This window comes from Musa acuminata, chromosome BXJ2-7, assembly GCF_036884655.1.
Source record: "Musa acuminata AAA Group cultivar baxijiao chromosome BXJ2-7, Cavendish_Baxijiao_AAA, whole genome shotgun sequence".
In the NCBI taxonomy this organism is placed as follows: Eukaryota; Viridiplantae; Streptophyta; class Magnoliopsida; order Zingiberales; family Musaceae; genus Musa; species Musa acuminata.
The window spans coordinates 13,613,640-13,685,728 of NC_088344.1; the positions used below are offsets into that span (position 1 = coordinate 13,613,640).

General features: G+C 42.9%; 3 protein-coding genes and 1 pseudogene across 3 annotated transcripts; 3 read left to right on the top strand and 1 right to left on the bottom strand.

Annotated features, from left to right (window-relative positions):
* Positions 1-3,289: 3,289 nt before the first annotated feature.
* On the bottom strand, positions 3,290-7,043 carry LOC135616350 (cinnamoyl-CoA reductase 1-like; annotated as a pseudogene).
* A 17,202-nt stretch (positions 7,044-24,245) lies between these two features.
* Positions 24,246-26,356, top strand: LOC135617294 (CBL-interacting serine/threonine-protein kinase 5-like). The gene has a single exon (XM_065117361.1). It carries the CDS (start codon positions 24,791-24,793, stop codon positions 26,141-26,143), a length of 1,353 nt encoding a protein of 450 aa, XP_064973433.1. The 5' UTR covers positions 24,246-24,790; the 3' UTR covers positions 26,144-26,356.
* Positions 26,357-29,824: 3,468 nt separating this feature from the next.
* On the top strand, positions 29,825-30,181 carry LOC135616351 (uncharacterized). The gene has a single exon (XM_065115537.1). It carries the CDS (start codon positions 29,825-29,827, stop codon positions 30,179-30,181), a length of 357 nt encoding a protein of 118 aa, XP_064971609.1.
* Positions 30,182-30,219: 38 nt separating this feature from the next.
* On the top strand, positions 30,220-42,123 carry LOC135616352 (uncharacterized). Its single transcript, XM_065115538.1, has 2 exons — positions 30,220-31,484; positions 40,284-42,123. The coding sequence occupies exons 1-2, from the start codon at positions 30,220-30,222 to the stop codon at positions 42,121-42,123; spliced, it is 3,105 nt and encodes a 1,034-aa protein (XP_064971610.1).
* The last annotated feature ends 29,966 nt before the right edge of the window (positions 42,124-72,089 follow it).

A 72,089-nucleotide genomic window follows, 5' to 3' on the forward strand; every position in this document is an offset into this window, starting at 1 on the left:
GACAGTAACAATTTTGCTCCTTGGACCTCATTATTTGGGAAGACGAGGAAGGCTTGATTTAGATGCCTCCTCACTAATAAGACAATAGAAGAAGAGAACATGGCTTTCGTTGATAGTGGGGTGGATGTGTCGTGCAACGCTGATTGGTTGGTAATGACATCTAAATTATCACGTATCTACCGATCGATTCAGCTAATATGCTAATATGATGACAACCACTTGCGAGTGGGTCTTTAATTCTCTTTATCCAAGATGTCTTCCCACATGTGTGTGTCTGTGTAGCTCATACACACATGAAACGAGTCCTAAATGACCATGGAGTAAGACTGTAGAGATTCTCGACAACATGGAAAGGATCCCTAGCTAGCCTAAGTGCTTAGGCATAGTATATTATACATCAAATAATTGAGCCCAGCTTTTATCTCGTGCATGTTACATGTCAGTGATGCTCTCACACCCACCTGAGAGAGGGAATCCTTATGGTCCCTCCCTCGTTGATTGGATCACTTGGCCGTATATTTGGATCTCTCTCTCTCTCTCTCTCTCTCTCTCTCTCTCTCTCTCTCTACTTTTTCAGGTTGAAGAGATGATGAGGAGAATTAAAAATTCCCTCGGCATCCGAACCAATCAGGCATCCATGAAATAGTCTTTTTTATATATCTATATTTTTCCATAGCAGGCATGCTAGACTAGTTCAGAGAGAGAGAGAGAGAGAGAGAGAGGCCATCATGTTGCGATGTTCCACAGTGGTCCTCGTTAAGTTTGGTGGGCGTCATAAGTGTGTTCTTGGAAGTAGGGATTAGATTAATCCTCGTGCCTCTCTAAAGTTTCCGGGATCAGCTTGTTCTCTCCATCAACTTGCTCCATCCAAATGACATCATCCTCTAGAGAGAGAGAGAGAGAGAGAGAGAGAGACAGAAAGAAAGAAAGCTGTGGCGTCTCTTCTCTTTTGAGTCATGCGTGGAAAAGCCACTGCTATGTGGTCTAAATTAAACTAAATTATTATGGGCACTTTTTTTTTGGATAAACATAAGGTATTGGTGTCAAGTGCATGAGACTTATCACCAATTTCTTTTCTCTCTCTTTTGGTCGCTTTTGAAAAGAAAGCACAAAATATAAAGGCACAAGCAATGTCGAAGTTGCATTGGAATCTAAAATACATATATGGTTGTCAAAAGAACAAATCGGAGAGACGTAACATAAGATATGGTAAAGGATACTACACAAATCGAAACTTTGGTTGGTGATCTTACAAGTGTTACAACGACGTGCCAGCATTAGGTTTTCACACTAGAAGAGATCAGAAGCAAAAGGAAAAAGAAAGAGAAATCAAACATGAAAATAGTCTGTCTTATTTACGTAGTAGATTGTACTCCAAATAGACAGATTCTTTATGGATAGAAATCCATAGTTAAAATAACAATGAGATTGCAATCATATATATATACGTGTGGGGGGGGGAGAAGATCTTAATATCAAGAGAACAAACCAAAAAAAATCAGCGTCTAAAAATTCATACAAGTGAACATAATATTTATGTGTTCGATACTTTACCTATATCCATCCACATAAGGAAATACAAATTTTTGATGAAGAGTAAAATGATAATTCCAATTCAAGCATAAATTCTCTTCTTGCATAAATATCAAATAATGTTTCGAATCTTTTCAAACACTCTCTCAAATATTATTAGAGAAAATCCCGAGAGTGCTCAATCTATTTTCTCATTTTATCCATGTATGAATACTTGTAGAATAATTCCCATACTTGAATTTATTATCGTTCAAGAATGTTGGCTTCAAAAATAAAAATAAAATATATTTACCGACTCCAACACCAAAAAAGAATAATTCTCGAGTTATCGAAAGTTGGATAAACCTTTGAACAACTCCAGAGAGGTTTTCAACCAAGGACATGAGGATCACCCACTCATATGACACGGTATGAGTCTGATGGGCTGAGTGACCATGAGAATACTATAAAAAATCCAGCTAGAGAAAGAGAGAGAGAGAGAGAGAGAGAGAGAGAGAGAGATCCATCTTAGATTTGGATGAAGATATATATAAATGTGCTTTTGATTTGTCTCTCCTGTCGTTGCATTGACCAATATAATTTAAAAGATTAAATAGTTAAATTATGGATTTTTTTCTTTAATCAATTTTCAATGTTCATATGATGCATGAATATTTCTTAAACATCTTCTTGAACTCATGTGTGTTGATTAACCTTAGCTTTGTCGCCAGATTAATTATAGATGAAAGTAGATGCTTCATGGGGGAAAGAAAAGACTTTTATTGCATAAGAAATTATTCTTCAAAAAAGCTTCTAAAATATTCTCCATGTCTAAAACATATTTTTGGCTGCAAACTTTCAAACAATATGCATACTTTGTGAGCAATATTTTTCAAAAATAATTACTTCTAACTATTAGGATTCAGTCTGTCAGCATGAGACTTGTCAAATTTTGAAGATACAAACTCCCAATCTACATATTTGAAATCATAATTTGCTTTATAATATATATATATAAGTGATTTTGTTTCAAAAGAATTAAAATTGATAAATTTCTTGATAGAAAAAATTCAAACACAAAAGTAATAAATACCCTATATTTTCCCATTTAGGAGAAAAGCAACATTCATCCTATCTCAACCTTTGTTCATCTTTCCAAAATGAATATAAACAAAAAGAGATTCGAAGAAACAATTAGGAAAAGAAATACGAGAAAGTTGGATTTAACCATATGGTCACCATGAAGTTCCAGCGTGCGCCCAAAAAAAAAAGAAAACTTACAAACTCTACGAAGAATTACAAACAAAAATTTTAAAAATTTTAATATCAACAACCTAACTCTTAATAATACTATAGTTTGTAATACTATAATGTACCGCTAGATACAAGCGATATATCAATACATCTTGATGTCGATATATCGTATGTTGATATGCTCAGTACAGCTCAGTACATATCGTACTGATAACTAATTGGTATATCAATAAGGTATGATATTCATAACCTTGAATAATATAGTACTTAATTACTACCTCATTACAGGTATATTGCATTGTTCTAACTTTTGTACAATTCCTTAAAAGTATATAAATCAGCCATGTCTTTTAATTCTTTGAAGATGAGAGATATCAAGGGAGCTTAGTTATTCGTGGCATAGATGACTAAGAAACAGTAGTTCACTAAATTCTATCTTTCCCTTCTAATTCTTATGTTAAGCCCACAAAATATTGGTTCCCAATATGTGGACCCAATACATCAATTACGCCTCGGCCTAATGCTATGAACCGAAGCAGTCAAAACTGGACCCAATACATTTGATCATTGGGCTTCCTTCAGGTCCAGGCCTAACCTCAGTAATCCAGCTGTAGAAGCTACTGGGGAGATCACCCTTCTCTTGGAGACTCTGCTCTTCACGGTGTCGAAGAGACTGCGACTCACCGGCATGAACCCCACGCCGAGCTCCTTCAGCCTTTGGTTCGAGAACTTGTATGGCTGTTTGCGGGGATGGATTCGAGCTCGTTTGAGCACCTGCACCGTCGCAAGCCACCATCAACACTAAGCATCAAACATATATGCGACAGACACACCATCAACCGCGCAGAGAGAGAAAGATTGGCCTACTCGTCGGGCACCGGATACTGGGGGAAGAGCCCGGCGAGGATGCGGACCAGGTCCTCTCGGTGGAGCACTCGATCGGAGCAGAGAAAGCGCTTCCCGGCGGCGCCTTCCGCCTCCTCGTACACTAGCGCGTGGGCTTCCGCGACGTCCAGCACGTCGGCGTACCCCTGCACTGCGTTCGCGTGCTTCCTGGCCGAGTAGTCCAGATACTTCATTACGTGCATGGCGCTGGCGTTCAGCGTCGGCTGCAGCAGCGGCCCCAGAACCAGCACCGGGATCACCACCGCCAGCTCGATCCCTCTCTCCACCGCCGTCTGTCGAGGCTTCCCGCTCTGCCGCCGGTTTCGCATAGCAGTACCGGTTGTGCGTGCGCCAACATCAGGTACATACTAATAAAATATAATCTAAAACAAATTTAGTTGTCATCAGTATTGGAGCAATTTGATACAGATAAGAAGTTGAAGATTTAGATAGACGATGAATATATCCAAATTGACTAGGATGAGTTTTGTGTTAAGCCTGAGTTGGGTTGTTAGGCTAAATAACTTAATACTTTTATCTTTTTGGTTACTATAAATACGTGCTTTGGATGAGTTAATCTTCTTTCTTTCTTTTTATTATCTTCTCCTTGAACTTGTACAAAAAAAAAAGTTAACAAATATAATATCAAAACCAAATATTAAGAAGATCAATAAAAATATGTTGATTAAAAAAAAGGAGAGACCAATAAATGCAAAGGTAAGTCCTTATTAAAAAAAAAAAAGGTAAAGATAAAAATTATCAATTTTAGATTGTTAAATGAGAAGTCTGTGTATCTCACAAGAATTGTGTTAAATATGATCTGAATGATCCCAATATCATTCAAGATCAAAAAAATCAAATGAATAAAAATATATAAAAAGATGTAAAAGTCCTTTACATGCTATAACAAATAATATATAAGTCCTTATTTCCTCGAATCATGTTTACATTAACATCAACAATAGAAATTTAAAAATATTAAAAAATATGTTTGGAGGTATAAACAAGGTAAAAACTTTAAACCTTCATATTCTTTAATGGAAATTTATAGCTCTTGTAATAAAAGATTTTGAATCTATCATTGATTTTTACTCAAAAGTCCTTTTATTTTATTGTGAACCATATTAAGTCTTATGGTGAAAACCTAAATGATCAAACAATAGTAGAAAAAGTTTTACGAATTATATCTTTCTACCGGTATAGAAGACACTAAAGATATAAGTATATTATATGTTGATGGATTATTTTTAGTTATGAATAAAAAAATAAATATTTAGGTAAAATTTCAAAACATATTTTTCAAATTGAAAATAGATCATAAGAAGGACCAAAAGAAAAATACAAAAATGGAAAAGGTTAAAATAGAAGTCGTGGATGATCTAACACTCAAAAGAAGAAAAAAAAAATTGATCAAATGAAAATTAGAAAAACTATAATGAAGGTAATAAAAAAATCTATCAATGTTTTTATTATAAAAAAATAGACATATTAAAAAAATATTGGTATAAAAATAAAAATTCAAATATTCCTATCTACTTTTACTATAAAAAATATTAATCTTGAAAAAGATTATTAGAACAAAAATCAAGCAAATTATCATGAAAAGATAATGGTAAAAAAGATAAAAAAAAATATTTAATTTATAGCATATGTTAAAGGTCTATTTAGTGATATGATGTTTATTCTTGATTACTGCATCAACTATCTAAAAATCAAATAGATTTAAAATATTCTTCATCCTTTTCTCACTATTATTTTTTAAATAATTTACTTGATTTTTGTTTCAATAATTTTTTTATGATGGCTATAATTTTTACAATGAGAGTAGAGAGGAAAATTTCAATTTTTATTTTTGTACTAGTAATCTTTTTCAACATGTCTATTTTTTTATAATAAAAATATTGACGGATTTTTTTGTCACCTTTATCGGAGTTCCTACTCTTATTTGATCAACCTCAAGCTCTCCCTTAAGATCTATTTTTTTATTTTTTATTCTTTTTTCGATCTATTGTTATTTGAAGAGTATATTTTGAAGTTTTATATGAAGATTTATTTATTTTCTATTTACAAACTAAAAATAAGCTCATTAATTCTTCAACAAGTAATGTATTTATATCTTTAACTTTTTCTATAACAAAAGAAAGCATATTAAATTTTAGAGATGATTTGGTAAAAAAATTTCTACTACTATTTGATTTTTTAAGTTTTAACCATAAAATCTCGTTTGGCTCACAGAAAAGACTTTTGAAACAAAATCAGTAATAGATTTAAAATCTTTCCCTAAGAGTTTTGAATTTATATTAAAGAACATAAGGTTTTAAAAGTTTTACCTTGTTTATACCTTTAAACATATATTTTAATATTTTTCAAGTATCTATTAATATCTATAGCATATTAAGAGCTCTTATTATAGCATAATTTGAAGAAATAGGTATTCATCTATTATTTATTATAGTATATTGAGAGCTCTTGCATTCTATTATTTATTATAGTATATTGAGAACGCTTGCATATTTCTATATATTCTCATTCATTTTATTTTTTTTATCTTCACGAATATTAAAATCTTATAGATCATATTTAAAAATATATTCTTTTATCAAATTTCATAATCGTTATAAAATAAATAAAATTTTCATTTCAATGATTGAAAACTAATAATTCTCACCTTCGAAAAAGTTGATTAGAAACAATTACTCCACATATTATCTTTTTTTCTTTTTCTTTTTTTTTTGGATTTACTAGTCTCCCCTTCTTTTTCAATTAAAGTACTCCTACTAGTCTTTTTTAACTAAGCTCAAAGACAACACTTATTTGACCACAACTTTAAAGAGAAAAAGAAGAAGAAAACAGAAGAAACAAAAAATACTTTCAATCTGTAATACCTTCCAAAGAACTATGTATTTATAGTAGCAAAAGGATAAATTATAAGTCATCCATAGCCCAATAAACCTCCTCATCCTCATCCACGCGCCACCCGTACATTTATCTTAGTTTAAATCTTTTTATTACATCTAATTCTAACTATTTAAATTAATTTTAAATTAATTTAAATAGTTATAATTAGATGTAAATTAATTTTACATCTACTTTTAATTATTTAAATTAATTTTATGGAGCCATTCGGGTGAGTCCATTGCGACTGCACCGATGGAGGAGGTAAACACCACACGCGGACGATGCCGGCATCGGCCGCTGCCTCGATGACGTACCTGGTTCCCGAAACAGCTGGCTCCACCATTTGCTTCTGATCATTCATTCAAGTTGCAGTAACAGGCAAGCATGAAGCGAAGAGATGGATGAAGAGTTCGACATCCGGATCATACGGGATCATCTTTGATGGCAGAAGCAGTGTGGAAGACGCCCTGGCAACCATCAATGCTTCTGATCATGCCCCCGTAAGATGGTACTTCTGTGACGTCGATCTTGGACTGATGTGATGAAAGCGATTTGCAGGTGAAAGGCTTCGTGAGGGATCCCGTTAGTTGATCAGCTGTATGTACGTGAGAAACACGTAGTTGATGTCTGACAACTTGTTCTCGCAAAAAGTGAAAGTCGATGGCGATGTGTCGCATGAGTGGAATACCGGATTGACGCATAGATAAGTGGCTCCGACATTATCACAATATATTGTAGGAGTAGAGTTGATGTTAATGCCAAGTTCCTTGAGGAGATTCATGACCCAATTGAGTTCTATAGCAGCGGTGGCAATGACACGGTATTCAGCTTCAATTGTAGAACGTGCAATTGTCTTTTACTTCTTGGAACTCCAACTTATTAGATTAGGTCCAAGGAAGAGAATATACCCCGATATGGATGTTCTGCCATCAAAATTTCCTATCCAATCAACATCAACAAAGACATAGAGATGTAGGGGGAGTGTTTGCGAAAAAAGAGGTCATGATTGATACTCCCGTGAAGATATCGTAATATTCGTTTGATTGCAGACCAATGCATAGTAGATGTTCGATGCATGAATTGGGATAATTTATTGATCGCAAATGAAATATCTAGATGAGTGAGAGATAAGTACTATAAGGAGTCAAAGAATTGATGGTATTGAGTTGGGTTTATAGTAGGGCTTCCATCACATAGTTTGAGCAACTCGCCAATAAACAAAGGTGTTATAACTGCCTTTGCATCTTAATGTTCGTTTTAGATAATAGATCTTGAATATACTTTCATTATGATAGGAAGAGCCCGGAAGATGTGTATGTTACTTCTACTCCCAAAAAATAGTTCAACGTTCCTAGATATTTAAGGGAGAATCGATCTACTAAATGCTTGAGGAATGCCTTGATTTCTATAGGATTATTGCCTGTGACAATAATATCATTCACATATACTAGAAGATATAATATATTCTCACTTTGGTGATGAAGAAATAAGGAGGTATCAGACTTAGAGTTGAAGCCAATTGATGCCAAAAACGAGCCAAGTTCGGTGTACCAAGCTCTTGGAGCCTGACGAAGTCCATAAATAACTTTTTGTAGTTTACAAACATGCTTTGGATATTGAGAGTGGATGAAGTTAGGAGGCTGCTGCATTAAGACATCGTCAGTTAGGGTCCTATATAGAAAGACATTGTTAACGTCGAGTTGATATAAATGCCAACCTTTTGAGATGGCCAAACTCAGAATAAGTCGGATTATTGTGGGTTTAACAATAGGACTGAATGTCTTTGTGAAGTCAACACCAGGTCGTTGATGAAACCCTTTGGCCACTAGACGTACTTTATATCTGGCCACAAATCTATCTGGGTTCCGCTTAATTCGAAAGACCCACTTACACCTGATGATGTTTTGTGTGGGATGAGAGGGTACAAGGGTCCATGTAGAATTATGGAGGAGTACATCATATTCTTCACACATGGTTTTACGCTAGTATGGATATTTTTGGGCTTAAATAATTATGGTAGAATCAATGGTCTCTAACGAGGATATTGTGATGGTATGTAGGTCAAGGATTTGTCATGGTTTAAAGACACCACTTTTGGAGTGTGTTGTCATTAGATGTCCAGGAGCAATAGAGTATGTTATAGGTATGGGCAGTGGAGGGGCACAGATTAGGATAGGCTGAGAGACTTTAGTGTCATTGGTCCCAAAAGAGGATAAAGATAGTGATTGTGATTCCAAGGGAATACCTTCAGTCGTAGGGGAACCTCGTGAAGAAGGGAGAGGCACAATGGAGGGGGTGAGGAGCTGTTGCACCGAGAGGAGAGAATGTGGATCGAGAAGGACTGGATGATATTATGGAAGACTCAGTTGATGTGATTGATGGCATACTCTAGTGATGTATACGTGATGGAGTAGGTCGCACAACAGGAGACTCAGGGTTGTGAAACGGAAAGGTAGTCTCTATAAAAATAACATGATGGGACATAAAGACTTTTCGAGATTGGGGTTCATAGCATCGAAAGGTATTATGGTCAAGGGAGTATCCAATGAAAATACAAGGTTTAGATTTTGATGTTAATTTATGTGAGGCGGATGGAGCCATGGATAACATAAACATCCAAACACTAAGTTTTTGAAGGTTTGGGGATTTATAAAATAAATTTTCAAATGATGACTTATACTTAAAGACGGGAGTGAGCATATGATTAATGAGATAGACAACAGCCTGAAATGTTGCAGTCCAAAAAATTAGTGGCATAGAGGCTTGGTGTAGGAGTGTGAGATCAGTTTCAGCTATATGTCGATGTTTGCGTTCAGTAGAACCGACGAGTTGAGAAGTGTGTGGAGGTGACTTGATGTGTTGTATACCACAAGCAGATAGGCAAGATGTGAGGGCTTGATATTCATCACCACCATCAGAGTAAACAGTTTTAATTTTAGGCTAAAAAAAGTTCTCAACCAATCTTCGAAAGTTAGTAAAGACTATTGAAACTTCAGATTTATGGTGAAGAGGGTATAACTATGTGTATTTGGTGAAATAGTCTACGAAAATAACATAAAATCTGAATTTGTCAAAGGAAGTGATTGAAGGATTTTCTAAAGGGGTTTAGAGCAAGATATGAAGGATTTTCTAAAGGGAAGTCTATGACTTTTATTACTTAAACAAGTATCACAATGAGTTATGATATTATTGGTTATAAGCATAGGAAGAGAATAACGGGAAAGCAATTTTTGCTGAATAAAAGTTAAGGGATGACCAAGACGATGATATCACACATCAGTTAAAGCTGTGACCGAAAAGTAGGCAGTAGGCTGGGTGATTTGTGGATTTGATGATCACTTGTAAATGTTGTCTTTACTCTGGTATCGGACCAAGGATGCCCCTGTGCTCAAATCCTTGACAAGAAAGGAGTTAGAAAAGAATTCAATTGATGTATGATTCTGTTTGTAGAATTGAGAAACAGAGATGAGGTTTCGATTGATGTGGGGTGTACACAAAACATCATCTAGCGTAAATGAAGTGCTATCTGAATTAAGCATTGTGGAACCAGTATGGGAGTCTGTTACCGTCACCGATGATGATGTTTTCGTTTCTACCATAGTCATTATGGATGGACAAGTTTTGTAAATAAGAGGTGATGTGATGAGATGCGCTAGAGTCCACAATCCAATTTTGATGACCAGTAGTCGGAGTAGCTGTGAGATTTGCTTAAGGCCAATACGACGGAAGAGGAAGTCTGGGTCGAGTTCTACAGACTTTTGTAGAGTTGCCAACTTTGTCACATAGCTGGCAGACTACTCTTTGTTGATTTGTGTGATCATGACACCAGGATTGATGATAATTGAAGTAGTCGCCTTGATGGTTGTAATTGAAATGTTTCGGAGGTTGAGGATGGGAGGTTTGTTTGGAGCCCACAAGTTCAAGAGGCATGCTAGCCAAACCTTTATTGATAGTTTTGCTATACCGGTTGCTCTTCTTCTTAGATTTTTGACTGACTTGAGCTGTGATGGATGGTCTTGGCAACTTATCCTCATGCTTGAGATATATCTCATAGTTAGTCAACTTGTCATAGAGTTCTTCAAAGGGCACTAGTGAATCACGTGCCCATATTGCTGCTGTCAATTCATTGTACTCATCACCTAGGCCGTTGAGAATATAGACAGTAACTTCTTCATCACTAAGAGAATGACATATCAAGGCCAAGTTATCGATGATAATCCTTATGTTGTGTAGATAATCAGTAATAATACTTCCCTCTTGTTTTATCTTCATGAGATTGGATAGGAGACTAAGCATGCGAGTGCGAGAACGATTGGTCAGGGTGATTTGCTAACTTATATCAAACTTCGATAGCAGTGTCACATGAAGAAATGAGTAGGGCGAGGGATCCAACAACCGAGGCTTGAATAGCTTGAAGGATGAGACGATCCTGGCATAACCATAATTTATGGTTCGGATTTGGAACTGGACTGGGTGAGCCTGGGATATTGAGCATCGCTAGTGGATAACGAAGAGAGCTCTGATACCATGATAGAAATGAAATATAAAGAAAAAGATTACATTGATTAAAACAATATATGATATATCATATTTATACAGAAAGGAGAATTTTGGCTGCTGTTAACACTGTTATCATAAAGATGGAACAAATTAATGCTTCAACAACTTGGACCCTGGTTTAGATTGTAGTTTAGCTATGTCTATGTTTAACTTGATGTGTTAATGTAAGGAACCATGAACCAAAGTCTTTCCTTATTTATATCATGGTGCAAACAAAGGCATGAGGAACAGCATTGCATTTGATCTGCTCATCTTTGGCAGCCTCCCAGACAAAATAAATGAATCTGAAGTCTCATAAAGAATTAGTGTTTCTTAAATAGCGTTTCCACTATTTATTTTTTTTTACAGGATGGCGCTCCATTATTATTTTTTATCATATGATATCTTTTTTATCATAAATATTAATATTAATTTTATTTTTAAAAATATTTTAAATTGATTTAAATCAATAAACTAATTTGGATCAAACCTCCTCCCTGTTCTCTTCCTACTCCATCATCTCCTTCTCCTTCTCCTCCTTCTCCTTCGCCTTCTCTCTCTATACATTCTCCTCCTCCTTCTCCCACTCTACTTCCTCGTGATTTCCTCCTCCACCTCTATCTCCTCTCACTTTATCTCCTCCTCCACCGCTTTCTTCCCCTACCTCTCCTCCTCCTTTTCTTGCTCCTTCTCATCTTCATCTTTTGTTTTATACTCCTCCACTGCTCCCTCCTACTCCATATCTTCCTCTTCAGAGTTTACCTTACAAGTCCTATTATATTTGAATTACACTTATTCACATATGCTATTAAGAAATATATTAATTTTTATATAAAATTATTCTAAATTTATTGTAAAATAAAAAATAGTATAATTTTTGTTATAATCATATTCTTAGTAGAAATCTAAAAGTTTTGATAATTGATTATTTTAAAATTATTTATTAAAAAAATATTAATTTTAAAATAGATTAGGTGATTGAGTTTAACTTAGTTCAATTTCAAGTACAAGTAGACTAATATAGAAAATAAAAAATAAGAAATGTAAGATTTTATGATTAATTTTATTATAAATTCAGGATAATTTTATATGAAAATTAATTTTTTTAGATATATTTTGTGAATGATTGTAACCTGATTGTAACTCAAGTGTAATGACTTTTCAAAGAAATCTAAGATAAATTTATACTAAAATTAATATATTTTTAAGATAATTTTTTAGTTTTATGATGAATATAGGATATTTTTATGTAAAAATTAATATATTTTTTACTATATTTTTTAAATGATTGTAACTCAACTATAATAATTTTTCTAGATATATTATATGAAGGAAGAGGAGGCGGGGAGGGGAGGGGAGGGAAGGAGCAATGGTGAAGTAGAAGAAGTCAAAGGAGGGATGCAAAGAGGAGGTGACAAAAAAAAGGAGGAGAAAGGATAGGGAGAGAGAAGGTGGCAGAGGAAGAGGCGAAAAAAAAAAAAAAAGGAGGAAACTAAGGAGGAGGAATGATAGGTGGATAAGGCGATAAAAGGGAAGGTGGAGGAGAAGACCAAAGGAGAGAGGAAGGAGGTGGAAGAGTGGGAGAAGGAGATAATGGAGGTGGAGGGGGAGACAAAAGGGAAGGTGGAGGAGAAGGCCAAAGGGGAGAGGAAGGAGATAATGGAGGTGAAAGGGGGGACAGAGCTGATAAAGGTGGATTGGGAGGAGCCTGAGGGGAGAATAACGAAAGGGAGGAAGATAATATGAAGAGAGAGAATGAGGAGGAGCAGACTTAGGGGTGGGGTTAGAAGAGGAGGAGGAAAAAAGATATTCATTAAAAAAAAAAGAATTATATTATTTTAATAATAAAAAAATATATGAATTTTACATAGTTTCGTTCAAATAGTAAAAAAGGGGCATCATGTAATAAAAACTAATAGTGGAAAAAAAAAGAAAAAAAAGAAATAGGTGGGGCACTATTTGATAAATTATCCTTATAATATTTTGGATAATCTGTCTCAAGCCTCTCATGCAAAGTTTTATTTGTCTTAAAAAATAATATAAAATCTATTAGATATGAGCATATGATATTACATCAATCTAATCGACAGGATCTGATCCTATAGGGTTAATGACATACACTAATGAGGATATTGAATCGATCCCATGAGATTAAGTTATAAGACAGCTTTAATGAGATAGCAACAAAGTTATTATTTTATAACCATAGTCTTGAGGTTTGAGGCATGATTTCACAACCCATTGATGCTTAAATTATATATATAATTATTTCTGACACTTACCATAACCTTAATACAATAGTCACCTATCACTTTATAGACTTAATACACTTTTTTAATTTTGACACTCGATCAAATCTTCTAAATTCTTATTTAAGTATTAAAGTAATCTTAATACCTCAATTAAGACGAATTTGAAAAGGAACCTATATTGATTCCAAACCCCAGCATATAGAACAATTATAATATATTATAATATTATAAATTATGATTTAGAATAAATGGAGATCTTACCCTGTTTTCTTTCACAAAATGTGTGCATGTATATTCCGAAGAATCGGGTGAAGATTGAGTGATGGTCCTCCCAAATAAGTTTTAATACGACCAATATAAGAGTCATTCCATTACGGTATATGTGTACACTTTTGATGACTGAGACCAAGCACAAGTGATTTGTCTTGTAGTACCCCCAAAGAGATAAAGAGATGGTGCCATGTTTCTGGTGGGTCACAACACAGAGGTAAAAAGTCTTGTTCATTCTGACTGCTAATGAAGACCAATAGTAACTTTCCTATCTTTTTCACTTAGAGAGTATTATTTTGTTGACCAACATGTCCAAAAAATTTAACAAAGGATAATTTCACAATCCAATAAAAATAATAAAATAAAAAAATAAAAAAGATAAGGACGAAGGAGGAGCAAAACTTTACTATAAAAGGGATAATTATAAATACCTTAGAAAAATATTTCTAATCATAAAATACCTAAAATTACTAAATAAGAAAAACCTAAACTATAAGCCCAAACTATTTTCACTAAGTATGGACTCAATAAAAATTAAACGTAAAATAAATAATTAGGTTTTTCTTATGGTGCATCTGGCTTCAAAGTCCATACCCTTATTTATAATTGTAATAGGAGATAATAAGCTTGATTTTCCCGATGTGGGACTATGTGGGACTTGTCAAACTAACAAATCTCCACCTTAGCATGTCCCAACATTGATAATTAACCAAACTTGCTCCACCTTCTTCACAAAAGCCCCAACGTGCAATCACCAATAATGAACACCAACCAAGTCCAAGCACTACTTGAACATATAAACCAGAAGAGGCTTCGTAAGCATATCAGCTGGATTGTCCTTCGTATGAATTTTCTGAACAAGAACCTTTCCCTCAGCAGTGGTATCTCAAATAAAATGAAACTTCACATCGATGTGTTTCGTCATCTCATGATACATCTGGTCTTTAGTCAAATGAATAGCACTTTGACTATCACAGTAAATTGTAGTAACACCTTGACGTAGACATTATTCGTCGAACAAACCTCTTAACCATAAAACTTCTTTGATCACCTCTTTACTATCATATATTCTGCCTCTATAGTAGATAAAGCCACGACAAGTTGTAAGGAAGCTTTCCAAATAACTGCATAATCGCCAACGCAAAAAACATAGCTTGTCAAAGATCTTCATTTATCAAGATCCATAGCATAATCAGAGACGACGAAACCAACCAAAGTGTCATGATTTTTTCCAAACTCCAAACAAGCATATGAAGTCCCTTGTAAGTATCTGAGAATCCACTTCACAGCCTGCCAATGTGTTTTACCCGGGCGAGACATATATCTACTAACCACACTGATTGCTTGTGAAATATCTGGATGAGTACAAACCATTGCATACATAATACTGCCGATGGCACTGGAATATGGAACTTGCACCATATATTCTTCCTCTTCAATTGACTGTGGTGACTGAGCAGTAGATAGCCGAAAATGGCTAGCAAGAGGAGTACTCACTAGCTTAGCGTTTTTCATTCCAAACCTCTCCAAGACTTTCTCGAGGTAATTTTTCAGGGTCAGAAATAATTTTCCAACTCCTCGTTCTCTTTTGATCTCTATGCCAAGAATTTTCTTTGCTGCGCCCAAATCTTTCATTTCAAATTCACTACTCAGCTGTATTTTCAAAGTGTGAATTTCTGACAAATTCTTAGCTGTAATAAGCATGTCATCAACATAAAGCAATAAATGTACAAAAGAGCCATCGGTTAACTTATGGAAGTAGACACAGTTATCATACATGCTCCTCGTATAACCATGACCCAATATAAAAGAATCAAACCTCTTATACCACTGTCTTGGATATTGCTTCAATCTGTATAAGGATTTCTTTAACAAGCAAACATGGTCTTCCATACCATCAACTTCAAATCCATGAGGTTGCTCTATGTAAATTTGTTCTTCAAATTCACCATGTAAGAAAGCTGTCTTGACATTATGTTGCTCCAATTCCAAATCATATATGACAACTAAAGCAAGCAAAACATGAATAGAGCTATATTTAAAAATAGGTGAAAATACGTCATTAAAATCAACACCATGTACTTGACTATAGCCCTTTGCAATCAATCGTGCTTTGTACCTTGCATCTTCAACCCTTGGAATACCTTCCATCCTTTTGAAGACCCATTTGCATCTAACAATTTTCTTACCCGAAGGCGGCTTCACAAGATCCCAAGTTCTATTCTGATAGAGTGATTCAATTTTTTCATTCACCGTAATCAACCACTTAGCGAAATTATCACAAGAAACTATATCTGAGTAGGTAGTAGGCTCACCAACTTCACTTGTTTCTTCTATAACAGACAAAGTATATATAACCAAATTTGCATATCTTTGTGGTGGTCGAATATCTCTCCGTGGTCTATCCTTACCTATGGAATATTGCTCTTCCTCTGGATCATCTTCGTTAGTAGACTCGGGACCATCTATTAGCATTCTTTGAGTAGAAGAGTTCGACTGAAAAGAATCAGAACTACCAATCTCAAGCTCCACCTGCTTTTGCGCACTATCATTTATACAACTAATAGATTCCTCTTTGGAAGATACCATAAACAATTCATCAAAAGCAACATCTCTATTGATTACAAATTTTGGGGATTTGGGATCAAAACACCATAATCTGTATCCTTTCACCCTAGAAGCATACCCAAGGAAAATACATTTTTTAGCTCAGGCTCTAATTTTCCTTCATTTACATGTATGTATGCTGGACACCTAAAAATTTTTAAATTAGAGTAATCAGCAGGAGTACCTGACCAAACGTCCTCCGGAGTTTTAAAATTAAGTGCTGCAGAAGGAGCGCGGTTGACAATATAACGGGATATATTAATCGCCTCTGTCCAAAAGTCCTTTGTTAACCCTGCATTTGAGATCATACACCTTGCTCTCTCCAAGAGTGTTATGTTCATACATTCGACTATACCATTTTGCTGAGGCGTTATCCTAACAGTGTGATGCCGAACAATTCCTTCATTTTTGTAGAATTCATCAAAGTCACCTTCACAAAATTCCATGCCATTATATGTTCGAAGCTGCTTAATATGTTTACCTGTTTGCTTCTCAATCAAAGCCTTCTATTATTTAAAGGTTAGAAAAACATCATTTTTATACTTTAGAAAATAAACCCAAACTTTCTTGGAATAATCGTCAATGAAAATCAACATATACCTAGCACCACCCTTAGACTGAACATGAGCTGGACCCCAAAGGTCTGAATAAATATAGTCAAGAGTACCTTTCATTTTGTGAACTACCGGAGAATTGAAGCTGACTCTTTTCTGCTTTCCAAAAATGCAGTGTTCATAGAAATCCAGTGGCCTAGTACTCTGTCCGTAAAGAAAACCCCTCTTGCAAAATATGCTCAAACCTTTTTCGCTCATATGACCCAAACGCATATGTCATAATTTGGTGATATCAGAATCAGACAATGATGATGACGAGACTGCAACCGAGCCTATGACAGTAGTTCCCTGTAAAATATACAAGCTATCAAACCTACAAGCTTTCATATCAATAAGGGCAACTCTAGAAACTTTTATAACTCCACCTTCAGTTGTATATTTACACCCAAGAGCCTCTAGGGTGCCTAAAGAGATGAGATTCTTTTTTAAATCAGGAACATATCTAACATTAGTGAGCATCCTCATAATACCGTCATGCATTTTAATTCGGATTGTGCCTCTACCAACATCACACGTGGCATTATTGCCCATCAAAATAATTCCATCATTACAAGATTCATATGTAGAAAACAAATCTCTATTGGGACACATACGAAAGAACAACCCAAATCCAAAATCCATTCATTTTTAGACCTCGTCCTGTCATCAGTAGCAAAGAAAATATTTCCAACATTCTCATCAGCTGCTACACTAGTTTTAGCGGACTTAGTAGTTTTTTCAATAATTTTTTCTTTTTGATTTAATTTATTTTTCAATTTAAAGCAATCAGTCTTAATGTGCCCCATTTTATGACAATATCTGTACTCCAAATTTCTATGTCTGGATTTAGATCTAGAACTGTCAAATTCTCTTTTATCCGTTCTACCCCTGACAATTAGACCCTCAGCCTGATTCTCTCTACTTTCCCCAGTGATATCCCTGTCTATCTGCTTCTTAGATTTTAGTGCAGATTTAATTTCCTGATACGAAATTATTTCTTTTTCATAAATCATAGTATCACAGAAATACTTAAAGGATTGGGGAAGAGAACACAAAAGTAATAGGGCCTTATCCTCGTCATCAATTTTCGCATCTATATTCTCCAAATCCATAACTAAAGAATCAAATTTATCAAGATGTGAGAGTATAGATGTACCTTCAGTCATCCGAAGCATATACAAATTCTGCTTCAAGTAGAGACGATTCTCCACTGTCCTCTTCATATACAAGGCTTTAAGCTTGTCCTACATGCTCTCAGCCATAGTCTTCATAGCTACCTCCCGTAAAACATCGTCAAAGAGATTTAGAATAATGTTTAATTGGGTCTTCTTATCCATACCTGCAAGATCTTCCTTTGATGTATCATCTGGAATATTCTCAGCTCCTTGTAGTGTCAAATCAACTCCGTCTTAAACCAGAATGACCTCCATCTTGAGCTGTCATATGTCGAAGTTGATATTTCTGTCGAATTTCTCGATAACGATCTTTGTTATTGTCATCGTTGCCAAAAGATCCCGAAATCAGGAATCAGGCTCTGATACCATTTTGTTAGAGCTGACCCCAAAAAATTTACTAAAGGATAATTTGGCAACCCAATAAAGACAATAAAGTAGACAAATAAAAGAGAAAAGGACACCAGATTTATGTGGTTCGATCAATTGACCTACATCCACGGACGGAGGAAGAGCAAAACTCTACTATAAAAGGGACAATTATAAATACCTTAGGAAAATATTCCTAGGCCATAAAACATATAAAACTACTAAACAAAAAAAGCGCAAACTATTTTAACTAAATGTAGACTTAATAGAAATTAAACCAAAAGCAAACAATTTGGTTTTTCTTGTGGTGCATCTGGCTTCAAAGCCTAGACCTTTATTTATAGTTGCAATAGGAGATAACAAGCTTGATTTTCCCAATGCAGGACTATGTGGGACTTGCCAAATTAACAGACCCATTTGCAAGATAAGAAACCAAGCTTTGGAGAGATGAATACAAGGAATAGAAGACCAAAAGAATATGATTTGTGTTTCATGATATGTAGGATAGCGATATCTCCATAGATTCTATTACATATATGATAAATATGAAATGTAGATCTTACAGTATCTCCATATAATGGTTTTAGTTATCAAAAAAATCATTAGTAAGGATAATAGATATCAAAATATTATAAATTGATAAGAATATTTAGTTTTACATTGATCGAGGAGCAGAAAAACTAAGGTTTTATAAGTCCGTTGGGCCACTTTTATCTTCAAAAAAGTCTTTTGAAACTCATAAGTTTCAAAAAGATAAAATTGTGCGAGCATGAGTAGAGTAAACAATTCCTTGTAAGTAGTCGAACTATTAATGATCAAATATTACTTATCAAATTGCTTTTAGAAGAAAGGTCATGAGCCCTTGGCTCTCCTAGGCGGTGCCATCCTCAAAGAGGTTTTTGGAACTCACGAGTTATGAAAGGATAAAATCGTGGACACATCAAAAATGAATAATTTTTTACAAGCCTATAATATTGTACCAATAACATCAAACATTGACTTATCATAAATAAAAGAGATAGAGGATAAGAATTCTCAGAAATTCAAAACTCTCATCAACTTATAAATCTTTAAAATTGTTGATCTCTAAACTTCTCATATCTTAAATAAAACTCTTAAATTGATATCTTGTCCTCGTGGCATTTCTATAATATTTTTATGTAAGAAAATAAATAATATAAATAATATCATTTAGTAAAAGAAAAGAAAAGGAAAAAAAGACAAAACCTAATCATGCAATCACATAAAGTTTTACTTAGAAACCATGACTTCAAAAGTACTCCAAAATATTAAGTCCCCATATCAGAAACAACTACACGAGGACAAACAGTACCATCAGTGACATGGGCACTATCTGGTAGGTTCAGTGGGTTCGGACCGACGTTTCCACATCAGTTATTGAGTGGATTGTTGGCTCTCAACTTATGCTAAGAACTTGAATGACAACCATTGCATCCAACAAAAGGAAGAGAATGTTTGCGTAAGGCCTCGGATAATATTATTATATGTTAAAGGTGTTCAAAACATACAATTAAATTAGTATTTTTTTTAGGGTTTAAGCTCATGAGATTATTGATCATCCAATTTAGAATATTTATTCATGGAATACGGTGTTTCATTATATAACCAATCAAAAATACACATCAAATGGATTGGTAAACTGTTTAGGCTTTCTTTCCTTCTAATTGCTAAAGTTCGTTACACTAATTTTTGTGCATTGCCTTGGGGAAATAATTCAGTATCACTCAAAAGATCCCGATAGGTTAGTGAACCCAAAAAACAGAAGGAAATTGTCCCTTGAGACGATGAAAATTCCTTCAAAGGTATTCCCTCACAAGTTTACTCATGTATATGTTGTCCCTACAGTAAATTTGCTTCCAAAACCTTGGCTTCTGAAAAGGAGAAAACCCTAAGAAGAAAGAACAGCAGTCAGCAATTCATGCAGTGTTCTCCATATATGTGTCCATCCACAGACCTCACTCATGGAGAAGGCAAACTACTGACAGCAGCTTTAGATTGACAATATCAAGATCTGCTTGGGCTTGTTTGTTTTGTTGATTGAATCTGACAGCAACTGCATTGGCTAATTCTTCTTCACAATTGTTACGTTAGGTGACTCTGTGCTTTCTTCTGTTGCTTTATATCGTTTTCTCATTGTCTATGAAATCCGGGAAACACAATACAAGGAATTCCATTTCATCAGTGACTGCCAAATAACCTTTCTTTTTTTTTTTCTGAACATGCAGTCATCATAATGTTTCAGTAGTACTCATAATAGCATAGAGTTGCTGCGGTTCCTCATCTTGAATCTTCTCTCGGTGGAAGGTCAGGGTTCAACCATCTTCCTCCGCGAGATGCTAATCTTTTCATCGTTATGTGCATCTCAATCTCAAAGTGCATTGCATATATCATATAAGAGACTTTGATCCTTTGAAAGAGGAGAGTAGAAGTATAAATATCATAATTATATTACTATTATATAAAAAATTTAATTTTAAAAATTAAAATCATAGATCAAATATATGATGTGTACATTTCGATATTATTCAAAAAAAATTTTATTAGATAGGCAAGTAGCACTAGACTCATCATCTCTATTCTTTTTATAAATCTTTTTATTATTCATAAGGTGATTAAATAGAGGATAAGAGAGATTTAAACTAGATATATAATCTCAATAAATAATAGTTCATCCTTAGGAGATTTTATTATTTTATATGTGAGAGCGGAAGGTCTTGGATGATACTTGAGATATCTTTTTTCCATAATCAAAATCTAGTTAAATTTATAATATAGTTTATTTAATTAAATAGAATCTCATAATTTAATATAGATAATATTAAAAAAAACTACTACTGTTGAGCTATAACTTGTAAAGGGACATGGCATGACATGAAAGGAGAATGCATTCTGTCTTTTGCTTCTTATCTGACATGAAGTCATAGCCACAGAAACACCTGATTGGAACTAGAAATGGCCTTTTGTGCAATAATTTTAGACCTCTCACAATCAAAGAAGTGGAATCTGATGTCCAAAAAAATTGATGGTTGGAAATGGCTCATGATTTCAAACAACTGGAACTGAGAGAGATTTCTGATGACTATACGCACTATCTATCTATCTGACTCAACAGCTTACATTATTAAGTTCAATGTTCAGAAACTTATTCTTGCAAAAACGAAGATTATTTTCTTATTTTGTTAAATATAATATAAAATAGAAGTAGCATATTTCATATATTAAATAATAAAATATAACCAACTAAAGGTGTAGAAAATATAACTCTAAAATATATAAAATGAAAGTAACTTATTCAGAATAAATTAGTCTTCCATATTCTTTTTACATATTTAACTGTTTTTTATGGGCAAAACTCACACAAGAAGGCAAAGATATTAGTAATTAGACCTATTCATTGTTACATTTATAACACATTCGATATGAAAAAATTAGCATGAATTTAGTACAAAGTATATAAATTAATAAAAAGTTTAATTATTTTATTTCCTAGTTGTTAACAATAAAGTATATAGTCTGATCATAGATGTGACAACAAATAATACCTAGTTAATCATTCCTAGTTGTTAACAATTAATGGGTTGGTTGTGGCAATTATTGGAATATATGAAAGGTTGGTTTGAGGTTTTTTCTTTCTTTCTTTTTATCAAAAAGGGAGAATCTAAAAAGAGCAAATTGTGAAATATAAAGCAAGGAAAATTGATGAACTTGATAATATATTCTTGTGTGTGCCCTTTCACTTTGCTCCTAGATTCTCCTATCAATCAATGAAACCTCCATGTTATTTCATTAGATTAATAGGGTGTGCAATTAGCCCTAGAATAGGATTTGGGCACATGAAATTTCATCTCCAATTTTGACACCACAACATTTCATATGGTCATATCATGAGAAGTAGCTATGCAGGCTAGTACTCTATAAAAATGACTCAGTATCATTACAAAAGGTCATCTTTTCTTATTTTATCCATACCACTTTTGAACGATAAGATACTCCTCTTGGTCAAGAATTGTGCCACCTACAGAAGAATCAAAGACTTGTGAGCTTAACTTATACTACCAAATTTGAAGCCAATCTTAAAATTATGGTGCTTAGTCTGGTCAGTAGTTGTTGGCTTGACATTGGCCATGCAATTTTTTAATAGTCCAATTTGTGAAATTTGAAATTTTTAGACCATTTCATATTCACTAAAGATACAATACTTCATTAACTGTGCTAATCTTGTTACTCATGATCTTTATATAGAAAATTTAGGGTGAAGATAAAATAAATTAACTAATTTTTTTTTTAAATAATGTTGTACATTACAAGTTGGGCTGGAGGAGTTTCTAAAAAAAAAGTATGAGGATACCCTCTTCTTATTTTGTAAGAAGAAAGTGTCTCTCTTGAGCTCCATCCAATGACATACAAATTAATTAGGGGAGAACAGTTTTAGGATGTATGCCACATTACTATAATTAGAAAATAATAAGCTACTTAACTAGTATCATATTTAGTATTTATTACACTATTTATGTCTAAAGAATGGCTCTAAATTAAAAGCTCATTTGACTTCTTGAAAAAAAGTAATATCTATTAAAAAAAATCATTTTAATGTGATCTTTTCTAGACCTGATCATATAAGGATGTCAATTTACAAGAAGATGACATCCCAAAAGGAACTTTGATAATTGACACCATCTAATTTTTAGTTGGTGTCAAGATGGACCCTACTCTCTCCCCTCCCTATAATTGGTTCAAATTGAACATTAGAAAGAATCTTTTTGTATTAGGTCCATCAACATGCCCAATTATTACTAAATTATGTTATCTTATCCTACTATTTTCACTATAATTAAGCACAAAATAAAAATAATGTGATCAATTAAGAGCATTAGCTTCTCGATTGTAAACTTCCCAATGACGAATGGTGTTTGTCCTCGTCGATTGCATTGCCTGCGAACAAACGATGAAACCCGTGAGAATTTCTTGTGAGATCACTATGATTCCACAGAGAAAGGTATGCACAGCGACAAAATGGTTGAATATTACCTGCTCGCAAGGTGTTCGATGAAATATATTGGATAGCTCCATTTGACCTTGGAGTTAGTTGAGACTCACGAGCGCCGTGAACAATGCTTTGGACCGAGCTGCTTTCTTCCGCTATGCCTCTACCTATAGTTCATAGATCCGCTATCAATTCGATGTTGAGTCATATATTTACGAGGTGCAAAATGCATGCAACAACATGCAAAATTATTAATATTCTCATTATCACGTAGAATCAAATAGGTATTTGTATTCCAACGATAGTTTACATTATGATCTTTTTACCTGCACATATCACAAGTATATCAATTAATTTTTACATATGCATGTCCACTACTTCCCACAGCATCCCATACCATGTGTCAAGCATCAAACCCATACGTTTCAACCGAAAGCAGCCTCCTTTGGACCGATGGTACCAAACTCCGGACTAGAGAACATGCGACGACAGGGCTTTGATTTCTAGTTAGGGATGTGGATGGATAATATTTTCTTATACTTTTTCTTAACCTAGTGATAATTTTAATTTTGTTAAAATCTGATAAGAATATTAGGTATTTATTTGATCATAAAAATCTCACTATTAATTTTTTTTTTATCGAATAACGCCCTTATTTGTTTTTACACCGGTGGCATCGTTTTCCAATAATTAAAATATTATATAATTAATCAGATTCTTTTTTCGGTAACGGCACCGTGCAATCATTCGCAGGGAATGGCGGCCCATCTCTCTGGGCGCACTCTTGTCGGTAGACTCGGATGTGGCGGCCTCCCATTGGCTGTATCCAAAGGATTTGGCTCCAGTGGCGGTCGTTGCTTCGTACGCCTCCTCTCGATGCCTTTGTTGGTTTGGTTTCCCGTGTGCTCTCTCACTCTTTCGCCAGACGCGTCCCCCAAAACCAGGTGCGCCCGATTCCTTTCGTCGCCGCATTCCATTGCTTCATCTCCGTCGCCCGCCCACCGTTCGCTTCTCCAATCATTCCTCCGCCTATAAAAGCTTTTGGCCCGACGCCGGTCTCCGCCGCACACCAAATCCAACCTTTCTCCCCGACATCTTTCCTTTATTGTACAGCGAAAACAGAGAGACGAGGTCGACGAATCTGTACCGTAGTGGAAGAGAGAGCTGACGAAGGAGGTCGGAAGTGCCAAGATCTCTTCTTTGTCCAACATGGAGATACCGAGTTTGTTCCGCTCAATTGTCGAAGGAGAAGAAGAAAGCATAGCAAGGACGAGGTTTCCTCCTGTCCGGAAGATGCTCGTACCAAGTTCCCTCCTTTGATTCAGAACCGAGAAGAACAGAGGAGGAGAAGGGAGAAGGTGCATCCATGGAGGTGTCAAGTTCGTGATTTTACGCGGGAACAGACGGAAGAGGAGGTGACAAGAGAGAAGCGGAATGGGGAAGGAGGCGGAGGACGTCAGCAGAGAGATGAGGAACCTTGTCTTGGGAAAGTACGAGATGGGGCGCGTCCTGGGGAAAGGAACCTTCGCCAAGGTGTACCACGGTCGCGACCTCCGCACCGGCGAGAGCGTCGCCATTAAGGTCATCCACAAGGACAAGATCCGCCGGGAGGCTGGGATGATGGAGCAGATCAAACGGGAGATCTCAGTGTTGCGTCTGGTCCGCCACCCCAACGTGGTGGAGCTTCGGGAGGTGATGGCCACCAAGTCCCGCATCTTCTTCGTTATGGAGTACGTCCGTGGCGGCGAGCTCTTTGCGCGCGTCGCCGACGGGCCCCTACCAGAGGACCAGGCCCGCCGCTACTTCCGCCAGCTCATGTCTGCCGTCCACTTCTGCCACGGCCGCGGCGTCTCCCACCGCGACCTCAAGCCGGAGAATCTCCTGCTCGACCACAATGGTGACCTCAAGGTCTCGGACTTCGGCTTGTCCTCGCTCCCAGAGCAGCTCCGCCAAGACGGGCTTCTCCACACCCAGTGCGGCACCCCGGCATACGTTGCGCCGGAGGTCCTCCGCCGCCGGGGCTACGATGGTGCCAAGGCCGACATCTGGTCCTGCGGCGTCATCCTCTACGTCCTCCTCGCCGGATTCCTTCCCTTCCAAGACGAGAACTTGGTGCGTATGTACCGCAAAGTGCTCAAGGCCGAGTACCAGATCCCGCCGTGGTTCTCTGGCGACGCTTGTCGCCTCTTATCCGGCCTCCTCGTCGCCGACCCGGAGCAGCGCATCTCAATCCCGGCCATCATGCAGCACCCGTGGCTCAAAAAGGGTACTCACCACAAGGATCCCAACCCCGCCCCTCCTCCGCCGCAGGCGGAGCCGGCGGCAGTGGAAGAGGAGCAGAAGCAGGGGACACCGAGGTTCTATAACGCGTTCGAGCTCATCTCCTCCTTGTCGTCCGGGTTCGACCTGTCGAGCTTGTTCGAGAACCGGCGGCCGCCAGGGACGGCGTTCACGTCGCGTTTGCCGGCAGCGGCCATCGTGGATCGGCTGGAGAAGGTGGGACGGGCTCTGGGGTTCAGAGTCGAGAGGACGAAGCCGTACAAGGTGAAGATGTTGAAGGAAGAGGAAGAGGGATGGAAGGGGCGGCTGGGGGTGGTGGCGGAGGTTTTCGAGGTGGCGGCCGGGGTGGCAGTGGTGGAGTTCTCCAAATCTTCAGGCGAAACCTGGGAGTACACCAAATTCTGCGAGGCTGACATCCGCCCAGGGCTGGAGGACATCGTCTGGACGTGGCAGGGTGACGATGCCGGCGGCACCACCAACACCGTCGATGGTCAACGACGACAATGATCAGCTGCGGTGACCTGACTCGGAGCTTGGCTCAAATATATTAGTCTAACCACTACTACTATTTCGATTAACGAGCAATAGTGTGAGAAGCGAGAGCGAGTATGTGAAATATAATTGTTCTTATGTTTAGAGATGGAGCGATTGTGTATAGATTAGACTCAAAATTTTGAAGAGATGACTTCAAGTTTAGAATCGCTCACAGTACTTTTTTCACTTGGAAGGATCTTTTAACGCTTAGGTCTGATAGATAGTCTCTTAGAGTTTGCGAATCGCAGAAGACACACTCCATAGTGGCAATGCTTCCGAGACATACCACATAGAGCTCGAGTGTGACTGCAATCGTTTGCTTGTATCATCTAATATAGTTGTGGTTGACGCAATTTAATGGTCTTGAATTCACAACCATAAGCATGAATCATTAATTAATGTGAGGTAGCTGAGAGGTGTAATGTTTGCTTCCAGAGTTGGATGTTTGGTGGAGGGACACCCACCAAGGACAATAGATTTAGGCTGATCAAGAACAACCATCTCCCTTCTTTTCTTTTGTTTAGGATTTAGATGATCATAAATAATTAGGGCAAGCATAAAGTGAACCAGTTTTGATCTTTCTTCCATCTTAGTATCAGACCATCTTTGGTTTCTGTATGTTCCAGTATGATGATGGTGATGATCGAACATGGATGCTTTGTGGCCACAATTACTGTAGTTGCTTGCACTATAAAGCATAATAACAAGAATTGTGTGTAATCTTCCATAATAAGAAAATTGTACCAGCAACTGAGATGTGCTACAATAACCAGTCATTTTTCTTCTTCTTCTTCTTCTTTGTCTTCCTCGAAGATGATCACAAAGAATTATGGAATTCAGCAATTCAAATATCTCAATGACTATCTTTGGATTTTGTACATAAAAAGGTATTATCAAGTCCCTTTGTTATTTACATGAGAATTCCTCAAATCTCTTGATCATCATGAACTAATTTTCTTTAATAAAGTTGGACAGAATAATCCTAGAGGCATGCATTATTTTGGGTTGCAGCTCAAATCAAGCTCATGCTGGGCTCAATCAACTTAATACCGACAATGTATTGGGCCTGGATCTAATTTGTTTTGACAAATAATATAATACCAACCAATGTGTTTAATATATGCAGCAATTATAGAAATATAATATTTATCATTTATGTAATTTATTATTTGTTAATCCATGTTATTTAGATAGTTAATCGACTATATTTTGAGTTAACTACTCTTAAAGGGGCAAATGTGATGATGCTTCAAAGATTTCACTACACTAGTCACAACTTTTATGCTATAAACATTCAGATTAGCCAGTAAAAGATGATCAATTGATGAAATTATCACACCAATGCTATTTATGCAGTTAATTCATTCATGATATCCCTTAAAAAAAAAACTTTCATGATACTAAGATGCAAGATTTGGTAGGGTTTTGTTTGTGAAGATCAATAAGAGGATGATACTGAATAAAATAATAGAAGATAAAAACAATAATTGAAGAAGCTTTATTGAAGAAGCTTTATTGTAGAAATGAAATAGTTTTAGCTTGAATATATTAACATGTTACCTCTCCTATTTTTACAAATTAGGAGATGTTCCCTCTCCTATTTATACAAATTAGGAGAAAGGATTTCCCTAAACAGAATAGAGGATTTTTCTCAATAGAGAGATTTCCTCATGTAGTTAGGAAAATCTTATCTTCTATCATGCCCCCGCAAGATGGTACTCCTGATAAGGATACTGATAGGGGCAAAAAATAAATAGGACATGACACACCGGATTTGACATAGCACCGCCCAACGTCAGCCACCCCTGGGCGGCACACTGCCCCAGGGGGCGAGTATTAACGCCGACGTAACGTGCATCCTCGCTCACCACACCCGGACGACCTCATCATCTGACCCCGCACGACCGGACGAGGCAGAGGAAGGCGTCGACCGAGGCTCGCCATACCCTACAACAGCTCGGCCTTCCATGCAACGTCCACGATGACGACGGACGCTATCAGGCGCACGGCCCTGCCCCGGCAGGGTAGCGCATCAGATAACATCGAACTCGCCTATAAATACCCTGGGGCTCCAAATGAGCAAGGTAAGCGCAAAAAGGCACGACTTCACCCAAAATCCCTCTCCTCATCACTAACTTGATCGTTGGAGGGGTCGGGCCGAATCGCCGACCCGACCTGTGTGCAGGTACTCGAGCGAAGCCAATCCGACCCGACGGCGCGAAGCATTCCAGGCGGATCCTCCGTAATCGGCCGCCCCAAGACCCCGAGAGGAGCCTCGCTTGATCCTAGGCGTTCGGACCCCTGAACCAGCCGCGTCGACCCCAAGGCGACGGCTAAAAAAGTTACTTACCGTAACAGATTGGCGCTAGAAGGAGGGCCGCTCGAATGTCAAGTGATCAGCGAACCCTCTTGGGTGAGCCCTCGGCCGTCGGGCTCCCCACCCCGGGGGAACACCCCCCGCACAACAAAACTCATGACGAGCGCCCAGCAGCGGCGTCAGAACGTTACTGGCAATTGTTCAATGACCCAGGCCTGTCACCTCCCAACGGCGTACCCACTGGCCCATCGCCGGTGTCCCCCGAAGCCTTTCACGACCTTGCTCACCAAGTCCGAGCCCTGACGAGCATGGTGTAGACCATCATCCCGATCGTCTCCCAGCGGACTCCTCCGCACACTACTCGGCCTTCGCAGCAACAGGAAACCCTTGTCCAACCTCACGTACCCCTTCCCGAACTCCCTGGCACGCCTCGGAACCCGATAACTCGGCCCGGGAGCCGGGAGGCGGAAGACACGGCCAGCCGCCCCGAGCGCGGGGTTCCGTCTGCCGACTCTACAAACACCCTACAAGCTCAGCTGCGCCTCGTCAGCCAAAGACTCGACGAAGTACAACAGGAAGTCCGTAAGTCGAAAGGAGAGCTTGGGGTAGACGGACAGCAAGGATCCCCCTTCACCTCCGAAATCCAAGATCAGGCCATCTCGTCACACTTCCGCCTCCCCTCGCTGGACGCATACGACGGCGCCGCGGACCCAGCAGACCATGTGGCCGCTTTCCGCGCTCAGATGGCGCTATACGGGACTTCCGATGCCTTGATGTGCAGGACGTTCCCGACAACACTGCGGGGTCCGGCCCGCGCATGGTACAGCAATCTGAAGGCCGGGACCGTCGCCTCCTTTGACCAACTCGCTAAGGATTTCGAGCTTAGCTTCTTGGCGTACGCCCGACCAAAGCCGTCCATAGCACTGCTCCTCGGGCTCAACCAGAAGGAGGACGAACCCCTCTCCCATTTCGTGAACCGCTTTACGACGCAAATCCGCGGACTATCGGATGCTCACCCCTCTCTCTTGATGCAGGCGTTCATGACAGGCCTGCGGCCCTCCAGGTTTTTCTGGTCGCTCGTGGAGCGGCCCCCCGTTGCGATCCCAGAAATGCTCCAGCGTGCCGGTCAGTTCATCGCCGCGGAGACTTGGATGGCCGAGAAGCGGGAGGAGCACAAAAAGGTCAAGTCGGAGCCGCCCCGACAGCAACAACCCGCCGCCTCCCGGTGAAGGTTGGACAGACCCGACCCAAGGTCTCCTCTTCCCACCTTGAATTCATCCCGAACTGAAATATTCCTACACGAGAAGGGGAAGGGGCTGCTCAAGGAACCTCTCCCGATGAGGAGCCCGCGGGAGCTCGCAGACCGTTCGAAGTATTGTCGATTCCATCGGCAGCACGGACACGACACCGAGCAGTGCCGCGAATTAAAGAGGCAAATCGATGGGCTTATCCTCAGAGGACACCTCAGCCAGTACCTCCGGTCGAACAAAGAGCAGTCGCCTTGCCCGGAGGGACCCGTCGAGCGACACATCGATGTGATAGCCGGGGGTCCCGCATCAGGGGAGGCTCCACGTCTGGCAGAAAGGCGTATGCCCGAGCCGCTCCCGACGAAGCCTCGGGACACGGGCCCGAGCCCGAGATTACCTTCCCAACCGGAGCCGCTGAGCGACCCGACCACGACGACGCCCTGGTGATATCTGCCAGGGTGGCCAACGCACAGGTGAGAAGGATCATGGTCGACACGGGGAGCTCGGCCGATATACTCTACTTCGACGCCTTCCAGAAGCTAGGCTTGGCCAGGGAGAACCTAAGCTCAATGTGCTCAGCGCTCACCGGGTTCACGGGAGATTCAATATCACCCCTGGGGGCTATTACTCTAGCCTTGACTCTGGGGACCCCACCAAGGTCGAAGACGGTGATGACCACTTTCCTGGTCGTCGACCTCCCCACTGCTTACAACGCCATACTCGGTCGACCGACCCTCAACAAGGCCAGAGTCGTCATCTCAACCTACTACCAAACCATGAAGTTCCCGACTCATGCTGGAGTCGGAGAAGTTACGGGAAGCCCCCGAGAATCCAGGTGGTGCTACCTGACCGTCGTTTCTTTGCACAAGAGGGCCAGGACCGAACCACCACTGGAAGATCCGCGGGAAGCAAAAAAGACGGCCCCCCATCCCGAGCCGAGCGGGTCCACCATTGACATTCCTTTGCAAATCGCTCGGCCAGACCAGACGGTCAAGATCGGATCAGAACTGCCCGAGCGGGAACAGGAGCAGCTCGTTGGTCTCCTGCGGGAAAATGCCGATGCCTTCGCCTGGTCCCTATCAGACATGACGGGCGTCGACCCAGAGGTCGTAGAGCATCACCTCAACATCCCACCTGACGCTCGCCCCGTGAAGCAAAAACCCAGGCGCCAGGCCCCTGACCGACAACGCGCCATACAAGAGGAGGTGGGCCGACTCTTAGCAGCAGGCTTCGTAGAAGAAGTCAAATATCCACAATGGCTGTCCAATGTAGTCCTCGTGAAAAAACACAATGGAAGCTGGAGGATGTGCGTTGACTACACCAGCCTCAACGATGCATGCCCTAAAGACTGCTACCCCCTCCCAAAAATCGACCAACTGGTCGATGCCACAGCCGGGCATGCGCGCCTCTCTTTTATGGACGCCTATTCGGGATACAACCAGATCAGGATGGCGCCCGAAGACAGAGAACATACCGCTTTCCTCACCGACCAAGGGGCATACTTCTACAAAGTCATGCCATTCGAGCTGAAAAACGCTGGGGCCATGTACCAAAGGACGGTGAACAAGATGTTCGCCCATCAGATCGGGAGGAACATGGAAGTCTACATGGACGATATGATTGTGAAAAGCCAAAGAGTCGGAACGCACCTTGCCGACCTGGCCGAGGCGTTCGCCACACTGCGCAAGTTCGGCATGCTGCTCAACCCCACAAAATGCGCTTTCGGCGTGGCCTCCGGCAAATTCCTTGGGTTCATCGTGTTGGGAAATCATAGGGGGGGCGACATCATATGCGCAGCGGAAGAACAAGAAAACAAAAATCCCCGATTCCCAAAAAGATGTTCATCGTCGTGCGAAGATTGGTGCGCAAAATCCGCAAAAACACAAAAACTGCGTATAGAGATTGTGTTACCTAGGGAGATCGTATATCCCTGTTTCCTTGCAGATCCTTAGGAGAGGGTGAAGGAGGTCAAGCGTCCTCCTCTCTAGCGGTGATCCACACAGCAGGGTTGCGACGACGCTCCTCAAAACTCCAGGCCTACTCTGAGGTGGAGAGGGAGAGGAGAATAGGAAGGGCAAGCAAAGACTCTAGCCTATGAGGCTGTGAATCCCTCCTATTTATAGAGATCCCGTGTCAAAACCCTAATGGGTCCTTTCCCTAGTGGGTATTGGATCTGCATCCAATAAGACAAGGGCTCCGTCGGATATCTCATATCCGAACCTCTACTCATCGCAATGCCTACCATATGTGTGTGACCCTCTAGGCCCAATATCGAGCTGGCCGTGAGTCATACCTGTCAGAACTCCTTCTAACTAAGTGAATTATTATCTCTGTAATAATTCACTCGACTCATCGACTACGGAAGTACTAGGCCACTACGCCGTAGTCCCCAGACGATACAGGGGAATCCAATCCATTGGACCTGTCTGTCCTCAGTTACCATGTACCTATAGTCCCTCATCCATCTAATATCCCAGAGACCGTATATCGAGCATGGTGCTGTCAGACCCATACGGTTTCTACTCGAGTCTCGCTCTAATCGGATTCTCCCGGAGAACTCTTTCTCTCTCAACCCGAATGACCCTGGCCAGGGATTTGTCTGAGCAAGAACACATGGGATATTCCACTCATGATACCGAGAGTGGATGATCCTCTATCGACACTCAATAGCCCTCGTAAGGTCGACTACCACTCCCAATGACCAGCTGTACTAGATCTGGGAATAGCCAAACCTATAAGTCTGGTATCAAAGAGTGGAGCACTCATACAGGACATCCTTGGTGTCTCAAGTCTAAGAACCAGATACACCACTAGGACTACGGAATCGTTGTCTGACAATAAGGCATCATCAACCATCCAGCATTCCGTAAGCGGATCAATCAGTGAACTCATTCTCCAATGAGCACCTGTACTGTATCCCTAGTGTCCCTACACGAGCAGCTATGAGACCAGCTGCATCCATCATATGGACGGGTATACAGCACACCAGTCTATCCGGTTATCACGATGTCCCTCTCGAGTAACCTATGACCGGGATTATTTAGGATATGTGTTTAAAGGTGAATCGATCTCATTATCGTGATCTCATCACGATCCGATTCCCATTGCACAAATCCAAGGACATCACAATATATATGCATTTATGCAATAGTTATAAAGTGATATATGCCAAAATATAATAAGCAAAAAGATTCTGTATCAAGTCACACGTGCCATCACTCACGTGATTGGCTTGCTGGGCACTTATGACTAGCAATCTCCCACTTGACCTAAAGCCAATCACCTATGTGTCTGATCCCCATCAGACCCCTGTGACGCTCAAAGACAATCTGAGACAATGGCTTTGTAAGTGGATCTGCAATGTTATCTTCGGATGGAACTCTTTCCACTGCTACATCTCCTCGGGTCACGATCTCTCTGATAAGGTGGAACCTCCTCAGAACATGCTTAGATTTCTGATGAGACCTAGGTTCCTTCGCTTGAGCAATTGCCCCGTTGTTGTCGCAATATAGGGAAATCGGCTCCTCACTATCCGGCACGACTCCCAAATCTGTGATGAACTTCTTCAACCAGACTCCCTCCTTTGCTGCATCTGATGCAGCAATGTACTCCGCCTCTGTGGTCGAGTCAGCAGTGGTATCTTGCTTGGAACTCTTCCAGCACACTGCTCCTCCATTCAAGGTGTACACATACCCTGAATTCGACTTGCTATCATCGACATCAGACTGAAAACTTGAGTCAGTGTAGCCTTCAACCTTAAGGCTATTACCTCCATATACTAGTAAAAGATCCTTAGTCCTTCTCAAGTACTTAAGGATACACTTTACTGCTTTCCAGTGCTCCAAGCCTGGATCCGCCTGATACCTGCTCGTGACACTCAGAGCATGCGCTATATCAGGCCTAGTACATAGCATGGCATACATGATAGACCCTATTGCTGAGGCATAAGGTATCATATCCATGTTCGCCCTTTCTTCTGGAGTCTTTGGGGACATACTCGTAGAAAGCGATATCCCATGTCTCATCGGTATGAGACCTCTTTTGGAATTTTCCATGCCAAACCTTTTGACAATAGTTTCTATGTACCTGGACTGGGACAAGCCAAGCATCCTTTTGGATCTATCTCTATAGATTCTAATCCCCAAGATATAAGATGCTTCTCCTAAGTCCTTCATGGAGAAGTGTCTAGATAACCAAGCCTTTATTGTAGATAGCATTCCTATGTCATTCCCAATGATGAGGATGTCATCCACATATAACACCAAAAAGCTAATAGCGCTCCCACTTACCTTTCTGTATACACAAGGCTCATCTTCGTTCTTAACGAAGTCATAAGATCTGATTGCCTCATCAAATCTTATGTTCCAACTTCGGGAAGCTTGCTTTAATCCATAAATGGATCTAAGCAACCTACACACCTTATCTGGGCAGTTCTTGGACACGAATCCCTCAGGTTGCATCATATACACCTCCTCCTCCAGGTTCCCGTTGAGGAATGCGGTTTTCACATCCATCTGCCAGATCTCATAATCATAGTGTGCTGCAATAGCCAATAGAATTCTGATGGATTTTAGCATTGCTACAGGTGAGAAAGTTTCGTCGTAGTCAACACCTTGCCTTTGACGATACCCCTTAGCCACTAGCCTTGCTTTATAGGTCTCTACCTTTCCATCTACTCCGATCTTTTTCTTAAAGATCCACTTGCAACCGATGGGTACAATACCTTCGGGTGCATCAACTAGGTTCCAAACCTTATTGGAGTACATAGAATCCATCTCAGAATTCATGGCTTCTTTCCACTTCCCGGAGTCTATACTCATAATAGCCTCCTCGTAGGTCTGAGGATCAATATCCTCTACATCCTCTGCTCTAATATGTCCCACATATCTCTCAGGAGGATGGGATACTCTATCAGACCTGCGTAAAGTTGAAACTTGTGTATTAGATACCTGAACAGACTCGGGCTGTAGAGTGGTGCTTGAGCTTGGTTCTCCAACCTCGCTCAATTCTATCATTCTCCCACTGTCTCCGTCAAGAATGTGTTCCTTCTCAAGGAACACTGCTCTCTTAGCTACAAAGACCTTTTGGTCCTCGAGATGATAGAAGTAATACCCACAAGTTTCCTTGGGGTATCCCATAAATTTACATCGCCCTGTCCTTGATTCTAACTTATCGGGGTTGTGTCTTTTAACATGGGCAGAGCAGCCCCAAATCTTAACTACTTTAAGATCAGGCTTCTTCCCTTTCCATATCTCATATGGTGTAGACACCACCGACTTAGTTGGAACTCTGTTTAGAAAGTAAGCTGCGGTTTCTAGGGCATATCCCCAGAATGAGATGGGTAGGTCAGCGAAACTCATCATGGACCGTACCATATCTAATAATGTACGATTTCTCCTTTCAGAGACACCATTGAGCTGAGGTGTATAAGGAGGTGTCCATTGGGATAATATCCCATGGTCCTTGAGGAAGTGAGTAAACTCTGTACTTAAGTACTCACCTCCTCGATCTGATCGAAGAGTTTTGATACTCTTTCCAGTCTGGTTCTCCACCTCATTCTTATACTCTCTGAATTTCTCAAAGGCCTCGGACTTGTACTTCATTAAGTACACATATCCATACCTTGAGAAATCATCAGTAAATGTAATGAAGTAGGAGTAACCTCCAATGGCATGAGTTGACATGGGTCCACATACATCACTATGTATGAGTTCCAACAACTCAGTGGCTCTCTCTCCAGTTCCACTAAATGGAGAGTTGGTCAGTTTTCCACGAATGCAAGGCTCACAAGTTGCATATGACACATAGTCGAATGGATCTAGATATCCATCATTTAGCAACTTTTGAATCCTTCCTTCATGGATGTGACCTAGCCTACAATGCCACAGGTATGCACTGTTCAACTCATCTCGTTTCCTTTTGGACACATTTATATTCATGATATGTGGAGTGGTGTCTAACATAAATAAACCATTATGCAATGTTCCTTTCGTGATGATCTTATCATCTAATAATATCGAACAACCATTGTTCTCAAAAACAAATTTATATCCACTAACTGTTAAACATGAAATGGAGATAATGTTTTTGATAATAGAAGGAACAAAATAACATGCATCTAATGTAATAAAAGCTCCACTAGGCAGATGTAGAGCGACCTCGCCAACAGCTAATACAGCAACTTTTGCTCCATTATCCATCTTGAGGTCCATCTCGCCTCTCTCTAGTCTCCTAGGCCTTGCCAGAACCTGCAACGAATTACATATATGATAAGCACTACCGGTATCTAATACCCATGTGTTATCATAAGAGTCTGACAAATAGAGACTGATCATGAATATACCTGAAGCTTCATCAAGCTTTTGTTTCGCCCTTTCTGCAAGGTACTCTTTGCAGTTTCTCTTCCAGTGCCCATCTTTACCACAGTGGAAGCACTGGCCTTTGTCCTTTGTTGGGTCTTTCTTAGCAACCTTTGCTTTACCTTGTTTGCCCTTGCCCTTTCCCTTCTTAAGGGACCTTTCTGCTTTCCTTTTCTTTCTGGTCTCACCAGTGTAGAGAACTGGCTTCTCTTTCTTAATAGTACTCTCTGCCTCCCTCAACATATTGAGGAGCTCTGGGAGAGTCACCTCAAGCTTGTTCATATTAAAGTTCATTATGAACTGTGAAAAGGAATCTGGTAGGGACTGAAGCACAATGTCCACACACAAGTTATCCTCTAGGACCATTCCTAGACCTGTGAGTTTCTCTATCCACTCAATCATCTTTAGGACATGGTTCTGAACCGGTGTCCCCTCAGTCATCCTAGCGCGGAAAAGGCTCTTGGATATCTCATATCGTTGAGTCCTTCCCTGTTCCTCAAACAATTTACGGACATGTAGGAGAATGGATCTGGCATCCATCTTTTCATGTTGTCTCTGTAACTCTGGAGTCATAGAGCCCAACATATAGCACTGAGCAAGAGTGGAGTCATCAATGTACTTCACGTAGCGAGCGATCTCATCCTCGCTTGCCCCTTCTTCGGGCGTAGGCATCACTGTATCAAGGACGTACACGATTTTCTCCGCTGTGAGAACAATTCTCAAGTTACGGAGCCAATCCGTATAATTTGGACCAGTGAGGCGGTTGACATCAAGTATGCCACGTAAGGGATTTGAAAGCGACATTTTCTGAAAATAAAGATGTAGCAAAAATGAATAACATGCAGATTTTGCAAGAAATAAACTATCAAGATATGGACTTCTATCTTAATATGCTCCCACTATTTTACTAACGAGTCACGCGACACCCTCAGCACGTGAAACGGAAGTCTCCGGCAGACTTCTAGTGGGGATCAGGATCCAATCAGCGTCTTAGTGTAACCTCGAGGGACTCGACCAATCACACTAAGCCTAAAAGGTAGACAACTCTTGCCGATCACAACTCCTTGTGATTCCCGTCCTGTTCGACCTCCGAATCACCATGGCCTCGAGGGACTCGACCAACCATGATGCTCGGTTAAGTCAACACCTTCGTTACAAGATGAGTCTGATTTGATGATATACCCTCGAGGGACTCGACCAAGCATATCATGCCCTCAGGTCACCGGTGACATCTCTATGTCGTAAGCAAGATAGCGAATCGCGATATAGGTGAGTCTCGAGGGACTCGACCAACTCAACCTACACCGGGATTCGGTTCCTACTCATAACGATGGAAGGCCACGTGGGTCAATCTAATTGCCTCACGTTTACCGACTTAATATTATCGAGAGATGTTTCTATGATTTGGTCTCCTAATATGACATGTCACACATATACATATTTAATATATATCTACATCGCATGCAAATATATATACATATCTAGTATGTGTATAAGCAATCACACCAGATGATCATGGACCACAACCTAATATGATTAGGCCCGAGCCAGTAGGCCTAATCACTCACATCAAGATCTATGTGTGCAACGGTGCATCTCCATGCCTTGTGATCGTCCATCTCGTCCTCGTTGGTTCCGTCGACATCTTGATGCATCTCCATGCATCACGATCGTCCGTCTCGTGGGTCCCGCTATGGCTTCCACGCTCCCGCTGCGCCTCCTCATGTGATTACAACTTAATCATAGGCACGCAGGCCCGACAATAAACGAGAAATATAATGGAGGTTCGCAGACCTCAATAATAATAATCACAAGTACACACATCACACGGTCCATGATCATCCGTCCACTCATCATACATCACATGTATAAATAATCATCATCATGTAGGACTACTAGATAATAATAAAAATAATAATCAACTAAACCTTTTAATTAATTAATATTTTCTGAAATCAGGGATATATAGGGAATTTCTCAATTCCTAAGGGTATTTTCGTAATTTGGACAAAAGACAGAAACTGGAATTTCTCAAATTCCGAGGGGCAAAACTATCTTTTGCGTAGAAAACCCTAATACCCTTTCCCCTTTTCGCTGCTGCCGCCGCCGCCACCCTGCCGGCGGCGGCCTGTGCGGCGGGGCGAGGGCACTGCCCTCGCCTGCAGGCGGCACGCCCGCTGGCGGCGATGCCGCTGCGGGTGGGCGCCCTCTTCGGGCGCCGCCGCCTCCGCGGGCGGTTCTGCCCGCGAGTCAGCGCCCGCAGGTGGTGCTGCCTCGCTGGCGGCCGCCCCTGCGGGGTTTTTGCCCGTGGGAGCAGCGGCCACAGGCGCCGCTGCCCTGCGGTGCCTCAGCCCGCACTGCTGCCCCGCGGCGCCTCTGCCCGCGGGCTCAGTGGCCGCAGGCGCTTCTACCGAGCGGGCTCCCAGCCCCGCCGGCCGCAAGCCTGCTGCAAGCAGACCGCCGGCCGGCTGCTGCAGGCACAGCGCTTGCGCATGCGCCGGCGCTGTGCTGCCTGGCTGCGGCTGCGGCTGGCTGCAGGCATGCAGATCGAGGGCAGCAACTGTTGCTGCCCTTCCTTGCTTTTGCGTCAACGATTTTGACGTCAATATTCTTCCTAAACACAACACACGCAGTTCAAAAACCAATCATTCGCACGAACAACCTGGCTCTGATACCACTGTTGGGGAATCATAGGGGGGGCGACATCATATGCGCAGTGGAAGAACAAGAAAACAAAAATCCCCGATTCCCAAAAAGATGTTCATCGTCGTGCGAAGATTGGTGCGCAAAATCCGCAAAAACACAAAAACTGCGTATAGAGATTGTGTTACCTAGGGAGATCGTATATCCCTGTTTCCTTGCAGATCCTTAGGAGAGGGTGAAGGAGGTCAAGCGTCCTCCTCTCTAGCGGTGATCCACACAGCAGGGTTGCGACGACGCTCCTCAAAACTCCAGGCCTACTCTGAGGTGGAGAGGGAGAGGAGAATAGGAAGGGCAAGCAAAGACTCTAGCCTATGAGGCTGTGAATCCCTCCTATTTATAGAGATCCCGTGTCAAAACCCTAATGGGTCCTTTCCCTAGTGGGTATTGGATCTGCATCCAATAAGACAAGGGCTCCGTCGGATATCTCATATCCGAACCTCTACTCATCGCAATGCCTACCATATGTGTGTGACCCTCTAGGCCCAATATCGAGCTGGCCGTGAGTCATACCTGTCAGAACTCCTTCTAACTAAGTGAATTATTATCTCTGTAATAATTCACTCGACTCATCGACTACGGAAGTACTAGGCCACTACGCCGTAGTCCCCAGACGATACAGGGGAATCCAATCCATTGGACCTGTCTGTCCTCAGTTACCATGTACCTATAGTCCCTCATCCATCTAATATCCCAGAGACCGTATATCGAGCATGGTGCTGTCAGACCCATACGGTTTCTACTCGAGTCTCGCTCTAATCGGATTCTCCCGGAGAACTCTTTCTCTCTCAACCCGAATGACCCTGGCCAGGGATTTGTCTGAGCAAGAACACATGGGATATTCCTCTCATGATACCGAGAGTGGATGATCCTCTATCGACACTCAATAGCCCTCGTAAGGTCGACTACCACTCCCAATGACCAGCTGTACTAGATCTGGGAACAGCCAAACCTATAAGTCTGGTATCAAAGAGTGGAGCACTCATACAGGACATCCTTGGTGTCTCAAGTCTAAGAACCAGATACACCACTAGGACTACGGAATCGTTGTCTGACAATAAGGCATCATCAACCATCCAGCATTCCGTAAGCGGATCAATCAGTGAACTCATTCTCCAATGAGCACCTATACTGTATCCCTAGTGTCCCTACACGAGCAGTTATGAGACCAGCTGCATCCATCATATGGACGGGTATACAGCACACCAGTCTATCCGGTTATCACGATGTCCCTCTCGAGTAACCTATGACCGGGATTATTTAGGATATGTGTTTAAAGGTGAATCGATCTCATTATCGTGATCTCATCACGATCCGATTCCCATTGCACAAATCCAAGGACATCACAATATATATGCATTTATGCAATAGTTATAAAGTGATATATGCCAAAATATAATAAGCAAAAAGATTCTGTATCAAGTCACACGTGCCATCACTCACGTGATTGGCTTGCTGGGCACTTATGACTAGCACATCGTACACGAAAGAGGAATTGACGTCAATCCCGAGAAGGTGCAGGCGATAATCAACATGCAGCCCCCCCGGACGATGAAAGACCTGCAGCAACTTAACGGAAGTCTTGTCGCCCTGTCTCGTTTTCTCGCTCGATCGGGCGATCGTTGCCTCCCATTCTTCAAGGCGCTCAAAAACTCGAAGAACTTCCGATGGACATTAGAATGCGAGGAGGCTTTCAAGCAAGTAAAGCGACACTTGGCCAGCCTCCCCCGGCTCGCCTCTGTCTCCCCCGGCGAGAAGCTGGGTCTCTATTTGGTGGCCTCACCGCACGCAGTCAGCTCTGTCCTAATCAAGGAAAGCTCCGGCCAACAACTCTCGGTCTACTACATCAGCCACGTCCTGGGTGGACCCGAGGAGCGTTACCCACCGATAGAAAAGCTCGCGCTCGCCCTGGTGCTCTCGGCTCGGAAGTTGCGCCCCTACTTCCAGGCTCACACGGTGGAGGTCATCACCGACCAACCGCTTCGGCAGGTCTTAACCAAATTTGATGTTGCAGGACGGCTCCTCAAATGGGCGGTAGAGCTCGGCGAGCATGACATAAGATACGTGCCCAGGACCGCCGTCAAGGCCCAGGCGGTAGCTGACTTCATCACGGAGTTAACTCAGACAGGGGACAGAGGTCTCGAGCAAACCCCCGAAGCTTGGACCCTACACGTGGACGGCTCGGACAACTCAAGGGGTGACGGCGCGGGACTGGTTCTCCTCGCCCCTGACGGACACTCATTTGAGCGCTCCCTCCGCTTCGGGTTTAAAGCAACTAACAACGAGGCGGAGTACGAGGCACTCCTAGCAGGACTAAGGCTGGCCCTCGAGATGCAGGTGGCCGCAATACGCGTCCTCACCGACTCGCAGCTCGTGGCCGAACAGCTCAGCGGAGGATACGAAGCTCGGGACGCAACCATGGCGAAATACCTGGCGCGGGTAAGGGACCTAACCGACAAGTTCCCTTACTTCACGTTGTCTAATATTCCGAGGGAGGAGAACGAGCGGGCCGACGCGCTAGCTAAGCTGGCGTCAAAGCCAACCTCCGAAGCATGGCCGGAGGTTGAGGAGCTTCCTAATCGCGCCATTGAAGTGGCGGCTACGACCCCAGGCAGTGCACCGATCATGTGGGTACAAGAGCTGCTGCGCTTCAAGCGGGATGGAACCCTTCCCCTCGACGAGGCCGCTGCTCGGCGCCTGCGCCGTACGCACGCGTGGTACACCAAGGAGAGCGGTCGGCTCTACAGACGATCCTTTACCTATCCCCTCCTGTGGTGCTTGGAGCCTGACAAAGCCCAGACGGTCCTGGCCGAAACCCAAGAGGGGGTTTGCGGCGAACACATAGGCGGGCGGACCTTGGCACACAAAACACTCCGCCAAGGCTACTACTGGCCGACCATGTGCCGGGACGCGAAAGCTTACGTACAGCGGTGCGGTTCGTGCCAGCAACATGCCCGCGCGCCCCGACAGCCCGCGGTACCGCTCAGCCCGATCGATTGCGTGTGGCCGTTCGGGCAGTGGGGCTTGGACCTACTCGGGCCCTTCCCACCGGCTTCGGGGCAGCGTAAGTACATAATCGTAGGAGTAGACTACTTCACGAAGTGGGTCGAGGCCGAGCCGCTGGCAACAATCACGGAACGTCAGGTGGAAAAGTTCGTGTGGAAAAACCTAGTGACCCGTTTCGGGTTGCCCAAGACCATTATTACAGACAACGGACCTCAGTTCGCCGGCGGAAGATTTTGGGAATTCTGTGCCGGTCACAGCATCCAACTAAGGTTCAGTTCGGTGGCCCACCCTCAGACGAATGGGCTGGCGGAGGTGACCAACTGATCCATCTTAGACGGATTCAAAAGAAGAGTGTCCGCAGCCTAATTGGCCTGGACGGACGAGCTCCCCAGCGTACTGTGGTCGCTGCGCACCACTCCCAAGGCCGCGACCGGAGAATCCCCGTACAGCTTGACGTTCGGGACCGAAGCTGTCTTGCCGCCCGAGATGGCTGTCGCCACCCTTCGGACAAGGAGCTATGATGAGGAAATCTCGAACGAGGGACTTCGTGCCAGCCTCGACGTGCTCGAGGAGCGACGCGCCGACGCACACCTAAAAGCCCTCTCCTACCAGAGAGCCATCGCGAGGGTCTACAATAGAAGAGTATGACCCCGACCGATCAAGTTAGGCGATCTAGTCCTGCGAAAGGCCGAGGTCAGTGACCCGACCCGAGCGAGGGGCAAGCTAGCCCCCAAGTGGGAGGGACCTTATCGGGTCACCAAAATGGTCCGACCTGGTACTTACCGGCTCACGACGATGAACGGCTCTCCCTTACCGAGAACCTGGAATGTCTGGAACCTTAAGAAGTTTTTTGTTTAAAGAAACCTTCCTCGGAGGAAACGTTTCGCCTGGAAGAGAAGAAGGCAGTAGACGAGAGAAGAAAAAAAGTTTTCTTTTGCATAGAAAGCAAGTCAACTTACAGGACCCGACTCACAAAAATAGACCGGCAAAAACAAAGTACAAAGAACCCCTCTTATCATTGAGAGGTTCAGGGCTCCTCCAGGCGATCATCGAAAGGGACCTCCTCGGGCATGTCCACCCCCTGGTCCTCGGGGTGAGAAGCGAAGGGATTCTCCTCCATCTCGAGACCAGGGTGGCGAGCGCAGAAGCGGGACGTGGCGACTCGGTATCCATATTCGAAGGACACCCGTCCCGTCCGCGTCAGCCCGAGCTCGAACCCCTCCGACCTCTTGTATGCCTCAAGGAGCTCCTTGTCTTTTGAGGGCCGAAGTCGGGCCTCCTCCGCCAACACCTCCGAGGCCATCCTGGCTTCAGCCTTCGCCTCCTCCAGCTTTTTGCTGAGGGTGCTCGCCTCCGCCTTCACCAGGCGAAGCTTGGTCCGCTCCACCCTCATCGTCTTTTGGAATCCCTCGTTTGCCCTTTGGGAGGCCTCGAGCTCCGACCGAAGGCGCGCCACCTCCGCTTCAAGATCCGTCGCCCGCTGCTCGGCAGCCGCCACGGCCTCCGGACCAGCTCCGGCCCGGACCTCCTCGACCTGGCGATGAAGCTCAGCGTTGCGATTGACAAGGCCCCCAATGACACGGTCGGCATCGTGCACCCTGTCCATCAGGGCCGTCGCATAATGAAGCACCTGCGACGGGTAAGAACGGATTGAAAAAGGGGGGCGGCATCAGGCAAACGAGACTAGCCAAAACAAAAGGAGAAGTACTTACCCAGATTAAGGACTGGGCGGACTTGTTAAGCAACGCCTCCGAGGGCAGCACATATAAATCCCGAGCCATGTCAGGATGGAGCGCGCCTCAGAGGAACGTCACGGTGGGGTCCCCTCCGGCCCACACCCTGTCCCCCCGGGACAAACCATCCCAGCGGGCGACTAGGGGGTCGCTGGGTCTCCCGGACGGAGCCTCCCCCACCAGTCGAGTCAGAAATGGCTCCCCGTCCCCGGCTGGTAGCCGACACAAATCACGTACGGAGGTCGGTCGCGGATCTTTCCCGATCGCACGCCGGCTAGGGCCTTCCCCAGCCCCCTTCGAAGGCGCCGCCTTTGCCTTCTTCCGAGGACGCCCGGCCTCCACCTCCAGAGGTGCGTCCTTCGTGCCGAGCTGCAAGTCGGTCGGCAACGCCGGAAGAGAAGCCTGCGAGTCGGCCGGGGGTGCTGAAGGAGGGGCTTGCGGCGCGTCGCTTCCGAGGAGGGACCGGAGGTTCACCATTTCTGCGAAGGAGGAGAAAAGCGTCAGCAGCTAGGAAGAACCACATGAATACCCAAACCAAACGACAACTAACGTACCCAAAGGCATCGGGCTGAGGCCCGCCTCGACCAACCACTCCTCGGTCATGTTTCAGAGGGCCTGAGACCTGGGGAGAATCTCCCTGAGCCTCCCCAGGTCGAGGCGCTCTGCTTTGCCCAAACACGGGGTGGAGTTATCGATCGTCCTCGCAGACCAACGAACCCCGAAACCCCAGTCCTGTGCACGGCTGACGTAAAAGAACCTCCCCTTCCACCCTTTATTACTAGAGGGGGCCCCCGCAACTCGGAAGCCCTTCCGGGCAGACATAAAATAACCCCCCGAACCCTTGGTGAGGTGATAGTAGGAGAGAAAAAGATGGAGGGTGGGGGCGATATTGGCATAGTGGCATTCCCCCAAGAACACCACCAAGTAACGCCAGGAGTTCGACGCCACTTGGGATGGCGAAATTCGCCAGAACGACAAGCAGGACACAATAAGGGGATGCAGGGGGAGGCGCAGACCCGCCTTCATGGCGTCTAGGGTTAAGGCGAAGCCCTTTGGGACCGGGTCATACGCCCGTTGTCCCGGCTCAGGCGCACCAAGAACGTAGTCCCCCGGGATGCCATATCGCTCCCGGAGTCCGACCAGCGATGACGCACTCACAGAAGAGTCCTGATCATGTGGCCACATCAAGGCCTCAAGGGCCCATGCAACCTCCCCGTCAGAAGACTCAACAAGGGCCGGGAGAGGACCTCCCTCCCTAACTCCGGAGGAATGGATAGAAGAGGAGGAGGGAGAGGACACCATCCTAACTGACCTTAACTGGGGAGAGTGCTACAGGAGGGTAAAGCGACGCTGGAGGCGAGGAGGGCGATCGGAAGAAGGCACTCAGCAACAAAAGACGGAGGTAAAGCTAGGCGCCCGCTATTTCAAGGGGACGTCCCGCCAGAACCAGCGCCCCTTCGCCTCCCGAGAAGCGGGCGGCAGCCCACTCGCATGCGCACGTAACCATCGCGTCGCATCGGAAAATGCCCAAAAGCGCCCCGCCTTAATGAAGGCCTGACATGGCAACCCCGCCAAAACAGCAGCGTCCAGACGCCTCGAGACCGGCACCCCCAAGACGTGCGGCGGAAGCAATCAACTCCCCAGGAGAGAAATTAAACGCGCCGCTCATCGGCACCCCCAAGATCGGCACGCCTCCCGAGACCACGCCTGCGTGGTAACCCGCCTGCGTCGTGCTCCTCGGCCCTCGGCTGCACACCTCCCGAGACCACGCCCGCGCAGCAACCCGCCTGCGTCGTGCTCCTAGGCCCTTGCCGGCTCTGTGATCGCCGAGTTCGACTTCGCCCGACCGGCCCATCAACGACGCACCCCTCGAGCCCGCGTGGCCAATTCACCAGAAGATAGCAGCCATGCATCGGACCCCCTACATGCAAGAACCGACGCATAGCTCCTTTCGGGTGGGGGAATATGATAGGGGCAAAAAATAAATAGGACATGACACACCGGATTTGACGTAGCACCGCCCAATGTCAGCCACCCCTGGGCGGCACACTGCCCCAGGGGGCGAGTATTAATGCCGACGTAACGTGCACCCTCACTCACCACACCCGGACGACCTCATCATCTGATCCCGCACGACCGGACGAGGTAGAGGAAGGCGTCGACCGAGGCTCGCCATACCCTGCAACAGCTCGGCCTTCCATGCAACGTCCACGATAACGACGGACGCTATCAGGCGCACGACCCTGCCCCGGCAGGGTAGCACATCAGATAACATCGAACTCGCCTATAAATACCCTAGGGCTCCAAACGAGCAAGGTAAGCGCAAAAAGGCACGACTTCACCCAAAATCCCTCTCCTCATCACTAACTTGATCGTTGGAGGGGTCGGGCCGAATCGCCGACCCGACCTGTGTGCAGGTACTCGAGCGAAGCCAATCCGACCCAACGGCGCGAAGCATTCCAGGCGGATCCTCCGTAATCGGTCGCCCCAAGACCCCGAGAGGAGCCTCGCTTGATCCTGGGCGTTCGGACCCCTGAACCAGCCGCGTTGACCCCAAGGCGACGGCTAAAAAAGTTATTTATCGTAACAGATACCAATCTTGGATCGATGCAAATAATGATTTACGAGTCAGAGGCTTCGTGAGTAGGGCAAAAGCAGATCGTTGCTATTGTTGCAATTGCTATTGTTGTGAGGGCACAGGCATTCCCTTTGTTCTCCTTAAGTCCGCCCTTCATTCTCCTTAAGTCCACCGACTGTTGGCAGATTAGTGAAGACAGCGAAGGCTACTGCGGTGAGGAAGATGAGGATTGGCGGTGGAGCCTCTTAGGAATGTGGCTGCAGTGACGTTGGTCGTTGGCCGAAGACAAGGGTGAAGTTTTGCTTTTCTCAACGACGTTGGTTGCTAAAGGCAAGAGCGAAACTTCGCTTTTCTCACTGCTCTGATACCACGAAGAAAATAATAGAAGATAAGAACAATAATTGAAGAAGCTTTATTATAGAAATGAAATAGCTTTAGCTTGAATATATTAACATGTTCCCTCTCCTATTTATACAAATTAGGAGAAAGGATTTCCCTAAACAGAATAGAGGATTTTTCTCAACAGAATAGAGAGATTTCCTCGTATAGTTAGGGAAATCTGCATATTCATGTTAGCATCTAAAATAGACACATTCTAGGATCAGTTTTGTAGTATGCTTCAGGAAGATACCACATGACTTTTTAATATAAATTTGGTGAATTTTCAAACATAAAAAATTTGAAACTTTAAGTTTTTTTTTTTTAATCTTTGTACAGAAAATATAGGTCCTTTGTATACGATAGATTATTTTTTAGGGTAGACGAAAAATAGTATTTCGCAAGCAAGAATTAGTACAAATCATTTAAAACTTTATGAAATCTTTGAATTAAAACTAGATAGACATATGTCACTATTTTTCTAATTAGGAGAATTTTTTTATTTATTTTTTCAGCATGTGAGCAATGTGTTATTTTCCTATTTTCTCCATTTTTTTCTATTATATTGAATTAAGATGGATCCATTTTTTTCGACATTTGACCTTCTAAATAGATGGATTTTAACTTATGGTAAAAGAAATATACAATACATTATTTTTGTGTGTAAACTAAAATTAATGTATCACATATCAAAATTGGTCCAAATCATTTAAAATTTTTATGAAAGTTTTGAATTGGATCGATATAGATATATGTCATCGTTTTTATAATTTAAAAAAAATTAATATTTTTTATTATTTTTCAGTATTTGAATAATTTGTTATTTTCCATTTTCTTAATTTTTTTTCTATTTGCATAGAATTAAGATTGATCCATGCAATGCAATGTTTTCTAACATTTGACCTTCTAAATAAGAAAACCTAAGATTAAAAGTTTATAAAGAAAATACCGGGTATATGATACACTATTTTTTAGGTTAGGTCAGAAACTTAGACCTAGATATTTTCTAATTTACTAATTGTTTTTATATTTTTGTAGTCAGACCAAAAATAATGTATCCATATCAAGTTTAGTTCAAATTATTTAATTTTTTTTATAAAAAGTTTTGAATTAGATCTAAATAAACATGTGTCATTATTTTTCAAATTTATAGATTTTTTAAATATTTTTTTTATTTTGTAGCATCTGAAAAATGTGTCAGTTTCTTGTTTTCTCCATTTTGTTTTTTTGTATTTTCACTGAATTAAGATGGATCCATGTAATGTTTACTGACATTTAACATTCTAAATAGACAGATAATCTATGATAAAAAAATTATGTAGAAAATACAAAACTAGTCCAAATCATTTGAATTTTTATGAAAACTTTGAATTGGACTCAAATGGACATATGTCATTATTTTTCTAATTTAGAGATTTTTTTTTATTTTTTCAACCTCTGAATAATGTGTCATTTTTTTTAATTTTCTTCTTATCATGCCATCAAGTGCTTATTAATTTAGAGAATTTTTATTGAATTATCAACTCTAATCCCTTTTGGTTTCAACCAAGAATTTATCATTAAACACGTAGTATTTATAATTAGTATGTTTTTGTATATTGGCAAATGGTATGTTTTTGTTTACATTCTTTTATAATTAGTTTCATCTAAATTATATTTATTAATTTATTAATTTTATCTTTGTGATTAGATCATTTGAAGATGAAGACGGGTCAAAAGCCCTTCTAGATAGTTAGTTACATCAATAAGCTTTGTGGGTCACTTTTGTCGCTTTCCTGAGTGCACCTATTAAGGAGTATTTTATTTAGTCATTTCTTAGATATTCTCGATATAATCATTTCTCATGGATTAGTATCAATAATTATAAAATGATAGTTTGATAATTTTTTAGTGAATGGAGTTGAACTATCATTTTCTATGTTGAATGTGTTTTTAGTTTCGTTAAAAATCGATATAAAAAATACTTAATTTTAAAAATGTACAGAGAAACGTGTAATGAGAAAGTAAAAACAAATAAGATAGTTTGCAGTAAAGATAAATTACACAAATAGAAATACAAATCGAGTTTTATAGTGGTTCGATCGTTGTGACCTATATCCACTCCCGATTCCTTTTCCGTCGAGGCTACTGATATCTACTAACGATCTTCTTTCAATGGGCAAATATCAACTACCCTTTTACACCCCTCTTATCATTTTCACAGGTTTAGTAAACAACCTTTTACAACCCTCTTTTACGAAGTATCCCTCACACACTTCCCTCGAAACTCTCTCTAAACTTTAAAAGGAGGGAACTCAACCTTCGAATAGGGTTTATAACTTTAGAATCATAAAGTTTTAGTCAACTTTCTTGCTATTCCATGCAGGAATAGCTGGGTGTTGGTTAACAAAGATACCGTGACTGATGAGTCAGTATGATTAGGCCCATGTGCTGACGTCAGAAACTTCTGGTGGGAATACGAGGGTTGTCTTTCTGAGGTCCGTCGACCCTGAGCTCTATTTGTGGGAAGACGTGTCCGCTTATCCCTAGGATAGATGGCGACCTTCCTCACCACGCGAGCTCCTCTTTAGGACGGGAGACAAGTCTGGCACCTATCGGATTCGAGCCACTAGGTCGCCCTCCTCTGCATATTGGGAGACGACTTCGGGGTGAAGGCGCTTATGGCTTGATGACAACCACCTCCCTGCAAAAAGGCCTTCGTCGGGTGTGTCCCGACTTTGGCCCCTCCGACGAGCAAGTTAGATTGGTTTTTTTTTTCCTTTTTTTCCCCCTTCCTTGGGGTTGGCCGGAGATATTTATCCCTGCGTGCGAGAGTCGGTCGCGCCTTAGTTTGGTGTGCCCGCTGACCCTTGCAAGGGTAGGACATCCCCTCTGATAAGATGGCGTCTTTGGGGGGTGCTTCTACGGCATCATACGGCATCGCCCCAGGCTCTTGGGGTGGTCAGGTCGCATAGTTGTATAGTTGGAACTTGACGTGGCGTGCACCCCATGGTCCCGGTGGCGTACGACGTTACATTCGTGTCACTTAGCTTGTGATGTTTGTGGTGAGTCATCTTGGGCCAAAATATGCCCTTTCACTTCTCCCCCCCCTCTGGGGAGTGCCGATGGATCCCTTGCAATCCGGGAGGCATGCTTGGGTTTAAGGATCGTGACTGTGTTGGGCTTCCGCAGGATGGATTGAGGAACGAATTGGCTCGTCGGGGGTGTTTAAGGGAAATGTGACCCCATGGTGTACACAGGACTGGCCCTGCATGGTAGGGGTGAAGCGACGCCGAAACATCGTGGACATCATGGGGTATCTCGAATAATGGGATGCAGTTTAGTCGTAAGGCATGGCTCGGTTTGTTGAGATCGGGCCTAGAGGCCAAGCGCCTATGTGCGGATTTGGGCTTTAACGTCGGCGGGTCACCCCACGATGTGTGCAAATTCGGTCTTTAACCGAGAGTGATTTAGCATGCTTGGGTCGGGAGCCGGATGTGGGACCAGACGGGTAGATCCGGCTACAAATCGAGCCTAGGATCGAGTTGTGAGCTCTGCTTCATATTGAACTTGGGGATCGAGTTGTGAGCTCGGCTCTGTATTGAACCTAGGGACCGAGTTGTGAGCTCGGCTCCATATTGAACCCAGGGACCGAGTAATGAGCTCGGTTCCATATTGAACTTGGGGACCGAGTTGTGAGCTCGGCTCCGTATTGAACCTAGGGACTGAGTCGTGAGCTCGGCTCCGTATTGAACCTGAGGACTGAATCGTGAGCTTGGCTCTGTATTCAACCTGAGGACCGAGTCGTGAGCTCGGCTCCATATTGAACCTAGGGACTGAGTGGTGAGCTCAGCTCCATATTGAACCTGGGGATCGAGTTGTGAGCTTGGCTCCGTATTGAACCTGGGGACCGAGTCATGAGCTCGGCTCCATATTGAACCTGGGGATCGAGTTGTGAGCTTGGCTCCGTATTGAACCTGGGGACCGAGTCATGAGCTCGGCTCCATATTGAACCTGGGGACCGAGTCGTGAGCTCGACTCCATATTGAACCTGGGGACCGAGTCGTGAGCTCGGCTCCATATTGAACATGGGGACCGAGTTGTGAGCTCAGTTCCGTATTGAACCTGGGGACTGAGTTGTGAGCTCGGCTCTATATTGAACCAGGGGACCGAGTCGTGAGCTCGGCTCTGTATTGAACCTAGGGATCGAGTCGTGAGCTCGGCTTTGTATTGAACCTAGGGACCGAGTCGTGAGCTCGGCTCTGTATTGAACCTGGGGATCGAGTCATGAGCTCGGCTCCGTATTGAACCTAGGGACCGAGTCATGAGCTCGGCTCCGTATTGAACCTAGGGACCGAGTTGTGAGCTCGGCTCCGTATTGAACCCAGGGACCGAGTTGTCAACTCAGCTCCGTATTGAACTTGGGGACCGAGTTGTGAGCTCGGCTCCGTATTGAACCTGGGGATCGAGTTGTTAGCTCGGCTCTATATTGAATCTGGGGACCGAGTTGTGAGCTCGGCTCTGTATTGAATCTGAGGACCGAGTTATGAGCTCGGCTCCGTATTGAACCTGGGGACCGAGTCATGAGCTCGACTCCGTATGGGGTTGGGTTGCCGACGGGTCACCTGTTGGGGGCGATCTGGAGCGACTCGGGCAGGATTTGAGCTTAGGCTATCGACGCATACCTGAATGACTCTCGGTGCCATGCCACATGGCGGGTCAAGCGAAGTGTCGTGGGGCTTGGCAGGAAACTCTTTTTTGAACAGCGCTTGGCGAGTTGATGGGACGGCGCTGGTGGGGGGTCCGAGGCGGGCGAATCTGGCGAATCTAAGGGGTTGTGATGGGTCTTAAATGTCACGAGTGTTGCTCTCCTCGGGAAGCCCTATCTGCCACCTTGCTGTGGGTCGCACCCATTATATAGTCCCCATCTAGGGCGGGTATCCTCACTCATGCGATCAGTCCTCTGCTTCGTGCTTTGACTCCTTCCTTGCAACCTCGCTGCCCTCTTTGGTTTAGCTCTAGCCCCCGGCGACCAGACTTCTTTCTCGCGACTTTGAGGTTGGGATGTCTTCATCTTTGTCTTTGTCTTCATCTTCCTTTTCGTCCCCCCTTCCCACTCCTTCTGCCACACCTTCTCCTTCTGTGAGTTCTCGAGCTGGAGGCCTTGAAGTCCCTGCATGATGTGGACTCGGTGGTCACTGAGGACCTCTTGAGAGTGCTCCGAGACTGCTACCGCATCCTAGATCATTTCCGCTTGCATGCCCCTTTTCTGGGGCAGCGGCCATACGACCGGTTCCCCAACGAATTCAGTCCGATGGTGGAGGCGCTCGAAGTCGGTCTACGATTTTTGGTGCACCATGTCATTAGGGATTGCCTTTACTTCTAGGGGATTTCCCTGTCCTAGGTGTCACCCAACTCTTGGTGGTACTTGGTGGCGTTCATCTGGGAGTGTCGGGGGCTTGGGATTGAACCATCCCACCCTTTATTCTTGACTTGCTTCCACCTAGGGAAGGGGCCAGGCGGATATTACCTGACCGCTCGTAGCAATTTCAAGATTAGCGGTGTGCCCTCCAACAACAAAGGTTGGAAGAGGTGCTTCTTCTTTATCAGCTGTGATCAAGAGTGGGGTTTCAACACCGGGTGGGCCATTCGGTCCATTGATAATGCCCTCCCGTTGCTCCCTGCTGTCGACACAGTGCTGGTGGACCGTCTGAGGAGCATCCTGTCCTCTTCTTGGGTAATAAAAGAGATGACTGAGGAGTGGATGTTTGGAGCTGAGCTGAGCCCCACCACTGGGGGTATGGCTATTCGCATATAATGGCTCATTTGTTCATTTCATGCTGTTTGACTACTATCCATTCTTGCAGAAATGGTGAACTTATGATCAATGACGAGGAAGGCGAGTACCAGGGCTGTCGAGCCCCCGCCTCGAGACGAGGAAGGCTCCGGAGGCAAGATTGTCCTGTTGGAGGGGACCCCAAAGAGGGCGCCGACATCACCGACAATGGAGCGCCCTCCCAAGAGGACAAAGCTGGCGGTCCGAAAGACGTCGGCCAATCGGGCCACGCGCTCGAGCGCCCCCCTTAGCATCATCTGGGACCTCTGTCCAGGGAGAGGGTGTGATGAGTGAGAAGGGGAAGGGGTCGGTCGGATCATCTGGTAGCGACCCTTCCAGGAGGGGGCCGGCATTCCCCCTATTGGTGCGGGAAATGTACCGCGTCTTCTCCTGGCCCGAGGGCGGGCAGTTTAAAGCCCAACTAATGGCCAACCTTCCGATCGGGGAGCCGGGAACCCCTTACGCCACCCGGTGGTCGGCTTTGAAGGCCGACAACCGACCCTAGGCCGATGGAGAAACATCCTAGGAGTTCGTCTGAGGGGTACTGCACCCCTCATTGGCTAAGGAGCTGTACAGCTCTGACTCGAAGGTGCTTGCGGAGGGGGTGGCCAAGTCACTCGTTCGGGTAAGTAATGGTCGTTCCTTTTCTTCGCCTCCTTGCTTCATGGATGTTGACAATGACTTTTATGCAGGGCCTGCATTACGGGATGACACTGATCGACTGGGTCCTTGACGCCGGGCGAGCGATTGGGCGTCAGATGGACCTCGATGACACCCTCCGGAAGGTGAACCTAAAGCTGAGGGCCAAGGGGGGTGCGGAGGCAGTTGCTGCGGTCGAAGGGCGCGCCACGACATTAGAGGGGTAGGTGGCTCGTTTGAAGGCCGAGCTTGAAAAGAGCCAGTCACACATCCGTTCATTGGATGACGAGCTATTGTCCCTCTCCCAAGACGTTGAGGCCACCAAGGTGGCGGCCCGAGCTACTGAAGAGGCACTCGAGGAGGAGTGTTTGAGGTTGCCCGGGAGGGTGGAGGAATCGATCATCAGGTACAATGCGTTCGCGGGGTTTGAGTGTGGCCTGGTGATGTCAGGTCGGGTCACGTATAAGTATGGGTTCCGGGTGGCCTGTGCTCGTTCAGATGAAGTTCCCAGACTTGGACCTGGAACCGAACCCATTTGCTGAAGACCCTACGGACCAGAATGTTGACATGCCGGCGAATGTGTCTTTTGATGACGGGCCGCCAACTCCTCCTTCGGGCTAGGGGCTACCTCCCCTTGTTTTTGTTTTGTCTTTCCTTCTTTTTCCTTTTGTCCGGTCGGGCCCGAGGGTGGGTTGCCCGACTGCTATATGTACATACTTTACAATCAAGAAGTGATTTCATTTTGGGAACCCTGGCTTATTCTTCTCCTCTGACTGCGTATGTGCGTGTTCTCCGTACCTTTATTGCATCCCAATCAACTCCTTCCCCCTCAAGGGTAGAATTTCTTCGGGTTTATGACATTCCACGTCCTTGGGAGGGGGCTTCCCTCCATTATTTCGAGCCGATAGGTGCCTTCTCGCACCATGTTGTAGACTCGGTAGGGGCCTTCCCAATTAGGTGCAAAATTTCCCCTTGCTTGGTTCGGATTGCTCACTTCTGCTTTTCGGAGGATGAGGTCTCTGACTTGAATCGGTCGTGGATGGACCCTCCGATGTACATCTGAGCGGTCGCTTTCTTGTATGCCAGGGTGCGCAGGTGTGCCTCGGCTCTTCTCTCCTCGAGGAGGTCTAAGTTGGCCCGTAGGCCCTCCTTTGAGTGCCTTCGCTCATAGTGGGAGGTGCGCAAGGTCGGGAATACCATCTCTGGCGGAAGAACCGCTTCAGTCCCGTATGCTAGGCTGAATGGGGACTCTCTCGAGGCAGCTTTGGGGGTTTTTCGCATCGCCCATAGGACGCTGGGGAGCTCATCCACCCAGGCCCCATGCGCGCCTGAGATTCTCTTCTTGAGGCCTTCAATTATTGCTTGGTTCATCGCCTTGGTTTAACCGTTGGTCTGGGGGTGTACGACCTAATTGAACATCAACTGAATCCCGTAGGACTGGCAGTATGCCTTGAACTTACTATTGTTGAACTGGGTCCCATTGTCGGTGATGATAGCCCTTGGGATCCCGAACTGGGTGATGATGTTCCTCCACGTGAAGTTCTGAACGTGCCTCTCGGTGATGGAGGCCAAGGGTTCGGCCTCGACCCACTTCGTGAAGTAGTCGACCCCGACAATGAGGAAACGTCGCTGGCTCGACGCCGGAGGGAAAGGCCCGAGGAGATTGAGCCCCCATTGGGCAAAGGGCCAAGCTGTTGAATCTCGTATTTTGATGATGAAACCACTTGATATATGTTTATGATTTAATCTGCGTTTTGAGTGACGCAGGATGCTTCGATCAAGATGAGACAATTAAAGCGGGAAAATCATGTTGTGCCGAAGGAACATGTCAGAAGATTGGACGTCGGGCCGGTGGATCGGTCGACGTATCGACAGAAGGCTTCGGGCCGTGGACTCGGGCATCGGGCCAAGAAGAGCGAGTATTGTGCCAAGGATATCGGAGTTGCGGAGTCAACTGGCCGATTGGGCAATAGGCTACAGGAGAGGACGATGCGCCGAAGAATCGAACGAAGCATCGAGGGACCAATGACATGCCGGATAACTTGGTTAATTGCTTTGGATTAATTGTCTCGATCGAAGTTTTATTTTAATTGTGCAGGATTAACTATGATAACGATGAAGACATAAAGCGAAACAAAGTGTCGGAGTCAAGCGCGAAGGATTTGTTGCGAGTTCGAGAGTTCGACGGAAGTCCGAAGGTTCATCGGGAATGCTACCGGAACTAGCCGAGAATGAGTTGGGAGCTTGCCGAAGGGTTTTTCGGAAGCTCGTCGGAAGGTTCGTTGGAAGTTCGCGGAGCTCGCCGAGAAAGATCGGAGCTTGCCGAAGAAGCTCGTTGGAACTCGCTAAGATCAAATCGTGAAGACTAGGAGCTTGCTGGGAGTCCGTAGAATGGTTTCCGAGAGTTCATCGAAGACCACCGGAAGTTTGCCGAAAGCTCGCCAGAAGAAGTCTTGACTTGTGGACTTTGTAATAGCTTAGAAAATGTCTTTAAATTTATAGTTAGCATGTTAATTAGGGTTAGGATTAGGTGTTAATCCTATAACCCATGTAGGGGCCAATTGGGCCCAAGTTCGGATTGGTTTGGGCCAAGTTTGGAGCCCAACCAAGTGAGCTGAAATAGTGTAGGAGGTGGCACCGCCAGGGTTGGAGGTGGCACCGCCCAGGAGAGGATCTCCCAGCGAAGCTGGGCGGTGCAACCGCCCAAGCCAGGAGGTAGCACCGCCTGGGCTAAGTCTCCCAGGGAGACTGGGCGGTGCAACCGCCCCAGCCAGGAGGTGGCACCGCTTGGGCTTAGTCTTCGAGCGAGACTGGGTGGTGCAACTGTTAGGATCGAGAGCACTAAGAGGGGGGGGGGTGAATTAGTGCAGCGGAAATCTTACAGCGATTAAAAACCAAAAGCTGCGTTCGTTCAATAAAAACTATTATGATGCAAAAGCTAATTCTCAGTTTGTATCTAAGTGCAGTTTGCGTCTAAGCGCAGATTGCGTCTAAGCGCAGTTTGCGTCTGAACACAGTTTACGTCTAAGCGCAGTTTTGCGTCTAAGCGCAGTTTATGTCTAAACTCAGATTTACGTCTAAACGCAGTTTTACGTCTAAACGTAGATTTACGTCTAAACGTAGTTTTACGTCTAAACGCAGATTTACGTCTAAACTCAGATTTACGTCTAAATGTAGTTTTGCGTTTAAAAGCAGTTTTGAACCTTGAAAAGCGTTTTACGTAGAAAGCAATTTGCAGTTATAAATGGAGTCCGAATGTAAGCGTAAACTGCAGTGTGAAGATCGTACGAAAACACGATTTACGTTTGAATGCAGATTCTGAAAGAACAGCACTTAGAACTTGTTCGTGAAAGCGCAGAGAGCAGTAGTAATGGAGGAGGTTTGCAGTAATGATAAAGTGCTAAAAAATAAACGCAAACCAGAGATTTAGAGTGGTTCGGTCAGCCTTGACCTACTCCACTTTTGGCTTCCTCCACCGACGAGGTTGCCAACGTCAACTAGCTGCCTTCCTTCAATGGGCGAAGGCTAACTGCCCTTTTACAGTTTCTCTCCTTTTGACAGGCTCAGGAGACAACCTTTACAGATCCTTTCTCTCCTCTCTTTACAACTCAAGACTTGAAGAACAGAAGGAGGAGAACTTTAGGACTTTACACAAATTTGAGCTCTTAGAATCACTGAAAAGATCAAGAATTCGGTGTGGATCTGTATCTTTTCAGTGCTGAATGGGTGGGGTATTTATAGGCCCCAACCCAGTTCAAATTTGGAGCTCAAAACGATCAAATCGATCAAATCCCAGAATTCTGGGATCAGGCGGTTGCACCTCTTGACTGGAGAGGTGGCACCGCCTGGCAGAGCTCGAAGACTGAGCTCAGGCGATTGCTTCTCTCTGCCAGAGCTCGAAGACTGAGCTCGGTGATTGCATCACCTGGCAGAGCTCGAAGACTGAGCTTGGTGATTGCATCACCTGGCAGAGCTCGAAACTGAGCTCGGTGGTTGCATCACCTGGCAGAGCTCCAAACTGAGCTCAGGCTGATGCACCTCTCTGCCAGAGCTCGAAGACTGAGCTCGGTGATTGCATCACCTGGCAGGGCTCGAGACTGAGCTCAGGCTGATGCACCTCTCTGCCAGAGCTCGAAGACTGAGCTCGGTGGTTGCATCGCCTGGCGGAGCTCGAAACTTGAGCTCTGGCGGTGCTACCTCTTGGCAGAGGAGGTTGCACCGCCCAGTCTAGCTCGTAGACTGAGCTCTGGGCGGTTGCACCTCTCGGCTGGGGCGGTTGCACCTCCCAGCCTCGCAGCCCTGGCGGTTGCACCTCCTGGCTGGGGCGGTTGCACCTCCCAACCCCACAGCCCAGGCGGTTGCACCTCCTGGCTGGGGCGGTTGCACCTCCTGGTGCAATCAGGGTCCGAATGGTTCACTCCATTCGGCCCACTTTGAATCTTTTCAGGGGCCCAATTGCCCCAAGATTAAGCTAATGGGATCACCTCCCATTTTCATGCTTAATCATCATGCTAACTACGATTAACTCTAAGACAACTTCTGCAGCTTTGCTCCGATGCGTCAATCGCTTCTTCCGGCGAGTTTCCGGCCAACTTCCGTCGATCAACCGATAACCCTCGGTGATCCTTCTGCGGACATCCGGCATACTCCTGGACTTTGCGACGATCCACTTGGCGAGTTCTGACGAGCTTCGCTTGGCAAGCTTCTGGACTTCTCGGATCTGTCCTCGCTGAACCTCCGACGACCGTCCGAACTTCCGTCGAACTCTCGAACTCCCAACGTGATCATGATCTTGACTCCGGCGCAACACCTGCTGCTTGTCTTACTCTTATCGTAGTTAATCCTGCACACTTATCTCAACACATAGATTAGACAACAAATGACAATTGACTTCATCATCAAAATCCGAGATTCAACAATCTCCCCCTTTTTGATGATGACAATCAATTGATAATGGAGTTATCCTTAACTCCCCCTGTCTATATGCCATAGTTGAGATAAAGTCAACCTTGAATTCAAGACTAAGAATTCAAGTGACGTATTGATAAGTTAGATCAGTTAAACTTATCAATACTCCCATCATGATACCTATCATGATGTATCTCTTCAAGGATGATGTCAAAGCTTGACATTCATCATCACGTTTGTATTATGGTGTTTGTAACTGTTCATCATGTAAACATATAAAGCTACGAAGGACTTTTTACATGATGCACACATTTGAGATTTTCTAGCAAGTTTGCATTTACTTCACAAAATAGGATATCAAATCAAGATATGATGCAAACTATAGCACATGTTCACATATCTCTTGGTGATGCAAGGATGGCATAACATTGTTTATAGCATCATTCAAGTATTTGCAACTATGACATAGATATGATGATGGCAGTTCAGCTATGACATAGTGTTTATCAATTCATATGTTTCTCCCCCTTTGTCATCAACAAAAAGCATGATAGCATTATCAAGCATATAAAGGAAGTCATGACACATATATCTTTTTATTATTTTTGCTTGACGGAGGAAAGTCATTTTTCAAAGAGTTTTCATAAGAGTGTACAAGAACATCCCATTTTTAGCATACAAACCGAAAAATGAACTTCTTACATGCATCTGGTTAAAAATATTTGTCACATAATTTGCAACATGTTATTTGATCAAGCGTTTGTCAAGGCATGTAATAGTAATAACATCCGAAAAATAATTTTAACTAGTTAAAGTATTCGGACAATTCAACATTCCTAATTCTCTTCTTATGTAATCAAATTGTTCTTCACATAGGGGTTTTGTAAAAATGTCAGCTAGTTGATGTTTAGTATCAATGAACTCTATGGTTACATCTTGATTAGAGACATGATCTCGTATAAAGTGATGTCTAATATCAATATGTTTTGTTCTTGAGTGTTGTATAGGATTTTTGGTTAAGCATATTGCACTTGTGTTATCACATTTAATTGGAATATTTCTGAGATAAACTTTATAATCTTCTAAGGTATTTTTCATCCATACAACTTGTGCACAGCATGCACTTGCTGCAATATATTCAGCTTCGGTTGTTGATAGTGCAACTGAGTTTTGTTTCTTTGATGACCAGGAAACAAGGGCATGTCCTAAAAATTGACATGATCCTGATGTGCTTTTTCTATCTAATCTACACCCAGCAAAGTCAGCATCAGCAAAAGCAATTAACTCAAAATTTTCTGATTTTGGGTACCATAATCCTAGATTTGTGGTACCATTAAGATATCTAAATATTCTTTTAACTGCTTTGAGATGAGACATCTTAGGGTTTGATTGAAATCTAGCACAAAGTCCTACACTGAACATGATGTCTGGTCTGGTTGCAGTGAGGTAAAGTAAACTTCCTATCATACCCCTATAAGTTTTTTGATCAAAGCTTTCTCCACTTTCATCAATTTCTAATTTAGTGGAGGTGCACATAGGAGTGTTACTGGCCTTTGAGTTGTTCATATTAAACCTTTTTAATAAATTCATGGCATATTTAGCTTGACTAATAAAGATGCCATTGCTTAGTTGTTTGATTTGTAAACCTAAGAAGAATGTTAATTCTCCCATTAAGCTCATTTCGAATTCAAGACTCATAGTTTTACCAAACGATTCACAAAGAGATTCATTTGTAGAGCCAAAGATGATATCATCAACATAAATCTGAACAATGAGAAAATTATTTTCAAAATTCTTGATAAACAATGTAGTATCATATTGCATAGCAAGATTTTTATTTCAGCAAGTGTAGCATTGCATCACATGGTAAGATAGCAATCATATTAGCAACCATATCAATGTCATACTGCTGACTTATCAACTTACATTGGTATGTTGCTTCATATTTTTCAAGGCATAGGCTTTTAAACCTTTTTAGTTTCAGTGCAAAAACCGAGATAAACAACAAGAGATGTTTGCAAATATGCTTACACAAACAAAGATAACTATATGTACAGCATATCAGGTAACCATAAAGACAAAGTCCTTCATGAATAACATAAAGAGTTTACAACATCAGATGTTTATACAAGCTTATTCATGAAGTGGAAGATTAAAGTGCCTAAGTAAAGAGTCAAATTGTCGATGGATTTGCTGCAGCTCGGTTAGGATTTGATCTTGTTGAAGTTCAAGCCGTTCTTGTCTTTGTTCAAATCGGTCCATCCGAATCCCGATATCTTCGATGGATGATGTGTGAGTTTGCTCAACCGGATGTGTTTCCTCAAAGGGACAGATCGGAGGAGAGTGGGTACTCCTAAAGACTGGGGTTTCCGGCTCTGGTTCAGGTTCAGGTTCAGGCTGAGGGGGATCAGTTCTTCTAGGCATTCTAACCCAGTTACCGTTTCTATAGTGACATCTTAGTCGGTGAAGTAGATTTTTGTTTATTATGCTGAATCTATCTGATTTCATTACTTCTTCTTCTAGTGGTATTTGAATGTCGTAAGCTTTCATTATTCTAGTAATTATTCCACCATATGGGAGCATCATATCTTTCGTAGATAATTCCAACATGTTTTGTTGGATCAGATAGCCAAGACAAATGTCACGTCCTTTCATGATTAGGTACATAATTCCTAATTCCAATTGACTCACTTCATCATGATGGTATTGTTTAGGAAGAATTATACTAGTCATGATATGATGAAGTATCTTAGTGTTAAAGGGCAATAGATGTTCACAACTTTTAGGAATAGATTCTATGTTAGGATTGGCAAGGATTGTTCCTAAGGCTTCAACGTAGGATGTTTCAATAGTTTGTTCATCCCATGATCCTTTAAAGTAAAGTCCTATGCTTTTCATGGGAATACCTATCATATCACAAATGAATCTATCAGTGATTGAGATGTGTTGTCCTAAGAGATAGGTTGATATCCTTTCTTCATCATCTATTTGCATGTTGTTGTAAAACAATCTAACTAGTCTAGGATAAATGGGTTCGTTGATCTGCAAAATGGGAAGTAGATTTAGGTTTGCAAACCAATGGATAGTCTCTACATCTCTTAGTTCATTCAGATCTACGTATTTTCCCTTATTGATGCTTCTTAGTTTGAAGGAGAGAAATTTTTCAGCATGGTTTTTGGAATCAAAAAGAGTGAGATCAAACTCTTCTACTACTCTCCTCTTTCCCTTGTCCCTTGAGGATCCTCTAGATCCCATTACTACTGCTGTTTAGAGGGATGATGATGAGCTAAAGTAAATGAAGAACAAAACAGAATTTTAAGAGCTTCTTAGAGAGTACCTTTGTGAAATCTTCAAGGGAAGGAAGGATTCTTGATGTTTTACTCCGAAATGGGAGGTGTTTGGAAGGCTTAGAGGAGTGAAATGGGAATGGAGGAGACTTGGAAGAGTAGAGGAGAAAATGGGGGTGAGTTGTGGTCGGTTCCTTAGCCGGCCCTAGCGTGATTTTAAAGGGCAGAGCTGCTGGCGGTTGCACCTCTGGCTGGAGCGGTGCAACCTCTGGCAACCCGTGATAGCTGGAGGTGCCACCGCCAGCTGGAGAGGTGCCACCGCCTGCAGCAGGTGAGCACTTAAGATGATTTGATTAGGGAGCCTTTGCCTTGAGGAGAGTTTCAAAGCAATTAATGATTTCGTATGAGTTTTTATTTAAGGAAGAAGCTCTTTGTAAGATAGATCTTTTAACGTGCATACATATGTTTGTTTGGTATCCCTTTTAAGATCATGGCATATTTAGTTTCTACAAGAATTAATTCGTAGATGAACGGGTTTTGAAAATCAGGGGGGTATCATATGTTTCTGATTGTATCGTATTTGTGATAACTTCCACTTGTTACTTAAGCGTTGCGAGTTCCTTTTTGATTCTTGGTTTATGACCATTGAGAGTCAAGGAGCAGAATATTATTTCTTGCTCCGGCCTAGACTTTTAATGTTTTTATAGGAAGGGATGATCTTTAGGAACCCATTTGCTTTTGGGTGCCTCATAAATAGATCTACATTTTCTATCATGTTGCATAGAGTTTATCATGGTTCCCTTAGGAACCCAAATTAATTTGTTTGGACTTATTTTCTTGAATGGACAACAATGTGTCTTGTGTCCAGATTTGCAACAAAAGTTGCACTTGGTTTGGTGTTGAACATGTAAGATGGGGCCTTTTACAAAGGTAGTTGGATTTCGGTGAGGACTCCTCACAAATCCAATCCCACTTCTTTTGGGAGCATGACCCTTGTTTGTAAGGATCATGTTTAATGACTTGCTACCAACCTCGAATTTCTTCAAGGTGTCCTTGAGTAGCAGGTTTTCTTTTTGCATAGTTTCTAAATCATGACATTTGATACATGAATTTAAACTATCATGATGTTTGACTTTTAACTTATCAAACTCACAGGTAAGACTATCATGCATCTTTTTCAGCAATTTATATTTTCTACTTATACTCTTGCATTCGTCAAATAAGTCATTGAAAGCATTTAATAATTCATCGAAAGATAAATCAGTATCTATTGAATTTGTTACCTCGTCTTCGATGGCCATTAAGGCGTAATGAGCAACTTGCTCGGTGTTGGACTCCTCTTCCTCAGATGCGCTCGAATCATCCCATGTTGCTTGGAGCGCCTTCTTCTTTGTTGTTCTTTTCTTGACTTGGGGACAATCACTTTTGTAGTGTCCCGGCTTTTTGCATTCATAGCAGATCACTTGGTCCTTTTTGGGTTCAAGTTTATTTTTTGCATCATTCTTAAATTTGTTTCTTTTAAAGAACTTTTTAAACTTTCTTGTTAGTAGTGCCAAGTCATCATCACAGTCCTCATCACTTGAGTTTTCTCTCAAGTGGCATTCTGACGTTTTGAGTGCCATATCCTTCCTGTTCTTTGGAAGGATGTCTTCTTGCTCTTCATGAGCTTTACAAGTCATTTCATAGGTCATTAGTGACCCGATTAGTTCTTCAAGAGGGAAATTTCGCAGATCTTTTGCCTCTTGAATAGCGGTGACTTTAGGATCCCAACTCTTAGGAAGGGATCTTAGTATCTTATTAACAAGCTCAAAATCCGAAAAGCTCTTTCCGAGTCCTTTTAAACCGTTGACGACATCCGTGAAACGGGTAAACATGTTGCCAATGGTTTCACTCGGTTTCATCCGAAAGAGTTCGAAAGAGTGTAACAGCAAATTGATTTTTGACTCTTTTACTCTACTTGTGCCCTCATGGGTCACTTCGAGTGTGTGCCAAATATCAAATGCAGTTTCACAAGTTGAAACACGGTTAAACTCGTTTTTATCGAGTGCACAAAATAAGGCATTCATAGCCTTTGCATTTAGAGCGAAAGCCTTCTTCTCCAAATCATTCCAATCGATCATTGGAAGAGAAGACTTTGAAAAACCATTCTCGACAAGATTCCATAATTCAAAATCCATAGAAATAAGAAAGATCCTCATTCGGGTTTTCCAGTAGGTGTAGTCCGTCCCATTAAACATGGGTGGACGTGTAATAGAATGGCCCTCTTGGTTTCCGGCGTAAGCCATCTCTCTTGGGTTTTAATCCTTTTGAGAGTTAACCGGGCTCTGATACCAATTGTTAGGATCGAGAGCACTAAGAGGGGGGGGGGTGAATTAGTGCAGCGGAAATCTTACAGCGATTAAAAACCAAAAGCTGCGTTCGTTCAATAAAAACTATTATGATGCAAAAGCTAATTCTCAGTTTGTATCTAAGTGCAGTTTGCGTCTAAGCGCAGATTGCGTCTAAGCGCAGTTTGCGTCTGAACACAGTTTGCGTCTAAGCGCAGTTTTGCGTCTAAGCGCAGTTTACGTCTAAACTCAGATTTACGTCTAAACGCAGTTTTACGTCTAAACGTAGATTTACGTCTAAACGTAGTTTTACGTCTAAACGCAGATTTACGTCTAAACTCAGATTTACGTCTAAATGTAGTTTTGCGTTTAAAAGCAGTTTTGAACCTTGAAAAGCGTTTTACGTAGAAAGCAATTTGCAGTTATAAATGGAGTCCGAATGTAAGCGTAAACTGCAGTGTGAAGATCGTACGAAAACACGATTTACGTTTGAATGCAGATTCTGAAAGAACAGCACTTAGAACTTGTTCGTGAAAGCGCAGAGAGCAGTAGTAATGGAGGAGGTTTGCAGTAATGATAAAGTGCTCAAAAATAAACGCAAACCAGAGATTTAGAGTGGTTCGGTCAGCCTTGACCTACTCCACTTTTGGCTTCCTCCACCGACGAGGTTGCCAACGTCAACTAGCTGCCTTCCTTCAATGGGCGAAGGCTAACTGCCCTTTTACAGTTTCTCTCCTTTTGACAGGCTCAGGAGACAACCTTTACAGATCCTTTCTCTCCTCTCTTTACAACTCAAGACTTGAAGAACAGAAGGAGGAGAACTTTAGGACTTTACACAAATTTGAGCTCTTAGAATCACTGAAAAGATCAAGAATTCGGTGTGGATCTGTATCTTTTCAGTGCTGAATGGGTGGGGTATTTATAGGCCCCAACCCAGTTCAAATTTGGAGCTCAAAACGATCAAATCGATCAAATCCCAGAATTCTGGGATCAGGCGGTTGCACCTCTTGACTGGAGAGGTGGCACCGCCTGGCAGAGCTCGAAGACTGAGCTCAGGCGATTGCTTCTCTCTGCCAGAGCTCGAAGACTGAGCTCGGTGATTGCATCACCTGGCAGAGCTCGAAGACTGAGCTTGGTGATTGCATCACCTGGCAGAGCTCGAAACTGAGCTCGGTGGTTGCATCACCTGGCAGAGCTCCAAACTGAGCTCAGGCTGATGCACCTCTCTGCCAGAGCTCGAAGACTGAGCTCGGTGATTGCATCACCTGGCAGGGCTCGAGACTGAGCTCAGGCTGATGCACCTCTCTGCCAGAGCTCGAAGACTGAGCTCGGTGGTTGCATCGCCTGGCGGAGCTCGAAACTTGAGCTCTGGCGGTGCTACCTCTTGGCAGAGGAGGTTGCACCGCCCAGTCTAGCTCGTAGACTGAGCTCTGGGCGGTTGCACCTCTCGGCTGGGGCGGTTGCACCTCCCAGCCTCGCAGCCCTGGCGGTTGCACCTCCTGGCTGGGGCGGTTGCACCTCCCAACCCCACAGCCCAGGCGGTTGCACCTCCTGGCTGGGGCGATTGCACCTCCTGGTGCAATCAGGGTCCGAATGGTTCACTCCATTCGGCCCACTTTGAATCTTTTCAGGGGCCCAATTGCCCCAAGATTAAGCTAATGGGATCACCTCCCATTTTCATGCTTAATCATCATGCTAACTACGATTAACTCTAAGACAACTTCTGCAGCTTTGCTCCGATGCGTCAATCGCTTCTTCCGGCGAGTTTCCGGCCAACTTCCGTCGATCAACCGATAACCCTCGGTGATCCTTCTGCGGACATCCGGCATACTCCTGGACTTTGCGACGATCCACTTGGCGAGTTCTGACGAGCTTCGCTTGGCAAGCTTCTGGACTTCTCGGATCTGTCCTCGCTGAACCTCCGACGACCGTCCGAACTTCCGTCGAACTCTCGAACTCCCAACGTGATCATGATCTTGACTCCGGCGCAACACCTGCTGCTTGTCTTACTCTTATCATAGTTAATCCTGCACACTTATCTCAACACATAGATTAGACAACAAATGACAATTGACTTCATCATCAAAATCCGAGATTCAACAGCAACCTCCCCTGACAGAGAGGTAGCACTGCTTGAGCTCGGTCTTCGAGCTCTAACAGGAGGTGCAACCGCCTCAGTCAGGAGGTGGCACCGCTTGGGGCTCAATCTCCGAGCCAGACTCAGGCGGTGCAACCGCCCCTGACAGAGAGGTGCTACCGCCTGGGCTCAGTCTCCGAGCTCTGCCAGGCGGTGCAACCTCTCCAGTCAGGAGGTGCAACCGCCTGATCCCGGAATTTCGGGATTTGATCGTTTTGAGCTCCAAATTTGAACTGGGTTGGGGCCTATAAATACCCCACCCATTTAGCATTGAAAAGATACAGACCTACACCGAAATCTTGATCTTTTCTGTGATTCTAAGAGCTCAAAATTGTTGTAAAAGCCCAAAAGTTCTCCTCCCTCTGTTCTTCAAGTTTTGAGTTGTAAAGAGAGGAGAGAAAAGTTCTGTAAGGGTTGTCTCCTGAGCCTGTCAAAAGGAGAGAAACTGTAAAAGGGCAGTTGGCCTTCGCCTATTGAAGGAAGGCCTCTAGTTGACGTCGGTGACCTCGTCGGTGGAGGAAGCCAAAAGTGGAGTAGGTCAAGACTGACCGAACCACTCTAAATCTCGGTTTGCATTTACTTTGAGCACTTTATCATTACTGCAAACCTCCTAAATAGCTACTGCCTTCTGCGCTTTTACGAACGTGTTTCTAAGTTCATATCTTTCCGAATCTTCATTTAGACGTAAATCGGTATTTTCGTACGATCATTACATTACAGTTTACGTTTACATTTCGACTCTAATTATAACTGCAAACTGCCTTCTGTGGATTTACAAAACATATCTCTAAGTTCAGATCTTTCCGAATATGCGTTTAGACGTAAATCAGCGTTTTCGTTTGAACATCACATTTCAGTTTGCTCTTGCATTCTGATTTTTATCATAAACTGCAAACTGCCTCTATAAGATCTACTTTAACTTCATCTCGCTTAATCTTAAGCTAAAGGAGTCTTAGAATCAGATTTTACATCGAAATCGTTTTTATCGTTCGAACGCAGCTTTTGATTTTAATCGCAGAAAGTTTTTCGCTGCACTAATTCACCCCCCCCTCTTAGTGCTCTTGATCCTAACAATTGGTATCAGAGTGGGGTTAAGTCTCTATCAGATTTACTCCCGAGAGAAATGGCTTTTCATGGCTTTCAAGAGGGTTTTTCGGTCTTTCATCCACCGTTGTTTAACGGATTGGACTACACTTATTGGAAAACTCGAATGAGAGTTTTCTTGATTTCTACGAATTTAGATTTATGGAATATCATTGAAAATGGTTTTCAACTTCCCTCTAAACCGATTAACGAATGGTCGGATTTGGAGAAGAAGTATTTTTCTTTAAACGCAAAGGCTATGAATGCCTTATTTTGCGCTTTGGACAAAAAATGAGTTCAATCGGATTTCTACATGCGAAACGGCTTTTGACATTTGGCGAACACTTGAAATCACGCACGAGAGAACTAGTAGAGTCAAAGACTCGAAAGTTAACTTTTTATTGCATGATTTTGAGCTTTTTCGAATGCAACCAAGCAAGACTATAGGCGACATGTACACCCGTTTCACGGATGTCGTCAATAGTTTAAGAGCTCTTGGAAAATATTTTTCGGATTTTGAACTCGTAAACAAGATTTTGCGTTCTCTTTCTAAGAAGTGGGATTCAAAAGTAACTTCAATACAAGAAGCTAAAAACCTAAACAACTTACCACTTGAAGAACTAATTGGTTCGTTGATGACATATGAAATGGTGCACAATGCACATGATGAACATGTTGAACACAATCACCTTCCAAACAATAGGAAGGATTTGGAACTCTGGACAAATGAATGCCACTTGAGCGATGACTCAAGTGATGAGGACAATGATGAACAAGACAACCTTCCAAAGAACAGGAAGGATTTGGGACAAAGAACATTTGAAGACCACTCGAGCATAAGCTCAAGTGATAGTGAACTTAAACTACAAATGAAACGAAAATTAAAAAGCAAAAAGAATGGAACTACTTGCTTTAAACGCAAGAAGAAGAACAAAAATTGGGATGAATCGAGCTCCTCCGAAGACGAAGAAAAAATCAACAAAAGCGAGGCGGCAAACTATGCCTTAATAGCCTACGACGTTGAGGTAATTAAAATGCCTTTGGTTTATTTTGAAATTACTTGATGCTTTCATGATGTATTTTCTTTTTTAGTTTAGAATTAATTTTCTTGAAAATTACATGTTTAAAAATAAAAATACAAAAATTATGATCATGATAGTAATTTCGAAAATGATGATATTGCATATTTTATGATAAACAAATAAAATGATCTTGAGTGAAAATATGAAATCATGGTTAAGAAGTAATAATGTGTATTATGTTGATTTCCATTGTTATTTCTCGATTTTGATTAAAAATCATGTTTGATTTGAAGAAATGCATAATGATGAAATTAAATATTTTGATTAACAATTTTATGCATGAGATTTTAAGCTGATGATAAGCATGTGTTATTTTCATGAGTATATTTGAAAAACTATGGCAAAAATGTACTCGAATGCATGAACGTGTTAAGATTATTTTTCGGACTTTCTTGATTCAATGTTCAAATCACTTAATTGCCATGATGATTTTACGCTATAACATGTTGGAAATTATATGTTTTGGATACATAAATTTTTATGATCATGAGCATGTTTTATCTTCATGATTGAACTTGAAAATCTATAGCAAAATCTTGTCCGAATGCATGAAAGTGTTAATTTTATTTTTGGATTCACTTAACAATTGGTATCTTAACAATCGGATTTTCTCATACACTTATTATATGAAAAATATTTTTCTAAAATAGATTTAATGAAATGATTCCTGCTTATAAATTCCATCTTGAAATATGAATGATAGTGTTTTTTCCTGCAAAGATTTGTTTCACATACATATCTCCTATGATTCATGGGCAGAAAAAGAATTTATAAATCATAATACAATGAGATTTCTTATGAAAAAATAAAGTGCTTCTGTGACTCTTTGCTAAAGAGAATAATTATTAAAATCATGATCTTGATAATTATAACATGAAGCTCTTTATAAATCAAGATCATTCATTATGCTCCCTACATTTATCAAAAAGGAGTTCTTCAAATGAAATGCAACTTGTCTTTTGATTTCTTAGAATTCAATGAAGTGTCATATTGATATCTTGAAACTTAGAATATTTTAAAATGTGATCTTGATAAGAATGTTTCAAGTTGCTCTTTGTACTATATCTTTTCAAATGAATCATAAGCCTTGATATCATATATTTCATAATATAGAAATAACAAGATTTCTTTGCCTTGTATGTCTTATGTGATGATTGTACATCAATTTGCTTTATTAAGAATTATATGAATCTTGATCGTGAACTTGTTAAGAAGAATTGTAATGAACCATGAATCATATCTTTGGTATTCACGAATTGATCCTCATTGATATCTTTCATTGATATGATAAATTATCATCTCATGATATGTCGCATAATTATATCATGCCTTGCGATTGTATCATGTGATCTTTGCTGAATTTTCACATTGATATTCTTCATGACATGATTTCTTTGCATTGTTGTCTTGTATGCTTCATGTGATAATATGAATACATGAAACACTTATGATATGATTTTTATGCAATTCCTTGTATTCATGAAATGTTTATCTCATCACCTAATAATTCTTCTTGATATTCCTTATGTGAAGAGAAGAATACATGAAATATTCATTAATTTGTTTTGATATATACAAATAAGAAGTTTCGATCATGTATGGTAGGATGTAATTTGATAAATGCTTAAAAATTTTAATGTTTGAGTATCATGTATGATATACCCATTAATGATGATTGATTTATTTTTCGGTATCGTGCATGAAAAATAAGGCTTTTCAAATTGTGTATGCTTTAATTTGAATATATAATGATGCACAAATAAAATTGATACTTACCTTTGTCATAATCTGAAAATTGAAAAAAAGGTCTTCCCTTCTTTTTGACAATGACAAAGGGGGAGCAAGAATTTCTAGTGTGGACATCATGAAAAGAGGCAAACTAGCTAGCTTACACAATTCAAGATGAAAGCAAAAATTACACTCCTCTAAAGAGAAGATACAAATATAACACTTGCCAAATTGTTTGCTTGCCTCATGTAAAACATTATCTCTTGCTAGTTTAGCATTTTGCTAGCTTGCAAAGAAAGCAAAAATGACACTTCTCAAAAGAGAAGAAAGAGCTTGCTATCTTGAACATCACCAAGAAGTGCTATCTTACAAATCTCAAGATGCACAATTGCAAACATGCAAAATTTGTAATTTTGCACATCATTAAAATTTATGATGCTTTGGTGATTATGCATGTTCTAAAATGTTATAAGATTCACTAGCTTGCATGATGTAGAACTTGCTATATCGAACATCACCAAGGAATGATATCTTGCAGAAGCAAAAAGTTAACTTGCACATGTAGCAAAACTTGTACTTCAAGAAGCAAGAGTTGCCTTCTTGAACATCTCTAAATTGCTAGCTTGCAAGTTCTAAAATGTTGTAACATTGTTAGCTTGCATGTTCTAAAAGTGCTATCTTGTATGCTGTAAAACTCGCATATCTAAAACTTGATAGCTTGAATGTTCTAAGCATGATATAACATTTGCTAAATTTTCTAGTTTCAAAACTGCATGGTGATAAAACTTGATATTATGTTTTTCATTCAATGAGTTGAACCAATATCACAAACGCTTGATTGTGGTACTTCTCCTTTTTGTTGATGACAAAGGGGGAGAAGTATGATGTTATGCATAAGTTCATGATGACGTGTTGCGAGTATTCATGATGAATATTGCAATGACTTGAATTCAGTTTGAATTTATGGTTTTATCAATATGGCATATTGATAGGGGGAGTTTGTTTAAACTCCGGGAGTTAAGTTTAACTATGTCATCAAGTAGTTGTCATCATCAAAAAGGGGGAGATTGTTGAATCTCATATTTTGATGATGAAACCACTTGATATATGTTTATGATTTAATCTGCGTTTTGAGTGACGCAGGATGCTTCGATCAAGATGAGACAATTAAAGCAGGAAAATCATGTTGTGCCGAAGGAATATGTCAGAAGATTGGACGTCGGGCCGGTGGATCGGTCGACGTATCGATAGAAGGCTTCGGGCCGTGGACTTGGGCATCGAGCCAAGAAGAGCGGGTATTGTGCCAAGGATATCGGAGTTGCGGAGTCAACTGACCGATTGGGCAATAGGCTGCAAGAGAGGACGATGCGCCTAAGAATCAGACGAAGCGTCGAGGGACCAATGACATGCCGGACAACTTGGTTAATTGCTTTGGATTAATTATCTCAATCGAAGTTTTGTTTTAATTGTGCAGGATTAACTATGATAACGATGAAGACATAAAGCGAAACAAAGTGTCGGAGTCAAGCGCGAAGGATTTGTTGCGAGTTCGAGAGTTCGACGGAAGTCCGAAGGTTCGTCGGGAATGCTACCAGAACTAGTCGAGAATGAGTTGGGAGCTTGCTGAAGGGTTTTTCGGAAGCTCGCCGGAAGGTTCGTTGGAAGTTCACGGAGCTCGCCGAGAAAGATCGGAGCTTGCCGAAGAAGCTCATTGGAACTCGCTAAGATCAAATCGTGAAGACTAGGAGCTTGCCGGGAGTCCACAGAATAGTTTCCGAGAGTTCATCGGAAGACTGCCGGAAGTTTGCCGGAAGCTCGCCAGAAGAAGTCTTGACTTGCAGACTTTGTAATAGCTTAGAAAATGTCTTTAAATTCATAGTTAGCACGTTAATTAGGGTTAGGATTAGGTGTTAATCCTATAACCCAAGTAGGGGCCAATTGGGCCTATGTTCGGATTGGTTTGGGCCAAGTTTGGAGCCCAACCAAGTGAGCTGAAATAGTGTAGGAGGTGGCACCGCCAGGGTTGGAGGTGGCACCGCCCAGGAGAGGATCTCCCAGCGAAGCTAGGCGGTGCAACCGCCCAAGCCAGGAGGTAGCACCGCTTGGGCTAAGTCTCCCAAGGAGACTGGGCGGTGCAACCGCCCTAACCAGGAGGTGGCACCGCCTAGGCTCAGTCTCCGAGCGAGACTGGGCGGTGCAACCTCCCCTGACAGAGAGGTAGCACCGCCTGAGCTCAGTCTTCGAGCTCTGGCAGGAGGTGCAACCGCCTTAGTCAGGAGGTGGCACCGCTTGGGGCTCAGTCTCCAAGCCAGACTCAGGCAGTGCAACCGCCCCTGATAGAGAGGTGCAACCGCCTGGGCTCAGTCTCCGAGCATTGCCAGGCGGTGCAACCTCTCCAGTCAGGAGGTGCAACTGCCTGATCCCGGAATTCCAGGATTTGATTGTTTTGAGCTCTAAATTTGAACTGGGTTGGGGCCTATAAATACCCCACCCATTCAGCACTGAAAAGATACAGACCTACACCGAAATCTTGATCTTTTCTGTGATTCTAAGAGCTCAAAATTGTTGTAAAAGCCCAAAAGTTCTCCTCCCTCT

Bases quoted from the DNA above. Each gene is read 5' to 3' on its own strand.
- LOC135616351 (XM_065115537.1), top strand. From the start codon at position 29,825: ATGAGGAGCCCGCGGGAGCTCGCAGACCGTTCGAAGTATTGTCGATTC.
- LOC135617294 (XM_065117361.1), top strand. From the start codon at position 24,791: ATGGGGAAGGAGGCGGAGGACGTCAGCAGAGAGATGAGGAACCTTGTC.
- LOC135616352 (XM_065115538.1), top strand. From the start codon at position 30,220: ATGGTCGACACGGGGAGCTCGGCCGATATACTCTACTTCGACGCCTTC. The intron at 31,485-40,283 runs GTTCATCGTGTT...CGTACACGAAAG, and splicing joins GCCTCCGGCAAATTCCTTGG to AGGAATTGACGTCAATCCCG.